General features: G+C 43.8%; 1 protein-coding gene across 2 annotated transcripts; it reads right to left on the bottom strand.

The window, feature by feature from the left end:
- Nucleotides 1-19,634: 19,634 nt before the first annotated feature.
- AKR1D1 (aldo-keto reductase family 1 member D1) lies at nt 19,635-54,871 on the bottom strand. Of its 2 annotated transcripts, XM_074901264.1 has the most exons (9): nt 54,679-54,871; nt 38,176-38,343; nt 33,680-33,796; nt 29,169-29,246; nt 26,818-26,940; nt 24,958-25,067; nt 24,306-24,471; nt 23,458-23,540; nt 19,635-19,776 (listed from the first exon to the last, which is right to left on the bottom strand). In XM_074901264.1, exons 1-9 carry the CDS (start codon nt 54,769-54,771, stop codon nt 19,734-19,736), a joined length of 981 nt encoding a protein of 326 aa, XP_074757365.1. In that variant the 5' UTR covers nt 54,772-54,871; the 3' UTR covers nt 19,635-19,733. The 2 variants fall into 2 exon arrangements, with proteins under 2 accessions (XP_074757365.1, XP_074757366.1); XM_074901265.1 differs by lacking the exon at nt 26,818-26,940.
- Nucleotides 54,872-71,773: the final 16,902 nt, after the last annotated feature.

The raw sequence follows: 71,773 nt of genomic DNA, 5'->3' as shown, positions 1-71,773 counted from the left end.
AGCTCTGTTCACTGCCATCCCTATGCTTAGCAGTTTGGTGACAGCAACAAGTTTCTGGAGGAAACTCAGTGGTGCAAGCAAGGCCATCCAGGTGAAACTAAGGCTGCCCACCCATGAGGGTGCAAAACTATGTAGCAGATGGGCCTTTAGTCTCTTGCCTGCCAGGGACAGTGAATGCAATGGCCACATTAATCCAAGTCTCTGGGCCAGACTTTACTGTGGAAAATAAACAAAAAAGTCTGAGACACTAACAAACAACCCTCTGCCTTGCTTTAGGCGCATTTAAAAGGAAACCACCTAGGTGCAAGGGTCAGTTGTACATCAGCCCCTACCCTGCTCCCCCTCCTAGGAAATGTGCCCCAAGTGCTTTCTGCTGGACCGCAATGCTGTTCTCGCTGCCCACAGGGAAGCAGCCCCTTGGGCTCAGGAGATATTTTAATGAAATATCTGAGGAGGTCTGGTTGTTCCTATACACTGTTGTGTGATCTGTACCCCTGAAGTGTGTATCAGCAAACAGAAAGCACCCCCCACAGGCCTGTGCAAGTCCTTCTGCTGCCTCCCCAGCCTCTCTGCAGCCATGGGTTTGCATCCTGGAAGCAGGAGAAGAGAGTACACCAAGGGGTTGTGCTGCTGCAGTGTGTCTTACAGAAAAAGAAGAATAAGACAAACCAGACAACAGAAAAAGAAGAATAAGACAAACCAGACAACAGTAATTGCAAAATAGCCCTGCTCTGAAATCAGACAAACCACCAGAGAGCTCTTATGCAAAGAAAAAAAAAATTCAAAAAAAGGAAAAGGCAAAAAAGCTGAGAGATTCAGCTCTCCCACATAAACAGCTTCCTTTCAAAGTCAGAGTCCAGTGCATACAAGCACACATGCATACACATGCTCCTTTTCCTCAGCAGGATTTAGAAATCAAATGTGTACCACCCATTCAGTGTCAGCATCGTTGTTGTCACGGTCTCTGGCAGTAGCACCAAATAGTGCAAGCTTGAAATTTGGCACGGGGAAGATCCGTTTGGTTGGGGTCATTAATTCATCTTCCCAGGTTCTGTCCTGCCATGCAGGAGGAAAGGAAATGTTATCAGAAGGTGGTTCCTGCTGAACACAGAGTGCCCTCTGGACAGTAGGACCTCGGCTCCACCAGCTATCTCCACACCCTCAGAACAGAAAACTCGATGTTCTGTATTCTTACGGCTTGGAACAAGCAAATATTTCATCACAAGCTGTACATTTCTGAACTGATCTGTCTTGCACAACATCACTATGCATTCAGACAGTTCACTCTATCACTAATTATGCATCTGCTTCTGTTAAGGCACTGAAGTGGCTAGTATGTTTTCTTGAGTTGTTACATTTTTAAACAAATTGTTTCGGTGTCTGGCTGTCAACAGCTGCACTCTTCATTTTATGCATTTTATATACACTCATTTTTCTGCAGCGTGTCCTGATACTGCAGCTCAGCTTCAAACGTGAACCCACAGAGATCCTTCAACAGGCTGTCAGTTAGGCTTGTAGGTCATCCACAATTTCAGGTTTTTCCCCAGACTCATGGAATTTGTTCTTGAATAACCAATAATACAATTTAAGCCCTCACAAAAGCATGCAACTGTTAGGGGATTTTCTGCAAGATTTTCTCATGTTCCCAAGAGTTCTCCAGTCTCAGCCGGAGGTGGGCTGGTACATGTGGGTAAGATATTGGACTCCTCAGAGTTAGCTGGTATCACCCACTCCATCATTCACCCTGACAGCTGCAGAGCCTGCCAGCTTCAGGTGGTGCTCCAGATGATAACCTTGTTAAAATCTAACCTCAGACAGTGTTAGGCTTGGTATTATCAGTAGCTCAAAATAGGGAACATAAACAATGAGGTGGACTGTGGTTAAAAATCACCAGACAGTGACTGAAGTGCAGGGTTTGGTATTTGATCACTTTGGTTCTTGACACAGTGTGAAAACCTGAACAAATTTACTGTAGATTCCATCCCATTTGGAGTAAAATAATGAAAGACCAAAGAATAAAAGCATGGTAGTTTAAAAAATTGTATTCTTGTAGGTTTATTTTTATAATTCCAAATTAGACACACTGTCTGTGAAATGTTTTAATCATTTTTTAGAATAACGGTGTTAAGTATCCCATGGACAAACTGTTGTCTAATTATTGCTGTAGCCATATCTACTGAAAACAATCCACTGCAAAGTTTCTGATGTTAATGTTCATAGATAATGTCCTGGTTTCCTCCTTTTGTGGTTCGTCAGTGCATTCTCTTAAGTGTGAATTTGTTAATTCTAGTGTGTTTGTTTTTCTCTCTGAGCTGTACCAATAAGAATTTAAGATGGTGCTACACCATGTTGTGTTTGTCACAAACCTGGGCTGGCTGGTGTCCATTAACAGCAACGTGCAGTGACTCAGATATTAAATGGATGAGGGTGCTTGTATGCTCCATCATTCTTCAGCTAGTGTTTAACATTCAATGCAGCAACTAAGTAATTAGATATAAGTCAATATTTCTTGGTCTAATCTTTCTGAAAAAACACCTGGGCAGTATCAGTTTGGATAAAACTCAGAGATCTAAATATCTCAGGTGGAGAAGTTTTTATATCTGAAATACTGAAGTTCTCTCACATTTCTGTGTGTGGCAGCACCACTGCTGACAATAACAGCAGTTGTTCATCAGCAGCCAGCGCTGTTACAATACTCTAAGGCATAAGCAAACCATCAGTAATGTATACTATATTTAATAATTTTCAATCCCAAAGGGGACTTGGAAAACTCAATTTTCAGAGTTTGGTAAGGTATGATTTTGAGACTGGAAAGCAACAAAGGCATATGTTGTCATATATAGGTGGGATTCCATGTTTTTCATGACTATGCAGGTGACAGTGTGCCCCGTCCCTGACGGTTGTTGTGTCAGGAAGGCTGCGATGGTGCATGTCTCTGGGGCAGTGAGGGTTAAGCTGTGTAGACTTCCACTCTGAACAAAGGCTGGATTCATGTGTTTTCTTCCTTGAAGGGAGTGAGAAAAAGACATAAGTAAAATATAGCAAAAGCTGTTGTGAAACAAGCCCATTGCTGTTCTCTGAAAAACAAGTATGTAAGGATTCATTTTTAGAGGCGCGCTGAAGCAGCAGGGGAGCCGGAGGGTGGCCACAGCCACTCTTCCTCCAGGGGCTGTTGATGCCCCATGAACGCCAAGGACTAAAATCAGCCGGCTTCTTAGAAGAGGACGTGGTGCTGACCGTCTGCCACAAAAAATGTCTGCTGTACAAAACCACAAGCTATTTCCCACTCCAAAGCAAAATCTTTAATAGTAGCTGTTCTTGCAGTAATTGGAAAAATTACTCTGATTCCCTTTTTTTTTCTGGAAAAAAATATCCCCAGTTGCAATTTATGCTCTTGAAGGACAGTTTTAAAATCAGTTCAGCTGATCTAGAAAAACTCAAAATCCATTGGAATAAAACTTCTTCACTGATTGCTCAGTTGGAGTCAGAATAACACGGTCTGTTACCAAGTGCTGATTAGTGAAAAATCAAATTAATTCAATTGTTCTTACTTATTGCACTCAGAGATGTTATTGGTGACGTCTATTCCAAAGGTCTCTCCCTCACCAATGATACTAAGTGAAACATTCAGTCATGTTAAGACTGACATAAAACTGGTACGAGTAGACAGGAAACACAGTGAGCTATTATATCTGTAGTCACTGTGTGAATTAAACTGTGACTGACTCTTAGAAGACTTTGCCTGTATGCAGAAACAGATCCACTGTCATCTGAAGTCTTACATAGACATAGAATCATATAATTGTTTAGGTTGGAAAAGACCTTTAAGATGATCGAGTCCAATATTAACCTAGCACTGCCAAGTCCACCGCTAAACCATGTCCCTAAGCACCACATCTACAGGTCTTTTAAATACCTCCTGGGATGGTGACTCAGTCACTTCCCTGGGCAGCCTGTTCCAGTACTTGACAACCCTTTTGGGTTGGAAAAGACATTTTTCCTAATATCCAATCTAAACCATCCCTGGTGCATCTTGAGGACGTTTCCTATCGCTTGTTACTTGGGAGAAGAGACTGACACCCACCTTGCTACAATCTTTCAGGTAGTTGTAGAGAGCGATAAGATCTCCCTTGAACCTTCTCCAGTGGAAAAATTATCAGTATTACCAGTCAGCTGTGGTAGCACCTCCACAATCCCCTGGGAAGGTGAGGTCCAAGAAATGTGTGCAGGAGTATCCCCATATAAATCTACAGCAGAATCCTGTCACTGCTGCAGTGCAGCATGTTGAATGGTATTTGGCCAAATCACCCAGTTTCTGTGCATTCCCACGTTTGTGCATGGTGTGAATGTGAAGTTGGGCTTTGGCACTTCCTTTGCCAATGTGTGTGAGCTGAGGCACCAAGGACCATGTTGGAGGGCAGGAAGGATGAAGAGCATTGGCCCAGTGTCAGCACTCTCTGGGGTTTGGACACTGTGGAAGAACCCCAAGCCTCAAAGTCTAAGGAGGTGAGTCTCCACAGGCTGCAAAGGTGGTGAATGAAGGCAGGTGAATGAGGCAGAAGGTGTAATATGGCAGGCATGGTGTTTTTCAGCAGTATTTTCTGTGAACTTGATAATGGACACAGTCAAGGCTCAGTTTGCACTAATGCTCACTGCAGATGCGTGCTCACCTTGGAGAAATCGGGTATGTGGACACAAACAGAAGCCAAAGGAGTTACCCTGACCTGGTGGATGAGTGCTGTGCGAAGAGGACTCCTTCTTGTCAGCATATCTAGGCTTGCAGGGTCTGATGGGTGTCTGTGATCTCAGACAGGTAGGTGTCCCTGAAAATGAACATTAACTTCATGGCCAACTAAAAGGTCAGTTGCCAGTGAATAATTAAAAATAAGAAGGCAAATGCTTCTATAGAAAACGACTGGTAATATGTTTCTATGGTTCATAGAAGTGCTGACAAATTTTACCACAGACAATGAGTTTATTGATTTTGGCAACACTCCTTGACCATCAAGAATGTAGTTATTACAGAAATCTTTGGTGTTGATTCATTAAGGGATGGTTATTTAATATTTTGACATTCAGTAGTTGAAATAATGAGAAAAGCATGGGACTGCACTTCCTGTAAGTGGAGGAATGGTATGGGATTGCAGTATATTTCTCATACCTGCCTACAGGTTGGTTAATTCACGCATCTTAGCATACAGCTCCAGCAGTTTCTTGCAACTGCACCAGAATGTGCTTCTAAATTATGATCATTACAAAAATTACAATTATACAATAAAATTATTATATAATAACTACAAGCCATAATTACAAATTTCATGTAGTTCTAGGTAAGAACACAAAAAATAATCTGGAACATACAGAGCTGTGGACTTTATGTTTTCTTATATATGTATATGCATTATATATATGTATGTATCATTGAAATTACTTAGATGAAATCACACTTCATTAGACTAAATTCTGTAAGAACACAGAGGAATATATTTCTTCATCTTTTGTAAAGATGTATTTGTGAGACTGCTACATCACAACTTTAAAAATGGCTTTTATTCTGAAACTGCCAAAACCCATTAACTTTAAAGGAGACTTTTCAAAACAGGATTCAACCTTTTCAATCCAAGTGCAACATATTTTATTTGAATACACACACTAAAACATAAAATGATGACAATAATTATTCCTGGAAGGTATTAAAAAGTTGATCCATATGCATAAATTGAATTATGGCTCTGGCAAAGGTGCATTAGAAGCAAATAGACACAGTATAAATGCTTCATACTCTAGCATCTACTGCCAAGGTCCTCTAATAATTTTAAATCAGTTCAGACTGTTGCTGTGAGATAGCCTGCCTGTACTCGATTACATATGCACGGAAATCAGAAGATTAAAGAAATTGTTGAGAGTACAAAAGTGATTTCTTGAAAAAGTTAGCAAGGCCAGAAGTGAAGGGAATGAAGACTGCACAAGCTGCAGTCCCAAGGACTGGCTGTTCAGATGCCTGACCAACTGGGAGAAACCATAGGGGAACTCAGCTTCCAAGAAGTCTAAAGGCATTTCAACAGCATATTTTGAAGTGTAATTTTGCAAAGACTTATAAACTGACCAAACTGGGCAGGTTTTCTTGGGATTAGCAAAAGATGTGACCTTGCCATGAAAACTGCTGCTCTGCCAGACTTGATGTTCTGCTACAAAGCATAGTTTTCCTCATGGAATAAATGTTAGAATGTTCCTTGGATATTAATGTTGTTAAATAACAACAATAACCACATGGAAGCATCTCTCCAACATGGAAAATTTCGATATTTACACAGAGCAAAGCTAGCTGCAGTGAAAATCAAGGTGTTAGAATAGGAGGGATGAGGCAACCCAGCAGTAGTCAGTGTTATGTCCTCCACCCACCACGTGGACATACAAGTGTGTATGTTTTGTTGCTATGCCAGCTACAAGTAAGCACTGAAAACTCTCTGCCTATCTACAACTATGTGCTTCAAGTAAATAGTGACAATTAAAAAAAACTAATGGAAAGGTGTATCCGAGCAGGAGTTTCTTGGTTAATACTTCACTGAAAAAGCAGTCAGAGATTGTCACTGAAAAAAAGGAAGTCTTTCTTTTTTCCTTATCCTTCCCATCGTCTCTTCCTCTGTAACAAGCAATGAGCATTGTCGCTCTGGTCTCAGGCTGCTGAACTATGTGAGCAGGACCTCCACATGATATGGAGCTCATGTGAATGTTTAGCTGTGGTCATGACAGTGGGAGCTGGAGAAGCCTGGCAGAAATGTGGGAATCTATGTGTTTGCCCAGGTTGCTCCAGTCTTTATTCTCCCTGGGATTTAGTTCCCAGCCCATAAAGTGGGGTCACTGCTTTGACCCAGATCAATGCTGTGGGGGTAAATGCATTCAGACTGGGAGATACATCCATTCTGCAGTAATGAGGAACCACCAAAACCAGTGAGATGTTAAAGCCTCCTTGCCTCTGTAAAAGTGACGGTAGTATGTAGATGAATGCTGACCTTGTTGCAGGACTAAAGGACTTGATCAGAAAAGAGGAATACACACACACACACAGAATTTAAATAACATGATGGTCAGTTTGTGAAGAACAAGTTAAATGACTGAATACAACTTTTTACCGTCTGTCTGTATGAGATTTACCTAGGGTGCATGCAGCTGCTGGCAGCAAATGTAGGATGAATTGTGAAGCTCTTGAGCTGGGGAAAAGGCTCTATCTATATTCTGGCCAATGTCTTCAGAGTCTTTCTCTCTAGGACATCCTCCACAAACCATGTTCAGAGTGCCAACCACATGAAGAAGAAGCAGGATGCCTGGAAACCATATGCAGATAGACGGAACCGAGGAGGAAAAAAGGGGAGAGGAAGGATGGACAGATGGCCTAGGTAGGTGATGGAGCATGTGCTCTGTAAATCCAGACTGCTTTAAGCTCAAGCAAACAAAGCAAGCTGGGGAAAATCACAATGGTTTAGATTTTTCTAAATACAACATTTTTTGTTTTATTTTGAAACAGTTTTCCTTTAAGGAATTTTAATTTGCAGAAGGCTCACAACTCATCCTATTAAAATTTTTTCCTCTTGCTGGAAATAATTTTTTTATTTTTTGCTAATCCAAAGCAATATTTTTCCCTCTCATATTCATCAACTACCTTTCAGTATAACTCCCTCACCATTTCAAGTCATGACCCAGTTCAGTACCTGATGGTTGTTTAGAATAAAATTTTTTCAATGGACAGATTTTCCCATAGTTGTTCTCTTATTTTTAGTAGATGACCCTTCTAATCTGATGTGGCAGTTTGTGTGCTTTGGGAACATAGCTTTCGCAAGTGCTCAGACGACATGAAATGGAAATTGTGTCTAACTTGAGTCACTCAGTGCCAAAACACGATGCTGGAAGGACATGGGCAAGTCATTGAGACCCATCCCCCTTTGCTAGCAAGCTGTAGATGTTTAGTTCAAAAGTCTTGGTAGAACATGCAAGCTCAAAAAGCTTCTCAAAGCCCTTAAGACAACCTGGAGGCCTGTGGTAAAAGACCCAGCCCTGCAACTGTCATGTGCCATTTGATGGGAACAGGAGAGAGTGAGGACATCCCCACCAGGAGGTCTGAGTCCCTGCTGGGCAGAGCAAAAGGCAAATACTGTGAAAGGCAGCGAGGGAAGTTTTGGTATAGACTTAGGTAAAACCAATAAGGAAAATTCAGCCCTGCTACAGATTGCTGGGGAAAGTGAGTATCCCATTCAGGAAAATATTTTAAAATGTCTGTCAAAATGGTAGGGTTGCTTCATCCTGGGGTTGGATGGCATTCTGTGATCCTGTCCAGATGATTTCCTGTATTTTTTCTATAGATCACAGAACATTTGTTAGCTGTTTCTTCCTCTCCTACCATGATTTATCTACAGGAATCACTTCTTAAACAATTTTCAAACATTTCCTCTGAAAAAGCATTCCCTGACTGCTGTATGAAGCACTCTCAGCATCCAGCTGGAGGAAAAAAATAGCAGCTGGAACATCACCTATCTAAGATCTCATCCACAGGCACAAAAAACCTTCAGAAATTACAGGGACCCTGGGTATCTTCTGAAACTTTGGCTTTCAAAGAGTTTGTCTGGATCCTGACTTCACATCTCAGCTTTCTAACCACCCCAGACTACTCTGGGGGCCACCTTACCCATTTCTGGGAGCATATCTGTCCCACTAATGCTCAAACCTATCCCACTATCCACACACAGATTCTTCAAAAGCTTGCATTGATTAGCAATTCTCATAAAGGTTGAAACTCTCTGTCACGTTTGATCCAGGAGTCTCTGCTTGGTAACAGGCATAAGATGAATGCACGGAGACCCATGAGTGCTAATGACACAGAAGCAGCTTCAGGACACAGGCATCCACGTGTCGGTGGAGGTTGGTGCCAGCAGGGCACTGGCATCGGCTGCAGCCCTGAGAGCCTTGCAGAAGCATTACAGTGTTTTGCTCTTCTGACACTGGTAAAATGAATCACTCTGATGAAGACAGAGATCCATTTGCATGTATAGCTGGAAACAGGAAGAGGAGCTAGTAAATAAGACTGAATGTGTTATGGCTAGCTGTCTTTTGTTCCGTCTGATCACTTGAACAGACAAATGACTATTTACTTTGGGCTATTAGACATGTTTGTTATATATAAGGATTCACAGACTTTCAGTTATGCTTTTTTTTTTAACTTGCTAGAATTATTCTGAGTATTAACTAAAATTCCAGGACACTGCTTGATGCGGAATGAAGATAGTACCAAGTATCAAGGCACCAGGTAAATGAACTGCTCTGTAGACCATCCTAATATAAAGCTGCCTTATATTAAACGACAACACAAACTCACAGAAATGTGGATAAAGTGATAAACAGAATGTAAATTTAAGCACATAAATAAATAAAATTTTATAACTTTATTATCCATGTATTACCAAAGCTGAACTATTTTCAGAGGAGCATTTTTCCACTGGAGGAAAAAATTCTGCTGTGGAACTGTAACAGCATAATAACCACCTCTACACCTTGTTTGGAAGAGGAAAGTTTTATTAAAATAGTGAAGGCCAAGTAATTTTATTCCATGAAATTACTAGAAATGCAGAAAACAACTAACTGTGGGCAAATCCTGAGACCTGACTTGTCTCAGAGCTTGTTCAGAGAACTAATTTATTCACAGAAGGTTCACACTAAACATCACATTCAGTACCTAGAAAAACACAATTTTTAATGATGATCTCTTAAGGTATAGAAAAAGAAAAATAAATCAGTGAGAGGAAAAAAAAAAAAATCAGGTAATTTTGCACATAAACCTCTTCTGCATAGCACTCCATCAAAAGGTTTCCACAAGGGTCAGCTTGGAGCAAGGACTAATCTCAGCAGGAATGCACTCCGGGAAATTAGACCAAAGTATAGTGTTCTCCAGATGGGTGGAAAGTCCCATCTTAACGCATCATAGTAGTTACAAATAGGCAAGAGCAATTGCTTGTAGGATCCTGGGAGTGCTCTTCGGGTTTCATGCTATAAACAGCAGGCAGTTAAAGACAAGCAAACTTTAACCTTCCCAATGAGCTGAAGTGCTGAACTTGGTTACTCAGAGTTCACTGGCAGAGATTGTTGTGATTTGTCTAAACTCACCACATAACCTGAAAGAGCTGTGGAAACACGGATTCAGAGGATCTCTTGAAACCTTGTGCTAGGAAAATTCCCTCAAAAAAAGTCAAGGGGAGAAAAATATTTCAGGGTCAAAAAGGGATAAAAACCAAGGTCTTCTATGGCCTTGCTTAATGCTCTGCTTGTTGACTGGGAAAGCAAGTTGGTTCAAGGGTGGTGGAAATTCCTTTTGTTCTTCTCATTGGTTTTCTGAAAAGCCAAATACTTATCCTCTGGATTTTCAAAAGGGAAATGTTTTCCTCCAGGAGAGAGGTAAATTGGAAATGAAAGCCTTCCTACAACCAAAATATTAGTGTTTAATTCACCCTGGAAGTAGACTGAGACTTACATATCCTCTCCAAGCTTTCTTCTGACACCTGTGCCCCTTGCAGTCTCTCAGGTCCTGCTGCCCACCAGAGCCCCAGATGCAACCTCGGAGTCACAAACCTTGTGGGACCAAAAGTCGGTGCTGTAGTGGTTGGCATTGCACCATCCAAGGTCCTCACCCTGCAAATTCAGCCAGATTGTAACAAATCTCCTTGCACCTGCTGCTCTCCCACATTGGGTAGGACAACTCCCAAAATCATACCTGAACAGCTCTGTACAGAGCACAGATTCAAGCCTCCTGGACCCACACGTAGGAGGTATTCGGAGTGTTGTATGGTTTTTGTCTCAAGCTTCTCATTTTGTCTTTTCTTACCTGCCTGCTTTAATTTGCAAGAGCTAAGGAAATCACAAATACATTCCAGCCCCAGAAGCAGGGGATATGCGTGAGGTGTGTCTGTACTATGCTACCCTTAGGGGCATGGATTTGCTTGCTGTCTCCTGCTGCAGTGGAAGCATGTCCAGTTCCTCAGCCAGGCAGTGGGGTGATGCAGCCCATGAGCACAAGCTGCCCCCATATGCAGGCAGCAGCAGAGCTTTCCTCCAAAGCTGCCCAGTGAGACAGTCAGTGACCAAAGCACCTCACTGAAATTGCTGTGGGCTTTGGCTTCCTCAACTTGGGAAATACAGGAAAGTCAAGGGGGAGGGAGTTATTTCACAGCGATGCCTGCAAAGAGTGTGATTCACTTATTTATTCTTCTGTGAACACCCTAGCTCGATGACTAAGGCAGATCTGCAGACTAATGACCCAGAAACAGTAGAGATAAATTTCATATGTGGGGGAAAGAAAAAATAAGTTAAAAGCTATACACAGACTGTTTATTTTTGTAAGTTCAGTGGTTTACCTCACAGCCTGAGCACTAGCCAACACCAAGAACATAGCACAGAGACTTGCTCAGGAGCTTTTTTCCTGTCTTTTCCCCCTCTCAGGCTGGGGTAACTGAGATCAACTGCACCAGTGACTTCTTCAATTAGTGTCACATGAGCTCACCACAGCTTCTGGATCTCTTAGATGTGAGGGTCGGGGTGGCCTGTTTCTTTTCCTGGTTCTGGTTTAGGCTGCTAAGGTGTGGGCTGCTGGTTTTACTGCACTTTTTCTTCCTTCCCTCAGGTAAGACACCTGCACTTTCAGGGGCAGCGGGTTGGAAAGAAAAAGGAAGAAAGTGTCAGGTGAAGTAAGTCTGCTCCAGTAGCTTGGGCTGCTGAGCTCCTACTGGGGAGGCAAGAACCTGCCTCCTCCCTGGTCAGAGGATGGGTCTGCAAGGTGGGATGCTGCAGTGATTTCTGAGGAACTGAAAAAAGACTGGGTGAGTGTAGGGGGAAAAATACTTACTGATTTTCTTCAGGTCTATTTATTTTTTTTACCTCTCTGTAAACAGAAAGTGATAAGCTACAAAGCAAAGTGGGTGTGCAACAACCAGTTAAACTGTGGCTAATATCAACCTGGCGCTAAGCTAAGGCAAAGGATTTACGTATTCTGTTTTATTTGTTAGACCCTTGTGATGCTCCCTGGGAGTCTGTATCTGCCGTGCAGCTGTTGGGTTTAGGCTGTTGTGCTGCTCTCGGCCTGTGACTCCTTAGTGCCAGTGAAGTGCTGTATGTATGGCTGTAGCAGATGAGGTGCTCTGGGTGTCTGTGGAAGCTGATGTGCCTCATCCCAGCACCTCCCCGTGGAAATGTGTGGCAGGACCCTGCAGAGGGCAGGATTCCCAGGCTGGGTGTGTCCATGCCCGTGCAAGCCTGCAAAATAAATACGCTCAGCCTCCTGGCTGAAAAGTTCCAATTATCTCTGTTTTCTGGCCTTCCTCTTGGAGCACTGGAGTTACTTCTTAAAGAAAGGTGCTTTTATTGAATGCAACTTGAAAGCATTAAGTCCCGAGCGTTGTGTGACTCTGGCACCAGACAAATCCCTTTTGAGTCCTTGGTCATATAATCCCATATGCAGCATGCAGGGAGAGGTGGGAAAGTCCTCCTCTTCCCGTCACATTCCCATCCAGCTAGCTAGGCAGTATCTGACACGGAGGTATTATGCACTGGCCATTATACAAGCTATTAGGTTCAAACCCAACACCCTTGTTTGGCCCTTCAATAGCTGTAGCCATGAATTCCAGAGAGTGGCCCTACATAGTTAAAAACCTCATATCTTAATCGATCTTATGCTCTTTGATTTCTTTAACTATTTCCTCATTCCTGTACCGTGGTATCGGCTGTAAATATAGAGGTTAATGCATCTCCCTTATTGTATGGTTTGCAATAGAAGAATAATGCCTCTTTTCTTAGTGGATGGAAAGGAACCAGAAGAATGGGGATAAGTGTCCAAGCAGTCTTTGCAGGGAGTGACAGCATGTGAAGGGGGACCCTCAGTCAAGTTTGGCTGAATTAGTTGTTCAGGTATGTGGCAAAACAAAGCCTGGGAGAGAGCAGAGAACCTGGATGGATGTGTTTAGCTGCAAAGAGGGTCAAAGGAAGAAAGTTTGGAGGAGTCAAAGATAATCACACAAGGTCAATCACTAATGTCTGTGCAGTGCTGGACCGACTGAGTGAGTGGAAGGTGTAAGTCAACATCCTAAATCAGTTGGATCTGTAGTATCTCTCTGCAGCCTGATGGGGTAAGTGTTTGGTTAAGTGATAATATAGAGCTTGCTCTCACTGTAGTAATATATCTTAGAAATGCAATAATATCCACATTTACATGGGGAAGGGGTATTTACATCATCCTTTCCAACACAGAGAATCGTCTTTGATAATATAACTAGTGGTGTGTCCAAAAGAAACATCAGAGAGAGCAACTCACATAGCATAGGAATGAGCCATAGTACAAGCAGGGAAAGTTTTGATCCTTGTTTTGTGGGAGTGTTTTCCAGCCAGCAGTGACCTGAGTGAGAGCTGGACTGCAAGTGCCCTCCTTCCCAAGAAAGTACATTATGTTTCTCAGCTACCAAGTCCTTCCCCCTTTCACTCTGATTAATTTCTTATGCAAAGTTGAAAAGTTCAGTGGGGTGGATGAAGCCAGATCCCTTCCAGAAGGCTGTACAGCTTGGTAACTGGATAGGGTGAGACACGTAGGTTTAAACCACCATAGAGATTTGAACCTGACTTGCTGCATCATTTCTCTGTGCTCTAACTGCTGAGGGAAGGGAGCTATAATGGCCCCTTCCCTCCAACCATGTTATCTAAGAGCACTTTTAGTGCCTCAAGCTCTTTCACACCCAATAGACCAATTCTGTGAACACAGGGGCATGAGCCAAATAACTTATTGGTCTCAGGCCTGGAGAGGTGTAGATTGCTAAGGGAATCCATGACTGCTGGTGTGCTCTAAATGCCATGTCTAGAAAAAAAAAAAATAGTAGAAATGTTAAATCATGTGGGTATTTCTAATATGTTACCTCTTACTTTCATGCTTTGTTGGTTCTTCTGTTCTATACTGGGAGGACTGTACCTCATAGCTGACCAGAAACGTAGCATTGGTTTGTTGAATGATGGTGTGAATTTCTGACCCAAGACATACAAGAACCTTTCTGAATGTTGGAGATTCCTCTTTGAAGTTCCTCAAGTACAGATCAATGTAGTAAATGAAATGTAAAGGCAAACTCTTCCTCATTCTATAGAAATGCAATGCAGGACTGCAGTTCCACCACTGTGGAAAAGCTTGGAGGAACTGTGATGAGTATGCTGCCAAACAGCTATTTTGGGCCATTCTGGACTGTCTGGGAACACATTAAGATGGTGGGGTCACCTTGCAGGGAAACCTCAAGATTTCACAGGAGGATCTCAGGCTGTTGTCCTGTATGTGGAGTCTGAGACATGGTGGCATAAGAAGCAAAGCAGTTTTCCTAAGAGATCATGAAGACAAAATACTCTTTGCAAGTTTTCCTCAGGGTCTGCCCCGACCTGGGAGAACAAAGTTGGTCAGGCTAATTGGGGGAACAGAAAATTTAGGATGAGCTTCCTTGCACTGATGATGTGGGGCCTCTGCTTTGTGCATCTATACTGTGGTAAACCTTGAGTCAGCAGAGTCACTCCTGATTCGTATGTGCTAAAATGTTAGCAGGATCCTATCCTGTGTCCTCAGCACCCTGCACTTGCACGGCTGTTTTCTTGTTATGCATGAGGTTGCTCTGAGACCTGTTCTAGGTCATCATGAGCTCTCATTTAACTTGTAATGGAGTGCACATTTGTCCTGGTTCAGGATTTTGCCTTCACTATGTTCAATGACCATGGACTGAACCGAGGCCTCCATCCAGGTAGCTTTGCAGTTTACAGAGCAAAAACTGAGCAGCTTCATCGAGTGGTGCCCCTCTGTGTGCATGCATGTGTGCCTATACACGTGTCATCTTTCTTTCCAGCTTCTTCTCTCCCTCCTCTTTTTCCATTTGGTTCTGCTTTGTATTTTATTTCCAGTGTGTTGTCCTGTTGTGAGTATTGCTCATGCATGTTGAGTTAAGTTCCCCAAGGAGTCTGTCTGGCATTGAAAAATTAAAATTATCTTTTTTTGGTTTTTGCACTCTCAAAGTCCTTTATTATGAGCTTGAGTTTTTGCTCCAGGGTAGTAGGATGTTGGGAAGAGCCGAAATATGGCACTGCTGAGAATCAATTAGTATCAAAACTGCACTACTACCCAACTGCATGATGATTACCCCACCTCAAATGCAAATGTGTTTACAGTTTAGGTCACAAGTGAAATAAGCATGTTGTATTTTATTCTAACATGTCACTCTTTTACAGACTTTCTTTTCCACCTTAGTGCTTTTCTATAGATGTGTGAATTCTGTTCTGTTGAAAGCTGGGCAAAATATGTCTGGAAAGAGCAGATGTATCTTCTCTCCTAGAAAATAAAGGAATTATCTTGCAAATACCAAACCCATTTATTACAAAGTGTTTCAGTCTGGTGGATGGCAACAAGGGGGCTTTAGTGCTACTCACAGTGAGGAAGGTGGTATCTCATCTTGAAACTACAGATCAGACATACTGAACATGGGGGATCTGAGTTTGTCCTCTGTGCTCACTGCAGAGGTCTGAGAGATGTCTTACATATCCCAGGCACAGGATTTCTTTTCCTCTAAGAGTCCCTACAACACTGGATTTTCTTCCACACTTAAACGATTCATACACTCAACTGAAGAATCAACTCTGATTCTGGTTATGAGGTGATCTTAATTAGTTAAGGAAAATAACAGCCTCTCTGCTGTTGAATAGCTTTGCATGTCCCAATGGTATGGTAATGGTTAAATACCCTGCCATTCTGAAGGTGAGCAGCTTTCAGGGTTTGCTGGATTCAGGAAAGGAATGCAGTGAGTAAGCCTCATCAGGTGAAGACCCTGCTGTATGTAACAATAGCTTTATCTTTGGCCTCTGATCTTCTCCTACTGTTTGCAAAACTCGCTTTCTGTCCTTGGTTACCATTACACTTTGTCCAGGAGAAGAGAGATCTCATTTTTATTGTAGAGCACCCAGTTCTATATCACCTAGGCCTTAATGGTGGGCAAGGGATTAAAACTATGGGAGGTACTGCCTTCCCTTACCCTGTGTCCAGTTCTGTCCACCCAAAACTGTGTCCCAGTTCTGGCTGATGCTTGGTATGGCCGCTTGCCGTTTCCTCCACAGAACGTATTATACACCCTTGTAAAACTTCCTGATAGCTCTGTGGTATAAAAATGTGTGATATAAATCCAAAGGGCATTCTTTAATGTAAAGCTGTAAAATTTACTCAGGGCCCATCCCACTTTGCCTCTTACTATTTTCCCTATTCTGCTTGCCGGCACCTGCACGGCATCAGGGAAAATTGGATGCATGTCCCTTCCGAAACACAGTCCTATTCCAGATATTTTGTCCTGGGGAAGATGAAGCTCTGCCCTGCCATGGAGAAACAAATTCAGCTAACCATGTAGTGCAGGGTGGGGGTAACATCAGTATGTTGCATGATAACTGCCTGACAGTGCTTCCTTGTTGCTTCACCTATTAAATGTGAGCATGCACGAGCCCAAGGGGAAGGGCCTTGCTGCTGCCGCGCCAGAGCCTTGTGCTCTGCCCTGAGCTTGTGTAACGACAAGGGAATGCCTCTTCTCTGACAGCCAGCCCCTGCTCTAATGTACGGCTGTGGCAACTGCTATGCTGCTGTGGATATGAGCATATTGCCTGGTTTTCTGCTGGCCAGACTAGAGCAGCCCTTGGGCTGCAAAAAGAATCTAAAGCACTGCATCACTTGTTCTTCTCTTTGCCATAAAGTCACTTGTGTAGTTGAAGCAAACTTCTTTGCTCTGGATTTCATTTCACTTTGCAGCTATGGGAAGAGCCACAAACTACTCAGGTTACTTACGGTAAAAGTGAGTAAGTTTTCCCGGTACACGTTTGGTCTGTTCTTGTCACGTGTAATTGTTATCAGAGCAGGAGGTGTGGAGCCCCCTCTGTCCGTGCCTGACCCTTCCAGTTAGAGCAGGGCTGTGTGTGGCACTTCCAAGCACTAAGTTTTGCACCAGGCAGTGAGTTCAATGAGCCTCTGAAAGTTGCTAGTTGTGAGCAGATTGTTATGTGGGGTTTGGGTTCTTTCTGTCTTTTTGTGAAGTTACTGGTGGAATACACTTCCCAAGCCCCCATCTGCAGGCCTGCTTATTTTCTCTCCTCTAAACCTTTCTTTGTAGGGCAAGATGAGCAAAGCAGGGGGAAAAACTAGGCTAGACATCAGTAGGAGTTTCATAACTGATGGAAACACGTATGGGAGCGTTTGCCCCTGGGAACAGGCTGAATCTTTTTTCATCATATTCAGATGAGGCAATGCAAAGGAGGAAGATGATTCTATTAAAGTGAGGGGGGAGGGGGGGGGGTAAAGGGGATTTTCTGGCATGACTTGGGCTGGAGGAACCCTCATAGTCTGTCCTGCCTGTTAACTCAGCACAGATTGAAGGCTTGATTAATAGGGTATTTCCTGTTAGACTTCAGCATGTTGTCTTCCGTACTCACACATACAAGGTCACCTGATTTATTAGAACCTCAGGCACTGCCTAACCTCTGGGAGACATGTCTAGAAAGAGCAGATAGCTGTGAAGGGTCTGGTGTGAACATTTAAGCTGAGCATTAGTTGACATTTGCAGTGTAGAAAACAAGAGCTTTGCCAAACCTGTCTTGAATGTTGGCAACGGCTGGAGACCTGCACCTGGTCAAGTTACAGTGCAAAAATTTGTACGGTGCTACTGTTAAGCTGTTGAGCCCTGATAGCTCTATTTAAGGCTGGTACTTATGAAGCAACTGGAATAATACATTGAGTATGGTGGTAACTGGTCTCCTCTGGCACTTGAATTTAGATCTGGATTTTGTTCAGGTTTTTGGCCAGGACATCAGCTGTTTGCAAAGGGGCAAAGCAAGGCTGTGATAGTGGTTCTGACCAACCCTGGGAGCAGAGTTCCACCTGACCTTGGGATTGTCCTTAGATCTACACCAGCAGTTTTCTAATGTGTCATCTTCCTCCTCAGCTATATCTCCCTCATCTTTTTATTTCCCACTCTGGTCTCAGTGGGCAATGGAATAAAATAGCAATTGTCCTTGGGTAGCCTCCATCAAGAAGAATCCTCCTTTGTTGACATACATTTATAAATGGATTTATAAATTCTATGTGAAGGCCACCCCCAGTGAAGGGGCTTGACTTCTCTTGTGGTGCCCATGAGCTCATCCACGGATGTGTTGGCACTAGACCAATTTGGGAGCCTTGCCTGTTCCTCCTGTGAAATGATTGTCCCTTGTACCTCTTTGCCTCAGCTCTGAGGAGCACACCCTGACCCAACAGAAGTCTCTCCATGAACTGTAGACTGGCATTTTCCTGTTCCAGTCACTCTAAGGATAATAAATAGCAATGATAATAAATAAAAGCAAACGCTATGAACTGAAGATTATGTATGAACCATTTTTCAATGGCAGTATGCACAGTTTAGTACGTGAAGTACTCTCTGTGTATGGTTTAGTTTCTTCTCCAGTACCTCTCTAGTGTAGCCCCTCCGTGGCAGGAGTGCTTGGGCACAGGAGGGAGGGAAAGTAGCGTTCTGCAGATGTGGGTATAGGCTGATGCACCTATAGGCTGCAAAACTTGTTGAGCAAACAAGTGGTCTGAATAAGAAATTCATACTGAAGGAGGTAGTCTTCCTTACTCTGTGTCCGTGCTTCTGCCTCCATGTTTCAGAAAGCTGAGGACAGATTGAAGAAAATGTCCGGGTTTCATCCCATCTCCTTCTGCCTGATTCCTAGTCTTTCTTGAACCTGCCAGTGTTCTGCAGTCTCAAAGTACGGCAGAAAGTTTTATGTAACAAAATACAACTTTCTCTTCCTTTAAAACTTAGCTTCCTAATTCAGTATTGTATTGGTCAGGAGTTTATACAAAAGACTGTAAGAATTTTGAAAGGAACAGAAATCTTCTTGGGTCAGTATCAGTTTGTGGAGCAGGAAAGAAGTTTAAAGGATTTTTAATCTAAGGGATTTTTTTAACTCTTAAATTCTCACTAGTGCTACCTCCAGAATGGCTCCAGACTGCATATGCAATGCTATGCAATACCATCCTTGTATAGCAGCTAAAATATAGATGCAATCCTGAGCTGGGGGATGGGCAGGGAGGGATATGAACATGCTTATAATGCTTTAGGGCTTGAACTAGTTGCATGTGAAGCTAGCTGAGGGGTACCTACGGAATGCAGCTAATGTATGCAGCTGAAGAATACTCTGGTCAGAGTGAAACAAGCTTCACTGCATGAAGCAGTGAATCTATATATCAATATACATATGTGCATATATATATATATATCTCCAAACCAATTAGTTCCCCACTCCTAACTTTCTCTCACTTGAGCTGTGAAACAAGATACTGCTTCACATCTAACTGAAGCAGAACTACTTGTTTCAAAATCAGTGAAGAATGTGCCATTGAGTGACAATGATTTAGCTTGAACTAGTGAGCCTGTTTTCAAGAGAAATCTGTCAGTTTTGAAGCTTCAATGCTCCTAAGCCAAAACCAGAGATTCAATAGGTTAAATAGATTTGCTCTTCAGTAGCAATAAGAGATTGACAAGACTAGAGGAAGTAAATGTAATGTTTTTAATGCTGATGTGAACAGTCTCCGGTGAAGTCAAAGCACCAAACATTGGGTCTCTTTCAGCAAAGCCTAACAGCACCAAGTTAGGAACCTCCCCGGACACACCTTGTTTTCAGTATTCATCGTTGAAGGGATACTCTGGATGGTCACGCCACCTGTGGATAGGTCAGATTGAACAAGTGAGCTTCTTGGGTCAAGCAGGATGTCACATCACTGATGCAGTTGTCCCGCGCCTAGCAAACCTCTTCCCTGCAATATACAGGTGGCCTTCATGGAAAGCTCTTCTGCTTATTCTGAAAATGTCTGCTCTGAATAATCTTCCCTGCAGAGTGGGAAACAAGTCTGTACATTTAAGGAGAGGACAGTGAAGGACCATTTTTCAGGCCTACAGACCTTAAGGACAGATGGGAAACAAAAACCAACAACAGTTTGGATGTCAGCTATTCTTGCTATTTAACTCAGTGGATTTAACTTAGGTTAGTAGAAGTGTTGTAGGGAAGGGGGATGGCTTTGCTATATACTTGTTGTAGAAGGGGAAGACTTCTTTGTTCAGGTGTCTAGAAAGACCCTCAAAATTAAGGGATATATCTGAAGAAGAGGTGGATACACCAGACTACTACTTTGGCTTATGCATTTAATGCTGGCGTGAACAGGTCTGGGTCTGGTATGGTGCTTTGTTCAAGTGGCTGCCATATCTAGACTAGGTCTGTCTGTCCTCTAGCTCAGCCTAGACATAGATGCTCTGCCAGGTTAATAGCACAAGTGGCAGAGAACTTACAAAGAAGCTTTGAGGCTTCCCAGTTCATTGGAAAAAGGGATGTTCGTGACTGCATACTACCAAAGTTAGAGAGAGGTGCTTCAGGTTCCATTTTAAAAAACTGCATGCTCAGGGAAGATGCACAATCCAGGATTCTTACAAAAGGCAAGAAGAAAATTCCCAGGGTCAACTGCAGGTGGAAAAATAACACTGTGTTTGCTCATCATTGGCAGGCTTGAGAGAGAGGTAGTTGGGAGTTGGTAGTTTTGTTGTGGGTTTTCTTGTTTATTTGTTTGAGAAGATGATGCTAAACCACAAGCCCTGGCTTGACAAACACTTTCCATTAGCAAAGACAAAAATTTCTGATGAGCATTCTCAGGTGCACCATGGCAGCTGGATATCTTGCCTTACAGCAGAGCACAACAAATACTGGCATTTATCCCAGCTGTTAATCGTTCCAGTTTGGGAAGTATATATTTCACAATATTGAAGTTAACTAACTGGAAGGCATCAAACATTTTGAATTGGTTGTGTCAAAACATTTCACTCTAATATTCAGCCAAGCTGAAGTGTTTAAACATTAACAGATTGAGTTGGTTCAAAAAAAAAACAAGCCACAACACTTTGGCTTGTTTGGTTTCAGTATAATTTGACTATGTCTGAGTTGCCAGTGTCATAATCTCTACTTTCCATCTATGAAGTTTGCTAATCAGATCTCACATGTTCAAAGGTCTGAGTCTTTTGAGTGAAAATGATTCACTCAGAGGAGTCAATGCAGGTTTGAATAACTGGTAAGGAAGAATATCCATAGCAGAGACTGGGAGCACAAGGTAAATCAAGCAGAGATTAATGTAAAACTTGCCCAACATAATACTTCCAGATTTCTCCAAGGCAAGAAAAAACATTTCAGACTGACATTTCCTGAATTACTTGTATTTTTACAAAATGTCCATTTTCTGCTCAGATGCTTAACTTGCTAACTCATTCCACTAATTTTAATATTCTGTTCCTATGGGCTTACTCACACCATCAAAACAGCAGACTTGCACACAGTACTCATGGCAGCTGATGACTGGAAGAGCCAGAGGAAAGCTGGCTTTTTCCATTCCTGCTGGCATTTGCATCACAGCAGTTGAAGGTTTTGCACAAAGTTGACTAACCAAAGTCTTTCTGTATGATGGTTGGACTTTTTCAGATACATATTGCTAGATGAATTAAGAAATCTCTATGCTGGTAGCTCATCTGTTGCAGTGTCAATTCCAGACACTTCAGTGTAAGAACACATAGTAAGAAGATACATGTTTAGCTGCTCCTTACATGGCAACATCACTTTTCTGAGAAGGCATTTTTCACAGCTGAGGTCAGACTGTATTTAAGCATTTTCCCCAAATGTGGCACTCCTGTGAAAAACAGGCCTGGCAATGTCCATCCTATGCATCATGTTTTCCTTTTTCTCAGTGACCTCCTGTAACCGAATTTAGTATAATAAAGCAAAGCATTTAGTTTATTAGTTTTTAGATTGGTGACAAAAGTTCTCCTGTGGGCATTTGCATCCTTTCCTTCTGGAAAAGGCTCTTGCATTTGCACCAAGGTTACGTTTTGTGTATACACTCACTAAAAGTTTAAATGATATGATAGCTGAATTTAGCTATGAAAACCCTATTTCAACTACCAAAACACACAGAAGAATCTGCTAGGCCACTTGTGAGAAGCCTTCTGAAACTAAGTGCTACTGACTGATGGAAGACTATTTTAAGTTTTAAGAAACTGAAGCTTCAGAGCACCTGGCTGAGCTTAAATGTGAAAGATTAACTCCATTATGATGCTTTTAACTTAGTTCATATTTCCTAGCATATTTATGCAGCACAGTAAGTGGTTTATTTGTTCTTTTGCAACATTCCTCCCACCTTTTGAGCAATGGTCAATGTTTTGGAGTGCTATTAATGCTGCTATCCAGCTTCTCGTTATTTTTAGTGCTTGAGCACACTACAGTTTGGCAAGACACATATAATCCAAGCTAGCAAGAGAAATGCATGGAAATTAACTTCTAGCATTTGGCTACACATTGAGTGCCCCGAAATGGGGAAAGCATAAAGTTTGGCCATAAGCTGTAGATGCTCTTGAGCTGAAAGAAAAACAAATGGCCTCATTCTCTGGAGATATTGGGTCAGTCTGAGCCTTATGGGGTAGCGCAGCCTTCAGGTGAAGCAAAGCTACATTGGGTGGAAAGCTTTAGATCACAAGCAGCAAGAGACCAAGCCTTGTTAGTTCTCAGAAGAGATAATTACGAAGTGGTCTAGCAGTCAAACAAGCTGCATGGTTTTCTGCTTTCCATATAAGAAGGTACAACTCAAGGTGGAAGCAGAAGAGGGAAATTGATGAAGACAGCATCAGAGGAAAGGCCAAAACAAAGTTTCTGAACACTTGTAGTCACTAAGAGGTATCATCTTTTATGAGAAAGTTGGGTAGGCAAATTTTGATGTTCTGACCAAAGTATTAAGCAAGAAGGAGCAGAGCTCTCCCTAAATTAGCCTTGTGGTTTCATGTAGCAATGTTCTTAATTCTCAGGCTTCCAAATGGCAATTTAGGACAAGTTGCCTCTGGAAACACTAGGTTTACAATCCAGAAGCCGTTGTACTTGAGCAGCAACATGGCTTGCTGAGCACTGGAAGTGAGGGTGAGAAGGAGGGAAAGACAAGAAATTGCTACTATTTGAGTTTCACCTCTGATATCCACACTGCTAGTCAGGAGCAATGCTACACCTTGTCAGTGGCTGAGACTGTCATTACAACATATAGCAGAAAGCATTTGAGGAGACGGAGCAGAGATGGAATAGCCAGATGCAGTTACTTTCTACTAGGTGGGCTTTTGACATCTGAGCTGCAAACAAGTATTGCACATTTATATTTGCAATGGGTCCAGGAGCATATTCAGGCATTAAAGACCTCCCATATTTAAGCCTTACCTTAAAATAAGGTTGTTTTAAAAAAATTATATTAAAAGGAAGTGATTTTTTTTTTTAAATCCTCTGAAAAGACAGGAATGTTTTGTGAGGATCTAGGATTCCTCCTGGACTTACATTAACAGTTCCACATAACGAACGTTTTTGTTCAGGGCTTCAATCTCTTTCATCTCTTTCTCAGTGAGGGAGAAGTCAAAGATCTAATAGAAGGAGATGTTAGGCATAAGTTAGCATTTCTTGTCATCCGTATGTTCCAGATTCCAAAAGTAAAATCCCCCCTCCTCCCCACTGTCTCCCCCACAAATTCATACTTGCTTACATTTATAGGAAAATCTTGAGGAAATGAATAAGTATGGTCCTGTTTGTTTACACTCTTTTGCAAGAAGAGAAAGGTAGTCTGGCAAGTACTGGGCCACCAGCTTTGAAAGCAATACACTGGCAGGGAAAGCAGGGAGCAGCGTGGTTACTGAGTGCTGCAAGGGACACGGGAAAAAATTCTTCATCTTATCTGGGTGTTGTGGTCAAGCCAGATGCTTTCTGGTGGTGTGATTATAAGCCTTTCTGGCACACCTGTATGCAGCAACCCTTCCTTAACAAAGCTGCCCCATACCTGAAGAGTCAGTCGTTCCTGAATAACCTACATCCAGCAACCTTGGGCTGCTGCCCTACTGAATTACTTCATCTTGCTTGTGCTGCTCATTGCAGCAACTGCTGCTCTGGGATACACCACCATCTGGAACTTTAGCTGTTCCACAGGGTTAAGAGAGACCAAAATTTTCTCTCTACTTTGCTCTATTATTGTCACATCATGGTACCGTTAAGTGATGGAGACAAAAAGCCTTAAATGTGGCAAAGCTGACATTGGTCAAGCCTTAGTCTACAGAAATAAATGGGGAAATTGGTTTCTATAAGGGCTAAGCCCATGAAAGTGAATTCATCCATGCATCACTGGAGTATGAATTTACCTGGAAATTCTCTCTGATGCGTTGTGGATTGAAGCTTTTTGGGATGACCACCACCCCTCGCTGGATGCTGAAACGCAAAGCAACCTGTGCAGCTGTCTTGTTGTACTTTTTGCCAATGGCATTCAGCACAGGATCCTTCAGTAAAGGAGGGGAGGACACATTTACCCTGGAAGAAAATTGGCAAAAAGGAAACAAAAAAAATTCCTCCTTATCTTTAATGTCAAAACATCAGGGCATCTACTCGTCTGTGGACAGAATACTGCACCTTTTACACAATTACTGTGAAAGATAAGAGAAAAGCTTTGGCATTTATGTTGGCGGTCTGTCAAAGGCAACTTCCTATGTGATATCCTAACATTGACTTAGTTTCTACTTCCTCACCTAAGCTTCAACGCTCCCAGTTACAGACACTTGCTTTCTGTTAGAGGAGACCTAAGGTGACCTCCTATATGGATACCTGGCATTTTTGGATGACAGCATGCAGCATGAGTGTTGCAAGTTTACATTCACAACAGTAAGATTTAGACACTGAAGTTCAAAACTACTTTGAAAAATGGGGACAAAGGTATTTTGCACAGAGACCCAACAGTGGAGAACTATTATTCTTTTCCTAGATATTGTCCTTCTATTAGAAAGTAACACGGGGACTTACCAGGTTTCGTCCCTTGAAGTTCCCAGTGGGCTGTACCCAACAATAACAATGTCATGTTGTCTGCAAAATTCTAAGAGTTTAGGTTGGGTGAAATAGGGATGGCATTCAACCTATAAGAATAATGTAGAAAGAATGATTAATCAACAGGACCAGATACGCAGAAGATGGTGTCCCAATATTTGTGACGGCTATAGACCGGGTGATATTTTCAGGAAAGAATACGTGTAAGTTAAGGAATAGGGAAAATCAGTCTGTGGTTACTGTTCTAATTGTACGTTGTTAGATGATGATATTTTTTTTTGGTGGATAGCAGACCAACATCTGCGATTATAATTTGGTAGTAGGGAACGTTTATTGGCCCCCAGTGGAGAGGTGGCAATAAGTGGGGGGGATGAAGGTAAGGGAAGCTCACTAGAGAAGTTGTCTGAGAAGGCAACCCATCTCATGTGGGTCAGATCTTTGTTTCTCTGCCTCTTGCATTCAGGATGACTAATGTGATGTTATTTTTAGGGGAAGTGTTGGTATAAGCTGTCCCAGATAGAAAGGTGAGGGGGGGATATGTAAAAGGTGAGACATCTCCATAATGGGATCGACCTTGTTACAAGCTCTGCCCTCTCACATTGCAAATACTGTTCCCTTACAGACAGGGATTTTCTGGCTGTGTTCTCAGTCTCTGGGAAAGGGATGTCTACAAGGTGACAGAACAACCACTGTTTGCAGGCAGTCTGAAGCTAGCTGGCACATCTATGCTTGCTGGCTAGCTGCCCTAAACTGGGCTTAATCTTTTGCCCAGTTTTCCTCGACCCCAGGAAGCAGCAGCAATGTTCAGTGCAGTCTTAGGGGCATGCCAGAAATGGCAATTGCATTTTGCACCCGCTGGGCATGTTAGTAGTAGTGAAGGGTGTTGGAATTCCCATCTCTCACAGGCTCCCTTTCCCTGCAGGCCGAAGACAGAAATGAAGGCTATGAGCAGCCTCCCTGCCCTGCCCCAGGTCAATCCCAGCTCTCCAGGCCACGTGCTGCGGGTGGAAAGTTGGTCCCAGTTGGTCTCTGGCCTCTTCTCTGATACTGCTAATGTGGATATTAGTTCGTGCCAGATGAGTCGGAAGAGCTTCCCAGTGATTTCTAGGAAATGCAGTGACCCGCCAAATGCCAGAGTCAAAGGTACTGGGCATTCAGATGGGTCACTGCCACTTACCAGCTTCTCTGAGCCCCACTACTGTAATTTAACTCAGACATGACTGTCATCTTCATTGGCTTGTTCAGCTCAAGTCAGTCACTTAATGGAGTCTCCTCTTTAATTTGGATCTTTCTCTAACTCTTACTGACATCTTATAGGAAAGGCACAAAAGAGCAAGTACAGGAAATTTAGGAATTCCTTCTAATGGCCTTTAGTCTTGGGAAGTTTAGAGTGACTCAGGATCCCTGCTATGTAGGGTTGTTTTGGTTTGGTGTCAGCTGAGGTAGAAATGGCTTCATTGAGGACTAGGTAGGTCTGAATGATTTCTCTTGAGAATTTTTTGGACTTGAAGTAAGGTACATGTCAGAGATTTAAGATCTGCATTGACTCAGCATTCAACCTTGTTACAGAGCTTTAGCACAGAGGCACCAGTTTTATAGTCCTGGAACAGGAACTAAGAAGAGTGATCGTTCCAGCACCTTCAAATATTTATCTTTAGCTCAGATAGAATGAGTAATATTTTCAGGCTAGATATGGAAGTATGACAGTATGGAGGGCAGCATCTATGGCAAAGTGTACGTCACCTTCCCGCACACGGTGGCTTAGGCCATGTGTTGCCTCTGCGTTCCCTACAGCATAGTGGCACCATGGCAAGCACTGCCCTCGGCTTGCAGTCATACCTGGTTGCTGACAGGTTTGTACTTAAGTCCTGGCTTGTTCAGAATCATCTCCAGCTGCCTGCGGTTGAAATTGGATACTCCAATAGACTTTGCCAAGCCTGCATCTTTACATGCTTCCATAGCCTGCAAAGAAAACAAAGACCAGTGGAGTCCCATGTGTTGGCTTGATTCCTTGGAGCATATGCTTCAGAGATAGGTGGAAGACAGTCCATTCTTGAGACTGCAGAAAAACGTTTGCTGCAGCAGAACTAGCAGCTGTATTAGCATGAGGGCTGGTGCCATCCTGCTATTCTAAACTATGTTCCTGTGTAGACCCGCTTTCCAGACCAAACCCTAACATTTCATACCTCCTGTGAGGGTAGAATTTGTCTGGAGAGCAGAAAGATTAATCTGAGATACAGATACTTCAGTGCCAGACATCTGCTTTCAAAGAGTTTTGCTTACTTTATGCTGCTTTAGCACTGCCTCAAAGCTGGAGAAGGGAGAGTGAACAAAACAGATTGCTTTCCGGATAAGTCAATTTATTTCTTTTGATTGTACAAGTCTCTGTCCAGTGAAATCCCCTAAATATCTGGCAAGGCATATCACAAAAACAGCACAGTACGGTACACCACAAAACTTCAGTACAGTATAAAGCAGATAAAAAGGGGGGAGACAGTAATTCTAGATATTCTGTACTTCAGACAAATCCTAATAGCTGAGAAAGCCTTATGAATACTGGATATGAATACATGCCCTGGTCTTCATTAGCTTCATCTGCTGGGTTGTTAAGGGGAAAGAGAGGCCTTTCCTATGGTCTTCCCCTTTGCTCCCAGAAACTCTGCACACAAATGACTCAGTGACTGTCTGAGGCAGAGCAGACCCCACAGTGGAGCTGGATACCCCTCCTTTCTGTCTCACAGGAGCTGAAAGCAGGGAGGTAAGAGGCACCACATATTTGATGACCTCTAGTTGGCCTCATATGCTTTGTATCACTGTGACAAGTCAGCAAATATAGTCATCTGGAGCCATTTTTGCCTGCTAACACATACTGAGAGAGTGAAATTATCTGGATTGAGTTTAACCAGTTTTATTTAGATCGATGTTATTATTTGCAGGCGCTCAACACCCCCTATTTTTCTCTTGGCTTATCAGCTGAAGAGTGACCTGCTACAATATATCCTTTACAATTAAGCACCAACTCGATAATAAAAACATAACAGTGTTCAGACAGCTGTTGCTTTCAACATTTGAGCAACTAGTCTGTGAAAGAGAGGAATGAACTTCATCAGCCAGATACAAGGGTAACATAAACAGCTAACGTGGAAGTCTCTGTTCCCCCTGAAACCCAGCCTGGATGGCTCAGCTGCCAGGGGAAAGCTCAAGCCCACCCTGAGCTCTCTTCCACTCTGAACTTTCACTCAGAATTTCACCCATTATCCATGTTTATCTCCTGCACCTTGAGTAAAGCTAAACTGGGACATGACTATTCAGGTCTGGATGATGAAAGCTGAAGTGGAGCATGTAGCAGCCCATGTTCTCTCTCCTGGTGTGAACTGGGCTGAATTAGTGATGCTTTTGCAGCAGACCTGATGCAGAAGGAGAACTGACCAGCTTTGGCCATGAATTATATTGTTCAAGGCTTCAAAAGGCAGGAGCGTGAGGAGATTGCTAATCTTACTTTCTGCCTCACCTGACACATCCCGAAGCCAGATGGCTGTAGGCTTAAAGAGACATCTGGCTAAAGGACTAGAGAGCATCACAAACAAATTTAGGATGCAATCTTTCAGGCAAATGCTGCTTCCCTCCAAGTTTTATTATCAAATGCATTTTCATCTGATAATTCAATGTAAAAGTGACTGAGCTTGTTCTGATGGCAAGGGTTTTGTTTTGGGTGGGGTTTTTTTTGGTTGTTTTTTGTGTTTAGGGTTTTTGGTTGTTTTTTTTTTTTTTTTTTTTTATGGTGAGCTTTAGGGCAAATTATGTTTTTTCTTGAAGGCAAAAAGCCTCCTTTTTTTGAGGAGGATCCAGTCACTTCTTAGCGCTCCAACTTTCTCCTGCTGTAAAGATCTGATAAAGAGGAGACATTAGTAAACACCTACAGAATCCTCAACTAGCAAATGTTGAGTGCACTCTCTGAAAGAAGGGTGTCAGATATTTCAACAGTGTTTTATTTTGTTCTAAAAATAATTAAGGGATGGTAAGGTGCAACATCCTTAGGGACAGAAAGTAGAATTTATCCATGGAGCTAGTAGAATTCAATCCATTTGCCCTGTCAATATGCCTCGGCTTTGTTTATGAAGGCTACAAGTAAAACAGAAGGAAGATCTGTGTTTTTAAAGCATATATGAATGGATGTTGTGTTTGCTTACCTCCCAAGTGGCACATAAATCTGTCTCATGGTAGATAAATTTTCCATTTTCATCTTTTGGGTAGATTGCTTCTCCAGGCTGAAAAGTAAAACCACACTTTTGTGCTTTAAAGAAAAATTTTCACTCCTCAGAGTAAAGATTTCTACAGACTCTGTTTCTACTAGCAAACAAATAAAAATTCAAAGACTTTCTGAAACACCCTAAGTTCAACAGGTCATTCATTCTGGGCTTACCACACCCTCCACTGCTAGATCATCCTTGGACACAGTTCTGAACTGCACGAGTGGACACTCAGGAGTTCCTGGATGGCCTTGTTTTTCAATAAACTTTTGACTTTTACGCTATGGCATCCAAAGGACTAGTCTCCTTCCAAAGGGCTGGGTTAGGGTACTAACCTGTATTCTCTTCTACTTCTTCCCTCCTTTCTTCCCAGCCCTTCCCCTGATCCTGTATGTGTCCTAGGCACCTGGGAAGAGTACCAGCTCAGTCCAGGTCCCAGCTGTTGGAGGAACCATTTCCAAGAGATACTTACTAGTAGTAAAGTGCTACGTGCATAGCTATAGTACAGGCCATGAACATCTTAAGTGCCTTATCCACCTTTCTTTGGGCACTAGGAACTCTTTCTTCCTGCCTCTATACCCCATAAACAAGACTTCAGAGATGAGTTACGAGCTGATATCTCATGAGCACAGCTTTCTCTTATTTGCTGGTCATTTCACTGCTGTTGCAGGCAATGCATTGACACCTGCCTCCCTTTTGTCTGATTGTAATTTCAGTTTTTTTCATAAAAACCCTTCGGTGATGTTTGACATTTGATCTGACTGCAAACTGCTACATTTCAAAGGTCTGGGTACAAGATGTTGACATGGTAACTCCTTGGGAACAAGCAACTGTGACTAATATGATCAGTAACTGGCGCCTCCCAATTCAGTCAAGAAGTTCAAATTCAGGCATTTCATGGGAAAAGTGAGCCTAAGGAAAACACAGTCTCAGATTTCAGAGGCCAAGGTCTAAGAGGCATAAGCCTGTCTCTTCCAAATGTGCTGGTTTTCCTCAATGAATTCCACAAAAATGACTTGATGCCTTTGTTGCTGTGTCTTGCTGAAAAAAATAATCTTGACCAGAAGGAGGTAGATGGCTGTTGGGTACATTTTTCTATTAGAAGGCAAAGTGTTTGCCATCATAATTTGAGGTGGAGAAGCCCTATTTATAAAACCACCCCATGGTATTTTGGAACAAACCATTCACACCCATGATATCCCAGAAAATTATCCAAGGACTGCAAGCTCAATGCATAGCAGTTGGAATTCTTTGAGTTCAGGGGATGAGTCTGAATTCAAGACCTTTTTACTCTGTTCCATTCTGATTCATTAACTTCTGTTCAACATTGCTTTTTTTTACAGTAGTCAATAGCCAGCAATTACATTAGCTAATTTATCATCGCCCATTTTCCTCCATTTCTATCACTTGTGTTCTAAAAAGCAAAGTCAAGATGAATGGCGTTTGAAGATGAACTTATCTTGACAGAGATAAATGGTGTCAGGTATTGTGGATTTTCCACAAAGATCAATCCTTGTGCCCCTTGCCTCCAGGGAACTGCACAAGGTGTTAAAGTACAGTTGCCTCTGCTCAATAGTCTCCAGTCAATACTTTCTCTGCCAAGCTACCTTTTCATGCAAGGGAGTTCCTGCATGGGAGAACTGTCTGCAGATGGATAAAGAGGGTTAAAGTGCTGGGGGAAAGACAGGGGTTTGATGGTGACAGGACGGTGGTTACTGGGTCTTTGTAAAGGTCTTTCAGAAGTTGGTCACACTTCCCAGCTTTGGGTTCTCATGGACTGCACTGCACCAGTCATGCCCCAAAATGCTGTTGTCTTCTCTTGCAGTTCTCTTGGAGATAGCCATGCACCTTAGACAGAATGTAAGGTGGCTTTCTACCATGTTGTTGTATGAGCACTGAAACAAGTGAGACAACACTGTTCAATCACTGCCACGATGCAGGGATCACATTCTATCACGTCATGTTCAAAGTCTGGAAGCTCCAAAAGCATATTTAAAACACAGCAGTTGGTAACCACTGAGAGGAAAAGCCCTGCTCTCATTATAATAATTTCCTCACCAACACAGATCCAGGATGACAGGTCTGCACATCCCATTGCTTTCACAAAATGGTCTTTGACAAGTGGGCTTTCTCAAGAGAGCAATTTTAACAACTTGTGAATGCCCAGTGTATAAACAGAAGGCAATAAGGAGTCAAATAGTTAGAGTATTGGTCTGTTTTGTTTTATTCTCTTAAAATGACAAGAAGATACTTGGATAAGACTTGTTCAATGTAAGGCTAAAATACTTACTTTCCTTCTAGATCACAGAATAATTTAGTTGGGAGGAATTTTGAGATCGTTTAGCACACAGGTACCTGCTTACTGATGGATCAGTCATCCTAGAAAACCTGCCAGTGGGTATGAGCTACCCAGGCAGAGGGCACGTGGTGGCCTAGAGGAGACCTGTTCCTGCTGGTCATCAGCCTTGCTAGGGTAGAGGGGCAGAGCACTCCCGCTGGGCTAAAGGGAGGAGGGACATAAGGCCTGAGTGGGGAATCTGTGTGAGGGAAAAATACAGGGAGATGCGGGCTAATGTTGGTAGATCAGTGAATGATGTCACCCCACATGTCAGCTGTTCCTGATACACCCAAAAGTGCTGGTGTGGTGGGGTTTTCCTCCTCTGAGCGCTGCTCTCCACAACCAGATTCCTCTTACTCTACCTAAAAGCCCCTGTGAGAGCTTGCATGGCTGGGATCTGCAGGGGCACGTTTCCTACTGGTTTCAGAGTGGGACCATAAGCTTTGTCTCAAGTTCTTCACTGATTTCCAAGCAGACACTAGTTTTGCTAGAAGGCTTTTGGGCAGACAGGAAAGCACCAATGTTTGTGGACTAAGGCAGAATAGGAGTTTGTTGGCATTACACCTGCATACTCCTCACCAAAGGCAAGCATCACGTGCAGGATGGGTTCATTTGTGAGAGAGGGAGCAAAGGAAGGAAACATGTTACTATTGTAAAAGGGTGGGGTTTTTTTCTTTTTGTATCTGCCACAGAAAAATGTATATTTTTCAGGCAGAAACTGATCTTTTTTCTTTCCTCTCAAGGGGGACATGAATGAATCTCCAGCACTGCTACTCCTTTAACAACTCAGATTGTTGATACAGGCCTCAGGGAGTCAGATGTACATTACTTTAAAGCCAGCTGTCTATATCTTTATATTGTGAGACAATGACCTTCACTATGTGGGAGAATGAACTACAAGAGAATACAAACACAAGCAAAGGGAAACAGGAAATTGAAGTGGTGGGAAATCTTTTAAAATGTACCCAAAAGGATTCCATACGTGGGACTGTATAAATAAAGTTTTAATATCTGAGTCCAGTTACTCTTATACAGGTCTTAATGGGATATGGCTTCCTTGGGGAAAAAAAGAACTGCAGGTCTAAGGTGATTGCTTCATTGGTAAATTGTTTCCTATCTGATGCTTCTGGTAGTTTGGAGTCTGTAGTAAAATACAATTTTAATAATCAGAAAATTAACTTCCTTGCAAAAAGAGGCCATTTTAGAGTTTAAACATCCCGCAGAAACAATTAGCCAGCCAATTGCCTGACCCTATTCTCTAAGAAAAAGGATTTAATTGGTTCAAAACCACTTAAATACATTTTGAATCTCATTCTTCTAATCTTAACTTACCCTTATATCATGTACTTGCAGAAGAAAACTGAAAGCAAGGTACAATTGGCTGTGAAAAAAGAAAATTTGGGGACTTGAAAGATCTTGTGGCAAGGGAGGCATGCAAGTCCAGTATGAGCTCCTTATGTTCAAAGGTTTTGGCTACAAGGCGTGCAGAGCCAGCAGTATGAAGGAATATCAAGTTTTAAGTTTTTTAGACATTTGAGAGTGAGGGGTGGACAACCCATGTTTGGAACCAACTGTGATCTACTGAAGCTGTCCAAGAGGAGCACTGAAGTTAAGGAGATTAAGACCATACCCAACTATTTGCCCAGTGGCTTTAATACTACTGAGGATATTTGGTTTTGGGGACAGAGTAAGGAAATCAACTTGGTGACTTTTCTCCCTTTCCCTCTCCCCCTGCAAACTTTGCCCCTAGCTCTTTGCTGCTTTGTATAACCACTTTCCTCCAGTGACTCCCTCCTCATGGCTCAGAGAGGATTAAGACACATGTGTTGCTTCAGCTACAGTAATTCTTCAGCATAGGAAGTGTTCAGTCCTGGTTAGGAGACCTGTCCTTCCAGAGACACACCACGTTACAGCTGTCAGTAACTGTTCTCACACCACCTATAAGCCACTCTTTGCGTGGGTAATGCACAGAAATGTATGCATGCAGTATATATCAAACATTATCTGGTCAAAGTACTATTTTCAACATGGACTGGAAGCTGCAAGGAAGATGCTGATGAAGACGTTGGTTCAAGCCAGTCATGCACTTTTTTGGGGCAATTTTCCTTCTTACCTTGAAAGCCATTGGCAGCTCAATAATGTAGAGGTCAACGTAATCCAGCTGCAGGATCTTCAGGGTTTTCTCCAGCGTAGGACGCACAAGCTCTGGGGGGTGGCAAGTATTCCACAGCTGAGGAGGCAAGATAAGCTCTTTTTTGGGTGCCAGGAGGAACAGTGATCATCCACCAGCTGAGACCCGCCCCCAACACACACACACACTCTTGTCCTTCTGACAGCTTGTTATGCACAGGGCAAAGACATTGTGGTCTACATCACTGCAAGACAAAGGTGACCACCCTATCCTGTCCCAGTGCTGACCCAGTAAAGCCATTACATATTTGATTATTACAAGGTTCTTCTGAGTTGAGTATATTGCAGACTTCTGCTCAATGAACTTAGGCAGATTCCTTTTGTTTTCTGAGCTTTCCAAGCATATGCTTTCACTGGAAAACTTTGTTCTCACAAGAAATCTGTGGTCAGTTTTATGCTCGAAGGCAGAAGCTCAGATCATGTGAGTTAAACTATTGAACAGCCAAGCACCCGTCACAAAGAGAATCTTTTTGTTTTCTCCTGTGGTCGTGGAGCCTGAGTGATTGCCTGACCTTGGGAAGTTTTAATTTATGCCCCAGTCCTTACTGAAGTTGTATTATTTTTCAGTTACTGTAATTCAGGTGTGACTAGTTAAAGCACAGCCTTTCAACCTCTTTAATCACAACTGCTTCCTTGTGGGATTATGCCCTAAGGTTGCTATGGAGTGTGCTTAGTTGATTAGCTTTCAGGACTATCTCTAACTGAACCCTGATGATGCTAATCTCTAGCAAGAATGAAACATAGCATGGTAATTAGTAACCAAGAGGTCTTTGTAAACTGATTGCTGCAGTTAAAATAGACAAAAACCAGAATTAACGCACAATAGAAGGTTTAAAGTGCCGTTTGTTTTCACACAGTGAGCTGGGCTATTTTATCATCTTTTTTCAATGTACAAAACTGATATGTGGTGTCATGTTGAGTTTTTTGGCACATTTATTGGCTGGAAAAACATTCAGTTTGTTGGTATGGTCATTGTCTAGCCAGTTCTGCCACCAAAGCTGGCAGTCACTGCATGCCAAGGTATAGAATCAATTCATTCTTGACACACAAAATACTTGAATTGCCATTTTCAGGAGAAGATAACGATTATAGGTGTCAAAGGACATAGCCTGGGTAACTTTTAAATATTTTAGATGTTTGGTTTTTTTAAACCAGATTATTGTTTTCCCAAGGAATAACTATCTGCTCAGTTCTGCCAGCAGAGGCAAGGACACATTGTCTTGAAGTTCAGTTGTACTGAGGACAGCACATCTGACCCTGCCCTAAACTGACAAACCAAAACAGGATTTGGCACCTGGAAATTTATACTAGGCTGTATGTTGCAAGGTGAAAGAGTTTATGATCACTAGATGGTGGTTACACAGGCTGAGGTGTACTATAGTAAAGGGAGCAAGGGCCTGCTCTCAGGAGTTTTAAGCTGTTCCATGGGATTTCCTGAAAGCCTTTGGTCTGGATGGTTTTTAAGCATTTTACATGTAAAATGAGATGTTGTTTTGGACTTAAATATGGGTAAGGAAATGAGTCTGTATACCTTTCATGTGTAGTTTGTTTTGTTACTGTGTTTTAGAAATTTAGCAACCTGATAGTTGATAGTTTACAAGCAGTTTTTCTGAGCACCCTTTCTAGCTCTGTGCTATTGAGTTCAGTACTTGCCGGTGAATATACTTCCCTTTAAAAAACTACAGAGGTTCTAAACAAACAGCATTTAGAAACAGCAAACGTTTGTACTATGTTAATACATAGATGCCATGGAAACTGAGGAGTTTCATAACTGTTTTCATGATTTGTTCAACATTGTATTATCTACCTAAGTAGAACCCATGTAGACATTTGAGCAGCCAAAGCTGCCAGCTGGCTTTGGCATTTCAGGACACCACATTTCCTGGAAATGTTACTTCTAGTTTAATGAAAGAAATATCCTGGGATGAAAGAGGAGACCAAAAAGGTCTTGCTATATAAGCCAAGTGAGATGTTGGCAGTTGATATAAAACCTCTAAAATTTCTGGATGCTGAGCTTCTCTGCCTGATCAGCCAGCCAGCAGCATGAGCCAAATGCAAGTGCTGATGATTTCAACTGGCAGATGCAGCCCGACTGCACCAAGTCACTATTCCAGTAACACTGCCACTCAGCGGGGCTGTTCTTGTTAGTTCCTGCTGACGGACCAGCCTTCAATCTGCATCATCTTCCATTAAGGAAAGATTTGCATGAGGGGCTTGAGTCTGAAGGGTTTTGGGAATTTCCAGTACTTCTGATGTCAATAAGGCTGAAAACAAAACCAAATTTTGTTGTGTAGACTGCTTCCAATAATGGTGTACTCTATCCACCATGTCTCCCAGAAGATGCAACAGTTCATATCAGTCAGTTACCAATTAATGGCGGTAGCTTGCTATTTGCCTGTAGTTCATAAGATACATGAGTTTGTGAGGTACATAAAGCTAAAGATACATAAGCTCATAAGGCAAGAGACACCCAGTCCCACCCCTCCTGGAAAGTTCAGAGTTGCTGTGAAAATGTTCAGTGAAACCTGTGAAAATCCTGGATTGTGATGGATTGAATTGGTTGCAGAATATTTTCAATTTCTGCCTCTAAATTCTTTAAAGACTACAGAGATGCCTTAATGAACTATTACCCTGAGCACCTGAAGTTTTGTCAAGCACAAACAGGACATAACAGAAAGATAAATCCACGTGTGTCCCATCTCACGGTCTCAAGGCAGGCCGGAACTACAGGCACTGGCTCTTGTGGTACTATGAGTTGCAGCCCCGTGGCTTGCAGGATCTGCAGTTTAGGGAACAAATGAACCTACAATCAAGAAGTCAAATGTAGTTTCACAGATGGCTCAATGTTTAAGTAGTGATTATCAGCTAGGAAAATCATCTAATGATTAGATCAGACAACCTAATATAGAAAGGTTTAATAAATAAAGTAAGTTCGGAAATTTTAACAAAATGTGCTTTCACAGAACCTAAAGGTTTGTATGGGAAAATAAACTGCAGGGGAAGCAATTGAGAAAGTTAAAAGACTTAGAATTGTTAGGACATCTGGTTCTAACCTTTTGGAACAACTTTGTGGTTTTGATTTGAAATATTACTGGTAATTTGCAGTAATGAAACTATAAAACTGTTGAAACAAATTAATTTGACTGATCCAAATCAACATATTTGGCATATGAGAGGCTGAGAGACTACCCTGATAAAGGTGGAAAAGCTGAGGATGTGAAGCTTTTCTCAGGATGGCAAGGTTGTTACCAGTAGAATCAAGCAGGGAACTTGGAAAAGGGTTGCATACTTTACAAATTGGAAATTGCTGTACTCGGAAATTGGTCTATCGTTGCTGAAATCCACTTGGTCTGCAAACTACCCAATATGAAGCTTACTTTCCCAGATCATAGAGCTTAACTATATTGCTTGCAGTAAAATGGGCCTTTTATCCCATGGGATCTTTCACTCTAGGAACCATAGTATTTATTTCCAAGGCTGTTGAGTAACTTTTGTGGATTACGTCTTATTTGGGAAAGGAGAAAGGGAAAATATTAGGCTGATATGTTCAAAGAAGCACTGCAGGAAGGGGAATTTGAGGCCATAATCTCCATTAGAAACTGGAGAGGCACCATGAATTTTCTGGGGCCATCTGATCTTTATTCTGCAATGTGCAATGAGCTCTTTCTCTTATACCTGGGATATAGTCATTGTAGTTGTAACAGCTTTTGTCAGACACTTTATCGGACAAGGGATTTCATTATTCTAGGAGAGAATCAACTCTTACAGCTAAGACTTTAAACCATTAACCAGCTCATGCGTTATTCTGGCCTCTTTGCTCTAGAGCAGAAGTGTGATGACATCTTCTCTCCAAGTAAGTTGATTCATCATACTAGAACCTTTTAATGACAGGTGATACAGTAACTAAGGGTGTAGCTTGATGAGTAATTTTCTGGCAGTAGTACCACTGTAAGCACTTGCTGTTCTCCTGTACACAGACACTTGCGTACACGTGCTTGCTCCCACCCCTTTCATTGTGCAATCTAACAGCAAACCTGTACGGGGAATTGCTCTAACAGAAAATAACCCATTTGCAGGCTCAGTGAGTATACAAATGTGTGTGCCAGCATAACACGTGGGACAGTAACAGCTTAGGCAGCACTGCTGAGTGTAGCAATAGTTTCAACTTGCTGGTGCCTACAATACTAGGCAGAATGGATGTAGCATGGTTCCCACTGCTAACAAAGCTTTAAACTGAGAACAATAGGGATTCCTGCACTTAACAGCAAATCTAGTGCTCATTAAGCTCTGCAGCATTATGGTAATGCTAGGAAAAAAAAAAAAAAAGGATGTTGGATCTGGAAGCATGCCTGATGTTGACTACAGGCATTCTTAAGCCAATTCACAGAAATCCTGGATTATCTGAGTGCAGCTTCTCACCTTGCCACAGTAAAAAATGTCTTCTCGCTTGATCCTTCCTTCAGCAATCTTCTCCCGGATGGCTTGTCCCACCTCATGCTCATTGTAGTAGACAAAGGCGCCGTCAATATGGCGGTAACCAGCATCAATGGCAATCTTCACCGACTCCAAACAGGTACCTTTGGGAGTCTGATGGGAGAAGAAAAAGAATAAACATGGTTTCAGGCTCCTGCTCACCTCTCCTGAAATGCTATGGAGTCCCTGATATATGCACAAGGTTCATGCTGGAGTTCATTCCGTCTAACCATCTGTTACCTCCCCAGACACCTCTCTCAAATTCTGAATAAAAATGTGCTGTGCACTTTTCTTCAAAACTGTCATGAATGTGGAATTAGACTGGAAAAAGGAGCAAAGCAAAAAATTGTCTATGTGTCTGGGAAAGAGAGAGTACTAGAGTCCTCAGGAAGTAGAAATGAATGTATTTCATACGAAAATTATTTCAGAATTTCTTACCTAGAGAGCAAGAGCTTTCCTACAACAGCCGTTTGATAAAGTCCCTTGCTCAAGTGCAAGAGGACTTTTTGGTTGAGCAGAGCCTGATCAGAGGCTGTTTGAATACCTTATGGCCCAGTAGAGCTTTCAGCAGAGCAGGAACTCAGATTTGACTTCTTTCTCCTCAGATCATCTTATCATTGGTGGTACCACAACCAAAGGGTGATAGTTGAGGAATGTCTACAGGTGTTCCCAGTTCTGGACAGTTGCTTTATCGTGTGGCTAAGAATCAGTAGATGCTTTAGTGTACATTTATATGCACCTTACTGCTTCAGTTTAAGATGAGCCCAAGAAACCTCTTGATAAGTCCAAGTGGCATTTTTGTACTGGGTGCTGCACTTAAGTTTACCTATCTTTGCTGAACTTCATAGTAAGCGTGTTTTTTCAGAACAGTCATATTTTTCATTAGCCAATGTGGCAAGCAAAATACATGTAGGCCAAACCAAGCAAAAAACATAAGACTGAAATAATTTGATCACTGAAATGGCACTGAAAACATCTTATTTTTGCCACAATTTGTATAATGAGAGGGCAGCTCTAAATGGTGGTGATCAAGGGCTCTCAGTGACACATGGCAGTGCTATTCTCCTACCCTTTTCATAGGCATTGCTCTGCTGTGACAGGGACATCTGGTTCACTTAAAGGAAAACTGAAACAGGGTGAGTCAACCTGCTCTCCTGTGTTGCTCTCTGCCAGCAGCAAATGCCAAGAGGTGAATTTTGCGGCCTCCAAGTGAAGGGCCAAGACCACGCTGCTTCTCCTATGAAGAAAACAGATGACAGAGACATCTGGAAATTAGACAGGGTGTGAAGAGAGGATGTCAAATTTGTTGATTTTGCTGATGCCAAGGAAATATAAGAATCAGGATTGGCGATAGGTGCTGTTGGGAAGGACCACTTTTCACCACAGCAATCGGTCTCTCTCCAAGCTGCCATTTTACAGCAGCCACTGGCTTGGCTGTCCAAGAGTTTGCCATAAAACAAACAGCTGCTCTTCCACCACCTGCTGAACTGGAAGGTGTGAAAATCATAGCTGCCACAGGATGCTGCAGCGACTAAGGACACTGGTCTGCCCTTCCACGTTCACGGAAGAAAGATCTATGACGGACTGCTGAAGACACATAGGGGTCATCCTCTGCCTTTCAGTCCCAGAGCTGTAGACTGGTGGCAGGTTATTCTGGTGTAATGGGACTGTATCTTGGCCTGCTTGCTCTGCTCTTCAGTGTCCTGTCCAGCCTGGCTGCTATCAGACATGACTGAATCAACTTCTCTTCAGGCTCAGGGGGACTCTCTGCTCCAGCATGCAGTGCCTAAAGGTTACCTAAAATGCAAAGCTGCTTACACTTGCCCTTATTTATTGTAGACGTGAGTGAGGGCTGAGAAGGAAAATGGCACATTTTGGCACGCTGAAGTATTTAGAGCAGTGACAATGCAATATTGTCTGCTCAACTGAGAGAGACAATGAAACAGTTGTTTGAATGCTTTGCTGCTTTCATTGTGGGAGCCTCCCAAAGGCACGCTCAGGCCCTGCCAGGGCCCTTTCCTAGTTGTTAGTAAGATGTAATGAAGACCACAGCAGCTAAAAGCCTTTCAGGCACAGTCAATGGCTAGTTTTCACTCCGGGCATGTCAGGCAGCGTTACAGAAGCATGATGCATGGAGCAGTGACCGTCTCCAACATGCTCACAACTTTGTCCCTGCCTGAACCTGCAAGGAAGGATTTGAGGAAGGCGGTAGGCAAAAAGCTGACACAAGTACTCAAGCCTGCAGTTACTGATACAGTAACCTCATACCTCTGTCTTGGCAATGAGTTCCATGAGGCTGTATCCACAGTTGCAAAGCTCAGGGTGACTAGCACAGAGCAACGAGGCTCATCTTAAAGGTCTTGTAAGCTCAAGTCCAAGTGATGACTAGTTATCCAAAATATATTTTAAAGAGTGGAATCAGTGTTTTCTCTATGAAATCTGATTGTGTGACTTTTAGATCACTTCAGCCTGTTTGACTTCTACCATTCAAATGCACGAAAGCAGACCAGTGACGCACCACCTTAAGGCAGATTTTTAAAAATAGTGTGGGGTTGGTTTTTTAAACTTTTTTCCCTTTTGTTGAAGAACCTGAAAATGGAGTGTGGGCCTGATTCTAGGATTTCCTCTCTCTTCTCTTTTGACTCTTGAGAGCTTGCATGAACACAGCTCACACTTTTTTCCTGCAGCTGTAAACCAAACCTCACAAAGCAAAGAAATGTTGATTATTGACTTGCATCTTTTCTGAAACACCAGGGCCATTTTGGCCAGTAACAACAGCAGAAAGAATCCTTGAAGAAGGTACAGAGTCTCACATATAGGACAATGGCATAACTGCAGACTGGGGAGGAGGGTAGAACAGAGGGAAATGAGAAAGCTTGCACTTACTGCAATTGCCTTTGGCTGAATTAGTTAACTTATGTTAGAGCTGAACTTCTATGTACTTTTTAATCTTTTGCATGGGACTCACACAAATCTGTACAAATAGTCTTGTGAAAGGCTCCTCCATCTCAAGGATTAATCTTATCCTTTAGGGGCTTCAGGAGGCTTTTTTTGGATCAGGCTTTGATTACCAATGGCCGGAGATGGGTTTATGCTAAATAGAAATGTTTTTATTACACTAGTTCATTTCATCTGATGTGATATATTAGTTCTGACAGATTCTAGTCTAAGGTGCTTCATATAAAAATGCAAGAAAACCTAGGGACCACTTTTTGGAAAATCCTGCCTCTTTTGAGCTGTCCCAGCTGAAGGCCTGTGACATCTGCAAGTCTGGAAACTTCATACAATATGTTTATTTTCATTCTAACAGAGAAACTATTATATCTAGCATTTCATGTATTTAATCCTTCCAAATCCTGCAGTAATGGGCTGTGGTAAACTGTGTTGATGAGTTGCACAGGCTAGTCATGTTGTAGTTTTGCCACTTCTTAGAAGTGTTGCCTTCAGTGTCATATCTTATTCCAGTGTTTCTTGACAGACTGTCTTAAATCTGGATTACTTGAATCACCACTGCTCATCCATCTTTCTGTCATAGAAGGCACAAACACGGATCTTGCCCTTCTACCCCGCTGCTCAGCCCGAGGCATTTTAATCTCTTCTGTCTTTCATGGAAAGAAAGTCTTTAACTAGTAGTGACCAAATCGGAGATTACCAGCTGAAACCCAAATTTTACTTAAGTGCAGATAGAATTTTGTGATATGACTGCTTTTACGTCTCGTGGTGTGGTATAACGGTCAGCACTCAATCAGAGCAGTTGATGGAGCAGTGCCTCCCAGGCTGCCTGGCTGTGGAGTAGCCACCTTTACCAGGAAAGCCAGACCTCCTCCTCCTCCTCCTTCCAGGAGGTTATACTCACTAGTGTACGCTGTCTACAATGTGGTTGCCTATGCCAGCTACTCACTTCAGGTAGGCCTTTATTCTTGCACTGTTCCCAGATAAGCAGGGCTCCTCATGTTTAGAGCAGCAGAAATGCCATATGAGGTACTGAAATGTCTCTGTGCTTTAAACCTTTGTGCTTTGTCAGTAGTAATTCAGGACACTTTGGCCTTAAGACAAATCTTTGCTTCTTTATTACTTTTTATTTAAGTGTAGATAAGAGGTATGCTTGATCCTTAGCCATAATTAATGTTTCAGCTTCTAATCAGTGTGCCCTGCAACTATGCTGCTTTGATCAAGGACTGTTGTTTTAGAACTGGAATTTTATAACCACTTGTACACTGTAAGTCAGATTTCTATCTTCAGTGCTCTTACTTACAGTCACTAATTTGTGCCAAAAAAAGGTATTAAAATATTACATGTTTTATGATAAAAGAAAAACTTCTTGGTTGACTAGAACCACTCGCTCAATCACTAATAACTCCTTCAAAAACATCTAGGTTCATAGAGTTTAAGGAAACAACACACACAATTATTCCCTCTATCAATCAATAGCTTGTAAACCTGCTGATTTACCACCATGCATGACAGATTAAACCAGTACCTCATTCCTTCAGACTTTATGGTAAATAAATCCAGACTTAGATTTTCGCCTTTGCTGAAAGAAAAGCAGCAGAAATTTGGCCCCTTCTCCATAGATGAAGTAGCCAACTGGCCAGTTACCACATTTTATGACTCTGAAAAAGCAATGTGCTTCATCACTTCTGCCTGTCTGAAAGGGTCTGCTCTCTTTTTCATCTGAGACCATGAACTTTTTTAGTTTTTAATGTTTATTCCAGACAACCTCTATCACATCATTTTGTCAAAAACTATTCTCCCTACCATAGAAAATGTACAACTTCAGTTTTACTCCTGACTGCATGTGACCAAGCCACAGGGGAATATTTTTTTGTGCAGGCATACCCATGAATTTTACTGTTCCCTCTCAAGTAAAACAGTATTTGCTTAGCAGTGTTAGGGGTTGCCTTACTCATTACTGTTATTTAGTGCCCTCCAATTCTTTTGCTTTCTCTACAGCATCCTTTTCTGGTCAGCAATTTCCATCAGCTTTCCAGCTGATAAAAACGAATTCTGGTTACCTCCAAATACAAAGCAAAGGGACACATTAGTGGCAGACTGTAATCCTGCAAGAATATGTGAACAGGTACCATAGGCACCGTTTTTATAAATGTCTTAACATCACTACTGTCATTTATTCTGTACTAGTGCATACAGTAAAGGAAAACAGTCTGACTCAGGCTCCCAGGTTCTGCTCTGCCTCGTTTCACATACGCAGCTTCACAGAGTTGCACCAGTCTCAGCAGCATGTGGGAGCTGAGGAAGCAGCACTTCAGAAAATGAGCCGTTTGCCTTAGTCCTAGGTACCTCACCTGGTTAGTGCAATGGAATCCAGTCCCTCAGCTGGGAATAATGATCCTGGGAGGAAGAACTGGAGGTGTTGAGAGAGACAGGGCCATCTCCTGGAAAAATCTGACTTTAGCTGCAGCTGAATTACACAAGAGATCCAAACTGTGGGCTAAACACTCCAGTCCTAACCTATAATTTAAGATGTGGAGCCACTGTTTAGGAATCTTAGTCAGCTAAATACAGGAAGGGGAAAGTAGGTACATTCCTGGGCTCAGCGCCTCCTTCACCAAAGCTCGGCACTCACACACAGATTCTTATGCAAGTTTCTAGAAGCCCAATTGCTTATTTCCATTTGTCTGTTTTCCGGACAAACTGGCAAAGAGGACTGGCTTAAGATGTTAGGAACAGAGCATAGAAAACATGTGTACTGAAGGCATTACAGGAAAGCACAGGTTGAGTTTAAAAAGCTAGAGGATATGAGCCACATGAGGGTACATTCTTAGAATTGTTTAATCTTGTAAAGGAGAAGTTGTACTGTACACCTCTTTCTTGGAAAAAGCAACCGCCAGCACATCCCTCTCTCTTGTACACCGGAAAAATCTGGCTTTTGTCCCCCGGAAGCATTGGCAACCACCACCCAGGAAGCAAAACCTAGCAAAGGAATCTCTGCAAAAGCAGGTAGAGCTGAGGAGAGCACCACTGAGCCACGAGCTGCTATGCTGGCTCAGAGCTCTGCTTTATGTCATGCAGTGCATTGCCTTAGAAAGTGCAGGGCAGCATATGCACCAAGAGAAGAACGGGGCAATAGTGACGCTTGCTGCCTCATGTCACACTGTGAATGAAGGTGGACAAGGGGTGCCTTTTTCCTCTAGCCTGATGTCCTGCTGGTGGCTTGAAGTGTGATGTTTGATTGCCTGTACAACAGAAATTAGATTGCATAACTGCAGATTTAGGATGTCTAGAATTCCTGTGACATTTTTATTCTAGGATTTAGCCAAAGCTGTCTTCAGGAAAGCCTTATTACTGTAGCTGGCAGAGGCTGCGGGAGTTATTTTTACCACTTGATTGCAGAATCCTCAGTTTTAGGATCAACGCAACTTTTCACTTGATGCAAATTCACTTTAATGCAAGACTAAGTTAAAGGGCTGCCATGCCTCTCTGTCATCAGATGGAGGATTAAAGCAAACCAAGCAAATTACATGCACACCCAGGTCCCATGCTTGAAGTGCCAGCAGGGTGGACTGGGACAGTTTCCTGAAGAGCTGGAGGACACAAGAGCCAGCCAGCCCTGGAAAGCATGGATCTAACTGGAAGGGTGGATGCTATCAAAACACCCTTCAGACAAGAAATGTCATCCCAGGGGTGCACGAGGTACAAGGCAAAGATAAAGCACCCGTTTGTGCAATAACAGAGAAGAAAGGTTGCCAGTAGTTCCTCTACTTTGTTCCCTAGAGTTAAAGGGGAGAGGTTGCTGGCGCTAGTTCGAAGAAGTGTTTGCAAAGGCAGATGTAAAACTTGGGGAATTCCACCACCTAGTTAGCTGAACCAACAAAAGTTGGCTTTGATGAAGCCTAGAGAGGCATTTTCCGTACAGCATTTTCAAGTTTTGATAAATGTGGCCTCCTAGGTCAACAGAAGACACAACCCAGATGTTAGCTTCCCGCATGAGCTGTAAGAACATGCTCACGCTGTTCTTTGGAGAACTTCAGGGAATCAGGGACACATGGGAGTGCACAACCATATTTAACGTATGGAGTTAGTCAGGGTTGTTTCAGAAAATGGAGGTTTGTCTGGAAAATTGGGCTCTAAATGTTCTTGTCAAAAAGCGTATCTCTCAGTTTTGTTAACTGAGATTACTCACTTGTCGGGGTTCAGTTTTTCCCCTCTTCAACAATGCCAGTAATTCCCTGTCTCATCTTCTGTAACACAATCTACATAACTTTTTTATATACAAAGGCTTTCCCTGTGGCTCTTGAGCAGGGTTAAAAATTCAGCATGTTTAGAAAGCCAGAGGAAAAGAGAAAAAGAAGTGGTTTATTCTTTGTATTAATATTTTGCCTTGATATTATTGCATTGGTAACAGATAGCTTTGTAGTTTTTGAAAGAGGGGTATACTGAAATAGCTAATGCTTGTCACCGCAGTATGCAGCTATGGAATGGAAAACGTCTGCTTTCTGTTTGGTTACTTTTCAAACAAGAACCCCTACAACTGGTTGCGAGTAGTGCTACTGTCCTAAAAGCTTATCTGAATTAACCTTCTACTAGTTTTGTATCTGGGCTGATTAAACGCGATTCTACCGTATGTCGTAGCCAGATATGTAGCTCGGTGGGTGATGTTGGCATCTGATATCCACCACCCGAAAGCCGTACCGACCCCTGGACAAAGTTGTCATCTCCTAAATGTCACCTTGCTCTGGGAACGTTTTCCTCTGGGGTGCTCTTGTAGTGTCCAAGTCTGCATGTGTTGGTACCGCATTTGGGAGCCAAGTGACGCGGTGCCAGGTTGGCTGTAAGAGCCAGCCCCTCTGCCTGGATTAGGCAGGCATCGCTGCACGGGGCCAGGCGATTATCTGGCTGTCAGCGGTTTCATTAGTACAAGTCCTCCACTCTGCGGGGGCATATGTCTCTTGGTCCTGGAGTAATCTGAAAATGTTTTCACATAGCAGCTGAGATGTCATCATAGGTTAAGAGGTACTATCTTTTTAAGAATAATTTTTTTGAAGGCTTATAGTTTAAGGCATGCTCAGGTTTGGGGGGAGTCATTCTGAGCACAACCAACTCCTCAGAGCAAAATAAAAAAATCCACCATTTTCCAGGACTAGCAATTCTGTGGCCGTTTTGCTCAGAAGTCCTCCATAGGTTGATGAACTTGGTAGCTAGAAAGTTAGTTTTTCATTCACCCTCATCTACAAGGCTGGGCCCATCCTCATCAGGAATTTTACACGTTGACCATTTCAGTAAATGCAGCTTTTAATCTGCCACACGTGATTAGACACTAATTGTGTTCATAGCTGGAAACACTGCAGAAGCCGTTGGCATGAAGTAGAGATTACTCACACTATCAATTTGTTTTCTATTAAGATTCAGGAGTCATAGAAATGAAGAACCGCAGAGATTTCAGCAGAGAAGATACACGGAGGTAAAGGAGCATTTCTGCAAATTCAACACACAGTGTCTTAGAGCCACGGGTTTTGTGCAAATCAAAGTAGTAATAACTTTCTTGTGTCCTCAAGAAAGTTGCATGCAAGAATCTTTTCTCCAGCTTGACAGAGTGTGATAAGACATTTTGTCAAATCCAACTTTAAAATCTGACATTAATGATTAAAGTACAGTTCTTACACAAAAGCTAGGAGTTTCTGAGCCTGCCACATTTCAGAAAAAAGCAGCTACCTCTTCTAATTAGATGACTTAATTCTCCTTTCTTAATGATATAAAGATGCAATCTTGCATTTATGCAAGCCAAAAATGTTCCATTGTATAACAGGAGAGATTACAGGGAGCTAGCAGGGATTGAGGCGTCAAGAGGTGGTTGCAGGCAGGGGAGGAGAGTTAATGGCTGAACATCAAGAAGACAAAGCGTTGAAGGCACAGAAATGTAGAAAGACTGTTTCAGAGGCAGAACAGAAAAGTTGTATGCCAGAGGAGAAAAGACAAATGTAAGATAAACAAACTCCGCTTTTTGTAGGTGGTAAATATGCCATTAAAGCATATATGAAAGGGAACTTTAAAATACATCAGCAAAAGTCATTGATGAAAGCAGAATTTGTCCAAGACACTTCTGATTCAGTGCATTCTTCTACTCTGTACCCTCACCTATTTGCTGTAAGAAGCTGATCTGTGAAAGCAGTATCTTAAGTGTTCATCTATTCATCCTCATCCTCTTGGCATATTTGCTATCTCCGTAGCAAACAGCAGTGATGGATTAAAACAATCATACTGCCCAGAGTTGCTTCAGTTTCTTGAATCCTCATGCAGACAACTTCTCCTCTATCTCATTCACATGCTTTTGATCATGTTTCCAGAGAGCAGCCGTGCTCCTGCCCGAGAGCCATGCTGTTCTGCTACCTGCTCAAAGCTATTGTTCCTCCCCAAAGTATTTGGGGACCAGATAGCACGAAATCCTGCCTTTTTCTGCATTGGCAACTAGGTCTTGCCAGTACTGTGATTTAGGCAAGGAATGAGGAGTAAAATTAACAAGATTAAGCAATGAGGACATTATTCAACCAGAATACCAGAGAGTGAAGGAAAGGCTTCCCATCTGCGGTCTGTGCAAGCAGAATCATCTGAGTATGGTTCAGTCCTCCAAGCGTGAAATTAACTGAGTCACGACTTTGTGAGTGATCTGGCTACAGATATATGGTTTGGGGATGAGTTCAGCATGAAGGCTAGGCACAGTTCTCTTCCTGGGCTGCAGTAACATATCTCCTTCCCTCAAATGTACAGATCTCAGTTTAGGAGTATGGTTTTAGGATATCCTCAGAGACCAAAGGAACATAGGGCCACCCTCTGAAACATCTCAGAAATCTCAACCCTGAAAGAGGAGTATGGTTTTAGGATATCCTCAGAGACCAAAGGAACATAGGGCCACCCTCTGAAACATCTCAGAAATCTCAACCCTGAAAGACCATGTGTTGCTATGTGTTGACCAGTTGTCGCTCCACTGCTCCAAAGCGCTCCCTGAAGACAAGAATTGGTACCACATGAGGTAATACTACTGCTTAAAAAGCAAATGGCTTGAGAAAGCCAATGGTGGTTACCGAAAGGGACCGTAAAGGGGCACAATGGCCTTTGGAAATGCTGGTCAGGGGATACGGTCCAACAACTTTAAAAAAACAATTTCATTTTGGGAACTTTCTTCACTTAAGTTCAGGGCATAAATATGAGCATCCATAGCCAAATATCCCAGCTGACTCCCCCCAGCTCAGTTCAAATCAGGTTCCCGATAGCCTTTTTATTGAAGAAAAAGGCAAAATATCTCCCTGGACTGGTCATATCAGGTAGGTTTATAAAGATCACTTCATTACAAAGCTAACTTCAGACTCAGTACTTGCTGAGTTCAAACACATATTCATGTGAAATTGTTCACGTTAAAAAGACTGTGGTATTTTCTTTATGTATATATTTTTATGGTGTGTCGTGGGAGGTAAGCTAAGGCTGTAAGGACACTTGCATGTTAGGACAGTTCCTGCTCTTGCCACTGCCTCTCTTATCTTTTTCAAGAAAAAAATCTAGAAGTTGGGTGGGAGGTTTACCTCAGGAGGAAGGAGGAAGACAGTTGTCTGAATCAGAGAAGGATATCTGTAAGAAAGAGATTAGGAAGTAGGAGCTTTAAGCTTTCACCCTGTCTCCAGAGATCTCAGGTGTCACTCCTTCCTGGGACTTTCAATACACGATCCATTTCATAGCTTTGGGTCAGGCCAGGTGAGTTTCTCTACAAGAAATCATTGCTGTCTCCAGCTGATCATATTTCAGAAGCTGGTGATGGCCAGGAGGAAAACAGAGAGAATTAAATTGTGTTTAAATCCCCCCTTAGTGCACATCAGACATCCAGATCGCATCATGGGGACAAGTCACTTCTTATTACCTCTTTTGACTGGAAGGTAGCCTATGGCACTCCAAAGGCAGGCAGCCTGCAGCAGAGATGCAGCCTGCACCGCTAAGAGCAATTGAAATAGTTTGTGTGCACGCAGCCTTGTGCAAGAAACTCTTTGGCATAAAAGGCCCTACAAGAGCACTAGGGGCTGTTAGGCTTGTACAACGAAAAGTCACTCTGTTCAGCTTCTAGCTTGGGTGTAAAAAGTAATTCAGGGTGCCAAAACAGTGTTTTTACTTATACAAAACAGATTTTTTTTTTACTTGGTCACTCAGCTTGGATATGGGAGCCCTGGATGAACTTTTCCTCTCCCTGATTCAAACCAGCAATTTCTTCTTAAACAAACCCCAGACTGTCTGGGCACTCACAAGGGTTACTTTGTGGTAGTTAAGGATTTGGGGAAGCGGGTCTCTCTCCCTCCTGGCTGGATGCCATACCAAGTTCTTCAGCATCCAAAGCTGTGGGGCTGGTGGGCAGCGTGCTTCCCTGTGGGGAGGGTGCTTCTCCTGCTCCAGCCTGTACATGTTTCTTCTTGCCTCTCTCTAGCTAGCACATACCCCCACGATCACTTTCATTTCCCTGGGCTGTCTGATATGAGTTTAATCCCCAGAGGCAGAGAAGAGGACTGAATCTGGTTTCCCACCACCCGTGTGGATTCCCTCACCAGCGGGCTATTCAGGGAAAGGCAACTGCTACCTCCAACTGCTTTAATAATCCTTTGATTCCTCAGCTTGTACTGCCAGTGCCCAAAATGAAATGCTTTGCCATTTGTTTTGCCTGAAACTATTCCACAAAACTGCTTCCAATTTATGAATGGATTTGGCTACCTCAGAACCTCATTTTTAGCAAAGTTGCAACTTGCCAAAAACCCTCACCCAGTGCTATTCTTGAGTCCTTTGCCCAATCTTATGTTTCAGAAGCAGCGCCTGTGTACAGTGTGGTTGCTACAACCTTCCCTCCAAGTCCTGTCCTCCTTCAGTCAAAACAGGAAGGCAGGAGAGGAGCTGCGGCCAAGGCCCCTTGACCTTCCAGGGAGACAGCGAGTATTTATGTGGAGGCACTGGGCTGATGATCCTAGTTGTGTTGACAGGGATGAGTTATAAAGTGAAGCGGGCATAAGTGCAGTTTTAACGAGGCATGGGATTTCCAGGATTTAGGAGTGTTTTTAGCACCTTTCCCCTCCGAGCCTGCTCATCCCCACACCCCATCCACTTCCAGATGGGTACCAGTACCACTTGCAAGGGCTCTGCTGGGAACTGAGCATTGATGCTGGGAGATGGTGGGATCCCGGGGGGCTGACCTGGCTCTGTTGCAGCATGGGGCCACACCACAGGCTCATCGAGGGGCCTGTCCTCCTCCATCCTCCCCTGTGGGGCTGCCCTCTCCCTCCTCCCCCTCCCCATCTATTTAATACCCCGGAGAATTGGGTCAACGGCTCGGGGGCCCTCAGGGAGGGAAAGCTGGACACAGCACATCTGCTGGAGCCTTGGCAGAGCCGCTCCTGCACGCACGGGGCTTTGCCAGAAGGATCCGCAGAGCTAGAGAGAGGCAGAATTAGCCTCAAATTTTAAAGCCATCTGGAGGGCCTTGATAGTCCAGATTCACTGCTCCTCCTGTAGTTCGCTTGCAGACCCATTAGGAGAGGGGATACTTGGGGAAGGGAAGAGAGAATAGGGGAAGGAGTCAGTGACTGAGATTCTCAGTGTTTTACTTGAGTCCATCCTTGCTAGAACAAGCAGCCTAATTTTATGTAGGTAAGACTCTAATACAACTTACACATTTCCTTCCCTGTGTGAAGGAGAATGCAAAACCAACTTCAATGCACTGAAATCTGCACCAAAAAGACAAACTAAGCTTTTTGGTTATACAGTTATTACCTTCCCTTAAAAATAAGGATAGGAAACACTAATTGAAGCAGGAAAAACATTCCTAAGTGCTTCTTTTTTTTTATAAACTACACAAATTTATCACTAATACTGTGACCCAGTGAAGACTCCCTTCTTTCTGCTAACAGATGAGTGGATAGCAAATGGATTCATTGCACTTTCTTGCTGTGCCAGGAGAGTAAAGCAAAAAGAATCCCCCAACATCACACTACCAGCATTTTTAGACTCAAAGAATTGGCTGAATTCTTGTCTTCCTGACCTGTATCCAGCAGAAGAAAAGCTGTCTTACACCTAGGAGGAAAGACTGTTTAATTAAAATGAATCTGATTAACAAAGAGACCTTTTCCACAGTGGTCCAGCTCTGCTCCAGTTGAGTGATATACTTCGTTGAGTCAGTAAACTTGTACACGGGACCAAATTTCAGTCTTTCAGATTTATTTTTTGTTCAGTATTTCACAACTGGAGAAGCATGACTTATCTCCCAAAGTCGTCTTTGGGAGAACAATTAAGTTATTTAAGATGAGTACGGCAAACTGCTGACACATTTAAGTTCTGCAGGCACTGCTGTGCAGTTTATCCAGACAAAGCCCAAATCATGAAAGCTGGCCTCCTGCCTCTGTTCTCTTGTAACTAACTGTCAGAGAAGCAGATTTCCCTGCTCCATGTCTAACTAGATCTGCCTGGTTTGCTTAACCAGCGAGTGCATTCCTGCACTTCAGGAAGAACACTCCAGGCTCATTACAAGCTACTGGGCTATAGCACGAGATTGAGAAAACAGATTTGTTTTGGGCAAGCTGCTCTGACATGGAGGTGCCAGGGTGAATAACCTTTGGAAAAAAGAAAAATCTGCCTCCAAGAGCAAGATGAATAATCTGACAAATGAATGGCTCTGTATTTTATATCAAAGCACAAAATGATAGAAGTCGCGGAGATCTGACTCATGAGCAGAAATAGCATGCTGGGGACAGCTGGCACCGTTGCTACCACCAGCTGCCTGCCCCCACCGCTGGAGAATGGGTGGCTCAGATGCTGCTTCTTAAGCAATTCAGCCACAAAAGGCTACAGCTAAGCATTTTAAGGGAAACATGTCAGCGCTAGTTTATAGCCTCACTCATTAAGATAAACCTTGAAACAATCTCAAGTTGCCACAAAGCCTTTCAGCTCTCTAGGCTGGAGGAACAGGACAGAAACTTCGGCAGGCATCCCGGTAGAAGTTGCACCGAGCACAAGTCAGCGCTCGGCAGAGCAGCTTGTCCCAGCTAAGTGGTACTTCATTGCCACAGCAAGGGTTTGACAGAAGCCCCCGTCCACTTATCAGTAAAGCAGCCTTTTTGAGATGGGCAAGCTTTAAGCCATGACCTATTTAAACATCCTGCCCCATCATCAACCAGTAGCTGCAAACAGTTCTGCAACAAATCCCACAGCACCCTGCTACCACGTTTCCCCAGCTGCCCTCTGTGACAAGTTCCCTGACTCAAATACGCTGTCCTAATCCCAGCATAAAGCTTTGGCTCAGCTCCTTCAGATAAACATATTGTGTTTCACCTGCTCTTGTGTGAAGATGAGACTTTTGCAAGTGCCTTATCAGTGCTGCTTCCTCTACCTCTTCTCAGCTCCTCCTCCCACCAATAACTTTCTAACATGTTTATCGTGTAGAAAGAGAAAGACAGCTCAGAAAATCGAACTCCTACAAACGTGGGGGAAGGGAGAATGGGTGGTTGGGTATATGCACCCATCCCCACTGAGGGTGTAGTTACACAGCAGCTTCAATTGCTCTAAATTGAAGTTGCTATAGCAATCCCCTGCCTGCATCATCCTGTTGTGTCCCCCCTCTTCTGTCACCAGAAAACAAAGGACATACATGTAAAAGCCACTATCTGGGACTGATTCGGCTGAAAACCAACCCTACCTAAAAATGATTCATTTTTGCTGAATGAGCTCCATGCGAAGGCTCACCATCCACCTTGACCTGAAGGAGGGCAAAGGAGACAGTAGAATTTTGCAGAGCTGGGGGAGAAGGAGCAGGACTGTTGCTGTGCTGATTTTGGGACATCTGAATTTTTGCAGAATGAACTCTTAGCAGGCATTGCCAAGAAGCTGCCTCCAAAAGGGGAATCCCATCTGCCTCTCAGCTCTGTTAGGTTACGTGCCACTCTGGGCTCCCTGCCTGAGCCTGGCTAATGCCACAGCGGTCGAGCCATGGCTCATCTGGGCTCCAGGCAAGAAGTGCAGTGAGGCAGGAGCACCCCTTCTGCTGGCAGCTTCATTTTTCTCAACTTAAAACTACTGTAATATTTCAACTCAAGGGTTGGGGGCATGATACGAAGATCTGGAAGAGAGGCTTCGACACTGAATTATGCAACATTCTTCTTTGCTACATTAAAACTCCTGTTAGAGAGATTAATTTTGTTTCGCTAATTGTAATTCAAAGAATACACTGCCTGAAAATATCTCCAGAAAGTCTAGTGATGTGGGAGATGGTGCCCAGCTTCTGAAGTTGCAGATTCCTACCGATTTCCCCGACGTAAACCAGCACTGTTAACCAGGGAGATCTGCAGCCCTGGGGATTTCTTACACCCTTTCTGCATCACTCATGCGCTGCCTGCATCAGTGTTTATTGATGATCTCCCTCGACACTGATATTAATATGCTATAGTACAATTAGGGTGTTAAATAGCTTTAAGAGTTTTCTTTAAAACGGTATTTTTAAATACCTTGTGGTGTGTGGAGTCACACACACAATATTGCATCTTAACTCTGATACTATCACACAAGAAGGGTTCTAGCCAAAATTTCTGTTTTCCTACTCTTCAAACAAACAGAAAAAGAACTGCTGACAGATCAGGCAGTTTCGGAGAGCGAAAGGCAGCAGCCAGCGAGTTGCCTTTGCGCTCCCGGGTGCGCAGAGGGAAGAAGCATCAGGTGTGCTCCCCCAGCCTGGATGCAGCCGGGCTGGCGGCAGTTAGACGGGGTGCCTGCCCGGGACACGCAAAACCGAAGGATGCAGAATACTTGAGAGTGGTTTGGCCGCTGGCAGTCAGCTGTGGGAGCCGCAGGAATCACGATGCAGGAATTTGTGTCTTTGTTTCAGGAACATTCCTTGGAAAGTGTCTGGGCCAGCTGCAAGACGGTCCGAAATTCCTCCTCTTATCTGCGCCCGGCTCAGGGGGGCAGCGGGGCCGGCCCGGGGGACCCGGCGGCACCGGGCTGCCCGAGACCGAGGGCTCCCGGCCGCCCTGCCGGGGAACCGGCGCTCGCTGGGTCCCACCTCCCTTCCCGGGGGCTCCGCCGGCCCCGGGGCTTGCACCCCCCGACCCCCAGCCCCGAGGGCAGCGGCAGAGACGCTCCCCGGCCGCCCGCGCCCCTTCCCGGGCGCCCACCAGCGCGGAGCCGGGCGGAGGTGAGGGGCGGCGAGCAGCACACCGCAAGCGGGGCGGAATTTTTTATTTCTCTTTTTTTCCTCCTACCTTTTCCTCCTCTGCGCGCCGCGCACTGCCCGTGCTGCTCACCGGAGAGCACGGGCTTTAACTTTGCACGGGGAAAGGAGCAAAAAGAGAAGTAGCCTGGAGGGGAGGAAGGGAGCAGGGAACAGGCGGGTAGCCCCGGCTTGGGGGGGGGTCTGCAGCGAGGGCGGCGGCCACCTGCCCCCGCCAGCGGAGCGGGGCGTCCCGGCACCCCCGGACTTACTTTCTGGGGGTCGGCGTAGGTGCCCAGCCCCAAGAGCGGGATGCTGTTCCCGTCGCTCAGCGGGACGCGGTGGCTCTCGGCTGTCAGGTTCATAGTGCCGCCAGGTAGGGCCGCCCCAAGCCCGGGGCTGCCTCCGCGGGAGCCGCCGCTTCGCTGCCAACCGCGGCCCCTGCGCACCGGCACCCACCGACAGAGCGACCGGACCGACGGCGCCTCTGCAGGGGCCGAGGTACGAACTGCCCGCTCCCGCCGGCGGGGAGTGCCTTTTTGGGGGGCTGAGCCACGTGTGCCCCTGGCGGCTCCGCACCGCGCCCCGCCGCGCCCCGCCCCGCGCCCCGCCCCGGCTCCGCGGACCCCCGCGCCCCGCCCCGCCTCGGCCCCCGCGGACCCCCACGTACCGCCCCGTCCCGGTCCCCGCGGCCTCCCCAGCCCAGCCCCGGCCCCGCGGACCCCCCCGCCGCCGGCCCCGCGGGGTGACCCCGGCGGGAGCTGCTCGCAGGGCAGCGGCTGGTTCACGGGAACCTGCAGGCGGGCCGGGGGGCGTCCGGCACCCCGGGGGGCTGGGGGGGGTCCTGGCCGCTGCCAGGGAACCGCCTCGGGGCCGCCCTGCCCGGAGCTGCCAGCGAGCGGTCCAGCTCTTGCCCGCCGGAGTGTCCAACCCTGACCCCCCCCAACCCTCCCCCTGGCAGCAGGGCACGGGCTACCCACACTTTGGGGTGGCAGGTCTTGGGACTTCTCCCACGGGGCTGTAAAACCCTTTCTCAAAACCCCAAATTCAGGGTTACCAAGGACACTTTGTGTCCTCCGGGGACAGCTTCCACCTCTCCTTTCCAAAGGCTACCTACCGGCCACAGGTTGAAAACCAACTGCTGAAGGGCAAGGAAGGAATGAAGAAAATCCCAGACAGGAGACTGGTGAATAGTTCCTCTGCCTCAGCATGAGGCCCAAATTGCAGTGAATGGGCTCAAGTTCCTCACAGTCTGGTTCTGCTCCGCTGTGGAAAAAATGTGTGCATTTCCTACCAGGGACAATGCCCTTTATGAAATTCAACCCACTGCTCTTATTGTCCTTTCTGACCCTCATAAAACACTCAGGTCTGTGCCTTTACATTGCTCTGCAGAGCTGTACCCTGTCCTGAGCCAGCTAGCTACTTTGTGTCCTGCAACCATGTCTATGCTGAGCTCTCCCCATTTAATTTTTAAGTGTATGGCCTTATATGTCTTCCTAGATCAACCTGAAATTAAGCCCTCAGAGAACATTATTCCTCAGCCGTAACAATGTCCTTTGCCTGGCAGATTATTTTGTCTCCTCTAATACCCTACTTAGCTTTCTGTGCATGGTAATAGTTCAGCAGGTTATGCAATTCAAAGAGGGGTTAATGGATCCATCATGATAAGTTATCTTTGCAGGATTCTTGAAATCAGTAGGTATGCACTAGTTTGCATTTGGGGAAAGGGTTAGTGGCTGCTAAAGCTGGGGACCTACCTGGACAGCACCCTACCAAGAGACCCTTTTAGTGTTACAGGTTAGATACCTGCAAGGGTCTCCAGTAAAGATGGAAAAACTGCCACTTTTACTGGTAGGAACATGCCAAGCAGCTCATGACTAAGTCTGAGCCTAGTTGATCCCTGCTCCAAAATTACTTAATAGCTAGGACGTCCTGCAGGACAAAGGTAGCATGCCATGGTGTAAAATTCTCCTTGGGAGGCGGGGTGAGTGCTATTGAGGCTTTTCCAACAGCCTGTGCTTTACCTGGACACACAATGCAAAAAAATAGCTGTAAGGTGATCAGGTTCTCATCTCAGGGGGGGAAGCTGGGGCAAAATACAACCTGGCTGTAGTTGCTGTGGGCAGCCCTGTCCTGGTAGACCCTGTCTGCATGTTACTGCAAGCTGTGGGTACCCGCAGATGCAGGTGTTTACATGTGACGTGGAGGAAGGGAACCCAGTGACCTCCTCCGTGCCTCCCTGCTGTTCCCGTGTAACTGGTACCATTTCTTGCTACAGGAGAAGCTCCTACCTCCTCTCTCCATGCCAACCATGCCTAAGGACACTCCTGTGTGTTTGTAGGAGGACAAGTTGATGCCAGCATGTGGAATAGACTGTCGCATCTTAGCTATAGCACTTGTTCTGCAGCATTTCCAACAGAGGAGCAAAAGTATGGAGAGAGATGGAAATGGGGTGAGTGCAGAAGAGTCTGATGTGACAGAGGGCATTCAGACAGCTCCCCATTTCCAGCTCCATACTAGTATGAAGAGGCACTGCTGCCCAGTGGCTGATTCCTACCCCTGAGCTCCTATGCTCCAAGTCCACCCACAGAACCCATTTTTCCATAATTCCTCCCAATCCAGCAGCTTGGGGGGGTGGGGGGTGGGGGGGGGTTATGGCACAGCTCACTCATTTGCTTCAGGCTCAGAGCACATCCAGCTTGCTCATGTGCTTTGGCATCAGAGCAACGTGTGCCCTGAGCTGCATGTGATCCCGAGCTAAGCAGAGCACGACTTGTGTCTGCAGCGCCTGTCCTGGGCAAGTGAGCAAGTGTAAGGAGCCTCTCTGGCAGGAGTACGCTAGCCTGATACATGATAGCCCACAACGACAACTGGGAAAGAAAGATTGATGGACTTGCCGTAATTCACAGAGAAGGGAACTTGGGCAGGAGAACAACTCCTGCTTCTAGGAACAGTCGGGCAAAGTGGTCTGTCACCTGGCGAGGTAAGTCAGGCAGCCCCAGCACCCCTGCCTGCTACAGGCGGAGCCCCCAGCACTCGGCGGGGTTGGGGTCACAGACAGCCGTGGGGTAACAAGCAAAAGTCACCTCTCTTCTAGATTCACTGCTAGACTGGTCCTTATAAAAATCAGCCAATGTGCTTCTCAGAGAAATTGGAGAGAGGCAGAGGGTTTTACAAGTCTTTCCCCCCACCCCTGTGCCTTAACCAACAGCAAATAGTGTGAACACTTTTTACACATGCGACTTTAATTCCCACAGCAGCTCTGGCTCCCTATCCTACTGTTTTAATGCCTTTGCAGATTTTTATTAAACCCCCCAAAACAGATAGGAAAGTGTATTTTTTTTCCATTTACATCTGAGTTACTAACTCGAAATAGCTTTATTTCATAGAAGTTAGAAATACTAGAGGATTTTGAGCTGACGATGAGTATCCTTTAAAGAACAAAGGAAGCCGAATAATGCAGCCTGGAGCCTGTTGCATATAATTGTTGTTTGTAACAATTTCTGCTAGCTGTTCAGAGTAGTACAGTTCTCGGTTTCAGAGCTTAAATGACTTAACCAGACTTTTTACGAGGACACAGTATCTAGCAACTCCAACTGCAAAACAATGCAAGTTTCTAGAGGCAAAGCTTTGGCTGCTGGTTGTTGTTGATCACCAACTATTCAGGAGCTTTTATAAAATGCAGATGTGATCTCAGTTATTTCTCTAGGAAACAAAAACAATGAGGTTTCAGCCTGGCCTTACTAGCAAGTAACGAGAATTGCCATCCTATCAACGCAAGTTCGCCGCCTCTAGCAAAGCTTGTAAAGCACAGAAAAACACCTTCAGAAGAAACTAAGGTAAGTTTGCGATTTCTGGATCAATGGTGCAGTTTTATAGCTACATTAGTCATCTCAGAGAAGTAAAGAGTAGGGATTTGAAAAGCAGTATCTTGTATTTAAATGTGTTTTCCCCCCTGCTATATCCACACACAGACAAAATAGATTAAAAATATAAAGAAAAATTAGATACAGGTTTTTCAGAAAAAGTAGATCAGACATCTGAGGTTTCTTGCTGTTAAAAACTTGCATAAATCTCAGGTAAAGAAAGTACTTAACGGCCTCCTTACCTGAACAAAACTTTCCAGCAATCTTTTCAAGTAAAGAGGTCACCCTTTTACTCATTTTATCTCAAATTGCTGAGTATCCTGGGAACAGGAGAAAATGTGTGAGGCCTTTAAATATAGCCTCCCCAGTTCTTGGAGGATAAAAGATGGGAATGAGAAGGAGTCATCGATTGAGGACTGTCCTTGTCACCTTCTAGGGTTCATGTTTTCTCTGAGATTTGTAGGTTGCCTTTTTTTTTTTTTTTTTTTTTTTTTTTTTTTTTTAGCAAGCTGTTGTTTTGGACAAGGGAAGATATTATAAATAGTATTCTCCTGATCTTCTAAATCTGGGTGTGTTTACACATAGTAGATTAGATTAGTGAGATTCTAGAGGTGGGTGACCTGTAGTTCCTAAAAATTAGCTGTTTTGAAAATAGGAAGTACTTTTATGATACACGTATATCTCTATTAGATAAAAAGTGCACATTGCTACATTGTTCCTATATTCTGCATGAGCCCTGCTCTACTCTATGTGTAATTATCTGCTAGAATGCATACTCTGCATGTGTTTTTAGTTAAAATTTCTTAAAACACGGTCTTAAAGTCTGCATATTTTCAGCCTAGTCTTTTCATAAATCGCTTAAACTAGCATGTGTCCATTGTGCATGTGGAATATCTATTTATTTTTTCAACTATTTAGCTTAGAGATTTTGGTAGCATGTGTCATGACTAATATTTATTTTCCTTTTTTTACCATTAAATATGATAAACATAGATATCAAGAAAAACTTCTAGTTTCACTTTTTAACTCTAAGAAATAAGGTCTGTGTAGTGTTTTGTACGGGGACTACCAATCTTTTTTTTTTCTTCTTGCTACTTTTTTTCAGTGTGGGAACAAATGGTATAAAGTGAACTAGAGAACACTTCTCTGGAAAAAAATGTAGCATCTTCTTACCCTTTATTCACAGATCCCAGTTATCATCATGCATGTCACGGTGAAGTTCTCAGGGATGCCCAGTGAGATGAGTGGTACCTTACACCACCTGTGTGATTCCCTCCCTTAGTGTCCAAGGGGTTTCTCTCACGGAAGCATTTGTGGTCTTTTTTCTTTGATTGTATTTGTTGCACAGTGAGGCTGTTCACAGCTGGGATAACAGCCTGGGCTTTGTTGGGAAGTGTGATATAATAGGCATTCGTAGCAGTTTCTATGCAAACACTTTTTTCCCTAGCTCCCATTGGTGCATGTAAACTACTTGACAAACAGTGAAACACTTAAGAGACATACTCTTGTTCATTTAAATAATTTTTATGTTGTCTAAAGACTTATTCTTGATAAGTCCTTCTCTGAAGGCCCCAAGTTTGCTTTCAAATTGTATCTGACTTAGAGTTTGGTAGTAATAGGAGTATAATATATGTACACTTTTAGTGAAACTCTTCACTGCAAGACCCACAAAGCAGTACCTGACCTCCAAAGACCACATCTGTCTCTGATTTTCCAGCATGGGTACAACACTTCTGCTGGATCCTTAAGGAGAGCGTGAGGACAGGGACAAAATGTGCCTACCACTTGTGCCTGCGGAGAGAATTAGGAAAATACTTGATGGCTGGGTCACTTATCCCTTCTGCTTTGTATAAATGTTCTGTGGCTACAGCTGCAATAAAAGGGAAATTCCTAGGTATCCTTGACGCTGTTCCATTGCTCCTAGTAACACTGGAAAAGTCAGGCCACTGCTAGGCTTTAATCGCTCCTGGGGTACAGGAGGAATGCCAGCAGCTGCTCCAGATTATCCTCCCACTGCTTCCAGCGGCCACTGAGCAGCACTCATGCCGTGGTGAGGCACAGGGGCTTCCCCCATGGGCCAGCCAGGCGATGGCCATCCCAGTCTGTCCCTGTCCCCATGCCACCTGGGAGCAGACACAGAGCCCAGGGCCGCAGCGTCACCTTGAACACACACTGCCACAGCCCTTGAGCCAGGTGCTGTGGGTGCCGCAGGGTGCTCTGCCAGGGAGGGTGGTTGTGCAAACAGTGAGTGCCCGCTCAGCAGTTTAAACCCCCTCTTGTTTGGATTGTAGTAGCCAAATGCATCTGTGGCGGATGCTGCACCAGAGGCAACGGCCACGTGGGAGCACTTGCCCTCTCCACAGCCAAGGGAGAGGAGAGGAAGCAGAATCTCACAAACACGAGAGGCAAAATAGCCTGGCTGGTCATACACCGCCACCATGTTTCCTATGGCACAATGGGAGGTCCACCAGCACTAGTACTACAGCCCCTAAATGTGCCCTTTTTCCCTCTGGGGTCCACTTCAGGTGCTGAATTGCTCTGTTAGGCTCCAGGGAGTGCTACTTACAGGCTGGAACACCCTGTGGAAGATCAGGAGGTGTTGAGAGAGGGAAAGAGATGCTCTGAAAAAGTAATTCTTCTAATCCTGGGGAAAAATAATCCTCTAGTCCTTTATCAGAGTCATTTACACAGGCACTGCCTCATGAGCCTGCTGTCTTTTGGTCACTGTCCTCATGCTCGAGTTTGATGTTGCAGATATTGAAACAAATCAAGCCAGAAGCCAGCATATTTTTTCCTGGGGTCTGTTTACTGATGTTATCATTTTCTTCTAGCAACAGTATCTCAGTTTCTGCTCCAGACTGTCTCTGCTATGGCACACGCACGACCCTGGAGCTGGTGCACTGCCTCTTAGATCCCTGAGCAAAGGTCAGTAGCTGCATGGTGGCCTCTGGATTCCTCAGATACTGACCCTTGTCATGTGGGGAGGCATTAACCTTTGGCCCTGAGTAAGTGTCCTCATATCTCTCCTCAGTTAGTCTGGCCTGCTATTTGATCCTGTTCAATATAAAGCCCTTTCCTTTGGCATCCTGCAAATCTAAGCCCCGCCCTGATAATTTTCAATATGTCATCCACCTGAGGCCCGTGGAAAATACCTCGTGCATTGCGCCCAGCTCTGAGTAAGCAGTGGCAGAAGGGGCAGCCCAAAAAGAGGTGGTCCTGTGTTCCCAGACCCTCTCGCTTACAGAGGCAACGGGGCCGGAGGAGCGGTGGTCTCTCTCTCTGTGTCACCTGTCTTCCTCACACAAAAGAGGGATAGGTACTGTGGGAAGATATTGATACTGGCAGTGTCATGAGACTAAGGTGTTTAGGGAGTTTGGGGTTTGGGGTTTTTTTTAACTCTTGATTCAGTGGGAGTGACTCACTGAGAGGGCCATGCCCCTATGCAAGTCCCTTACTTCAAACCAGGCTCTTGGGACAGAGTAGGATGCATCGCTAGATCTCAATATGTTCCAAAAATATGAGGTTTCTCATCTTCTTTTAATACAAAGCTTGGTCAGGAGCTTATCTAAGTACACCACCACTCTTCCAGCCATCTCCCGTGTTTACCTGACACATAAGCTCACATGGCTCCCTTGGGTCTACCTCAGGGCTGTACAGGAGGTCGTCTTAGTTCATCTCTCATGAATGATCATTTTACTTCCTTGTGTTGGATAAACAGCTGTTTTCTGTGTTACCTGCTTTAAGAGTCTCACTGACATGTTGTTTCTTTCCTCGCCTCCAGCAACAAGCAGACTCATCTGACTAATTGCTGCAGAGCTGCCCTGGCACCTTCTTGCAGTCAGGACAGCATGCAAAACACACAACATTTTTCCACAGCACACCACCTGGCAAATGATCTCGAAATAAAATAGCAGAGAACAGGCACTTGCGTGCGTTTCCCTTATCTTTTACTATTCAAAAGGGTGAAAGCAACAGAGGCTTAGAGATGAGGGTCCCAAAGTGGCCAGTCCCTGTTAATCACAGAGCTTCCAGCTTCAAGTCCCTGCCAGGGAGGCTCTTCCTTTGAAATACATCTCACTTGGGCCAGAGCCAGCTTCAGGAGGAGGAAACTATTATCTTGTAAAGAGAGCCCCGCAGGTAAAGCCTAACAGCCTGATGGTTTCTTTGCTTGCAGGTATTTCCTGCGGATACTTTAAAAACAGAAGGTATTGTGGGTTTTGCTGGTGCCACCTGCTAGTGGGCAATGCTCTCTGCACACAGGAACAGGGAATTTAGAAGAGTAGGCTTTAAAGCATTCCACTGATGCATTTTACCTGCCTGCATGCTTTTTAAAGTGTGCCAGAGTGCTTTAAGAGGCCGGATAAGCTCCTCTTTGCATGGGTTAGTCCTTCTCCTGGAGCTGTCGTGCTGGAAGGGGACCATCTCAGCAGCTGAGGAGGAGGGCAGAGCTGGGGGGGCTGGAGGGGCTCTGCCAAAGGGTGTGAAGCTTAATGAACAGAGGTTTTATCAGGGCTGGTGGGACTTAATAGCTGCATTCAACTCTTCATTCCATGTTTGGTACCAAGGTGCTGCATGCTGACCACAAGGTGGTTTTTTCTCTCAGTACCCTCTCAGTTTGTAATGGCCATTCTTTCTGTCTGCTTTGCAGCAGAAAGAAAATCTTTATTTTTTTCATCATCCACTTTTCCCACACTGCCACTGAATTTTTGGTGTTCACGTGTATATTGGCAGATTGGGAAATCTGATGTATTGTGAAACATGCTTATCATATTCTGTCAAGCTCTACCAGCCTATTGCATACCACCTTGCCCATTTGAACTTCATTGGCAGGTTTATTCAAGCTTATGCCCAAATAGCTGCCTTTTATGAAAGGTCCATTCTTCTACCCTACCATTTTTCCATGCCTTGTGTCATCTTGTGCAATTAGGCAGCATGATGCTAAACGTCCTCTCTCCAAGGTGTTTTGTAGCATCTCTGCAAATCAAATGGTAGTGATTCAATTTGGGATTAGGAAACGGAGACAGACGAATAATTCCTTGTTTGCGTAAGACTGGAAAAACAGTTGGGGTAGAGCTGGGACTAGAACCCAGAATAAGTCATATGGCTGCCTGTCATAACAAGAAAGGGGATCTTGCAGTAACTTCTTTTTCTGAGATGATTTATTAAATCTTCTGTAATTAGTTTAGTTAACAGTAATGGGTGGGAAACAAAATGTTCTCTTCCCACTTCCATAGGTTACTTGATACCTCTTGTAGACATAAGGGATTAATGGTGGCCCTAGGTTAGGATTTTACCATTAAACATTTATTAAATGTTTTAAAACCAATTAAAGATTCATTGCCATCTTGAGCTTTCTAAAATTTTGCAAAGTCAATTTTTTGCATTGTTGTCAAAGCACCTTTGAAGTGCTAGATCCTGACATTTTTAATAATTAAAAAAGCTACATATACTCTGCTGATGCTGACCCTATACTGTGATGGAAATTCACTAGTTATGCACAATACTGTTGTGGGTAGACAACAAATAAAATGCTTCAAAGTGGAAAAGAATTTTTCCTAGCTTCCTTAATCTACAAAAGTATTTTAAATCTTACTTGTAGCCTCAGTAAGTGACATTTTAGACAGAAGGATTTGGGTTCTCCTACTAATTTGATGATGTCTCTTTCAGACAGACCCTTCTGAAAACTATCAGGTCTCCAAACTAAAAAATGAGAAAATCCTTTTGTGAGCCTAATAACAATTATTGGATAGTCCATACATCTGAATTTCATGCAAATTAGCTTTCATGGAAAACCAAGCTGCCATTTCAGGCCTGTTGTTCTGCTTATCATAGACATGGGTGTAAAATGTCCTTTTTTTTTTTTTTTTCCTATGGAAAGCATTCAGCCTGGATTTTCAAGGAACAAGCAGCTCTGTGAAAGGAAAAGGTTCTGCAGGGCTCAGTGTACAGGGTAGAAAGGAGACAAATGGGTATAGATGCAGTCACTGTTGACTTTCATAGGTAATAATGTACTTGCAGCAATATGAGAAATATGCAGAGGAACTACAGGGAATCATTGATGCTGGGCATTGAGTTTCTTGTGTCATGGGCCAAGAGACAGAGTGGGAACAAAAGGTTGGAGGCTGTCAGAGCCCTGTGCTCTCTTCATCTTTATAAGGTGCAAAACTATCCCTTAGGATATAAACTTGAAAATAAAATAAGTACCCCTGAGGTTACAGTGTCCATTCAGTGTGAAATAGATAAGGTAAGGAACAGGTTTTTAGACCAGGTAACTTTGTTGTGACATTTTCATTCACATTTTGACAGAAATTACTTTTGTTGGAATCAGTCAAAATTAGACGTGTGCGTTTAACTGTTGCCTCTCTCTCTGAGGAGTATTTGATTTAATCCACTCTTCATTCCCTTCTTATGCTTGTTCCTTGCCAGATCCATGCATCTCTCTTCTAAATTTCTTTTCAGTTGTTACTGTGATTGAAACTCCAGGATCCTTGCTGTTTAGAAAGGAGCCTGTCTGGGCACCTCTCAGGCTGCTATAGCATCCTCTGAAGGGCAAAACCATCTCATGGTACCTAGAGTCCCTTGGACGTGGTCTACCTCTGTCTGTGAAAGGACCACAAAGGCTGGGGCAGCAGCACCTTGCTCATCCTGCCCAGTCCATTTACAGGACGCTCTCGGTGCCCGTCCTCAGCTCTGCACGTTGCAGAAGGTGGACACATCCCTGCAACATGCCTGGTGATCTCTCGCATGATTTGCAGGGCTGATGCGTGCCTCGGGGAGCCCAGCAGGGCTGGGGGTGAGTGAGCCTTGGCACACCCTCACCGCCTGGTCTCACAGCTCATTGTTTGCCTGCAGCTGGGACCCAACAGACCTTTTTTTCGGTTCTGTTTTGTATAAATCTTCATTGCTGTAGCACTTCATCTGATGTGACTAACATGCATGGTTTTTCTCTGCTCTTTCCCCTGAGGAAGGCGGGAGGAGACTGGTGTGGGCAGTGCAGTATTTCTGCTTCAGTCTGGTTATTTTAGAAACAAACCTAAAAACATATGTTCATTTCAGTTCGTTTATGTGACAGAGACAAGGTCAAAGAGATATGCCTGGAAAGTGGAGCTGAAACCTCCCTCAGTGCTGGGCTGTTACAGGGATCCTGTTACACGGAGTTTATTGCAGGCTAGTATTTAAATTCACTATAGTCTGCCCCATCATTGTATTTTTAAAGGTCCTTTTCTTTTAGAAATCTCTTAATTTTGTCTTCTCCTTTGTTCACTTTCTTCCTTCGTTGTTCCCTCCAGGACAATTTAATTTTTGGAAACACCTTCTGCTCTGCAGAAACCATCATATATACTATAGAAATACGTTTGTACAAATATTGATAGTCCCAATTTTCTCCTTATCTAGATCCTTGTTTTGTTGCATGTTGTGCTCTTGCTCCACAATTCCTACCTAAATTTCCACTACTGTTGAGGCAGTCTGTACCCTTAAAATACATTCGAGTTAGTAAGGCAACAGTTGGGGTTGGCAGGAAATGGTGATGGAAGATTTCCTTGTGAAAAAGCCAGAATTGGCACGTCTGGTTTTCATTCTTCATCAAAGCAAAAGGAGAGTTTTATAAATAAGGGTGGGAAGAAACCTGAGGAGGGGAGATTTCAGGAGATAAAACCCTGTCTGGGGGGGAGGGAGGTGAAGGGGTAACTAGCTTCAAGGAACAGCACCAGTGGACCTGGGTGTAGACCTGAAGCCCCTGCCTCTCTGAGCTTGCTGACTGGGGCTGGTCCCCTATTGACCAATGTTTAAAGATTTAGAAAGTGAGAAAAAAAATAAAAAATAAAACATAAACAGTGATTAACTTAATCACGAGAGGAGAGCTCCTGGGTGCAATATAGAAGTTCAAGCCTTTGCTGAAATCTGTCGCAACAAGGAATTAAACTTTCTCCTTCATGTTCTCCTCCAGAGCTGTAATCCCCGTGGCTGCAGGGGCTCATACTGCTTCTCACCAGCCAGACCTTCCCTGGGGCTGGGAACTTGCAGCAACTCAAGTGTTTCTCCTGGGAAAAAGTTGCCGTACAGTGCTTCCCATCACTTCTAGGAATGCAGATGGGATGTGATGAAGACAGCTGTTATCTGGTTGTACCTCTATGCAACATCTTATGGTCTTTTGTGCAAATATAATTCGAAACTTGAATCAAAAAAAAAAAAAAAAAAAAAAGACAAATTGGGATTTTCTGAGGGGTTTTGGTAAAGTCTTGCACTTTGTTCCTCTGGTGATGCTATGGAAATGTGATTAGCGGGGCCAGGGAAAGTCTAAGCTGGCCACGTTTGCAAAAAAAAAGCTGAGATTTTTGATAGGAGAACATAGTTTTGAGCTCTCCTTTTTGCTCTTCTTCCTAGTGATATTGGTGGGGATTTAGTTCTTAATCTTAATGGGAACAGGATCCAGTGTATAAACCATGATCAGCCCTCCACTAACTGAAAACTGGAAAACATCTTCTCAACCACTTCTGAAATGTCTAGATGTAAGTAAAATAGGCCTGTTTGTTGCTCTGAGAATGTATTCGTCACTGTGGACTAATAAACTTTCCCAGATTTTATTCCTTAAAAAACTTAATTAAATAAGAGGTCAGTCCCATTTGTAAACAAAGCTGTCTGAATTTAATGCTAACGGAAAGCATCAGGGGCTTTTACAGGTTTTTTTTCCTCTGCGGCTGAGTGCTGGTACAGTTGCTTTTTAGAAAACTTAGTGCATATGATTCTTTTTTATTAGAAAATAAACAGAAAACACATGCCAAGCAGCAGCTTCAAAAGGTCCTTGCTGCAATACCAGTGCTAGAGCTGTGTAAGAGCCTCCTAATGAAATGGGAAAGCAGACAAGTTGTTCTCAGGCACTTTGGTAGAAAGCCGAAGCTCTGGCCAGCTTAGTGAAAGGTTTATGAACCTTCTGGGGAGGCTCTGATACATTTAACAAACATACACGGATTTTTTTGCTGCTTCTTTGAAATCAGGTGAAAGTCAATAGTCTGAGGATTCAAACCAAACAGAAAAGAGGAGAAAGGGACACTCCTAGGATGGGAAATCTTGTACAGACACCCACAAAAAATAAAGCAGCTGGTGGTTGGTTTTTTTTGTTGCACTTGCAGGAACACTGGGCAGAGGGCAGGGGAAGCGGTCACCTCCCAGACTTTTGAGTAATGACATCCTACTCACTCTCCCCCTACCCTGTGGCTGATGTCAGCAGCACTGCATAGTGCTGTTCACATTATCTATCAGGTGTGCGAGCCCCCCACAACACAGCGGGAGGGACCAGCGCTGCGAAGAGACCCGGGCTGCACGAGCTCGGCAGCTGCTGTGGTGGGGTTACCTCTGTCAGCTGTCCCCAGTTGTTTCACCACGGCAGTGCTGAGTTTAGGGTGGGCTAACATCCTGCTTTATGGGCAGGACCTGTAGCTGGGGTATCATCATTTAAAGCTAGTATGGATACCTCTGTGTCTGGAGCGCTTTGTATCCTGCGCCCTGTGCCTCTTTTGCTTTTTATATAGTGTGGTTTGTACATGGTATCATATTACTAGAATAACGCTTCTTAGATGCTGCTGTAAACAGAGATAGCCTGACCTTACTGTCACGTGCTAGCTATTTCTCGTGCCAAAATAAAAAGGTAAGAAAATAGAAACTAAAACGACAGAGCAATCACTGGGTATGGGTTTGCATTTCTTTCTCCTGAGCCTATAAATAATCTAGTTCAGGACAATGTTTCTGTTTGGTGTTTCTGCTTGGTAACTGCCTTTGAGGAGGCTTGGAGTTTTTATTTGCTTTTTCAAAGGAGAGAGAAGAAAGATAACAGGAGGTTGATTGAGGCTGTCATGAGGCCAGTGAAGCTGCAGCACACAGAAGACGGGCTGGGAGCAGGGCTCGCTCTTCACGTGTGCTTAGGGAGGCAGCCAGGTTCCCAGACAGAACGGACAGCTAGCAGGGAAGAAAAGGAAAGCACAGATTATAATCTGCAGTCACATGGCCAGGTTTTCCTTGCGCTGGCCTTCAACCCCTTGTCCCCATCACCTTTCCTAGGCAAGGCAGTCTCTCCAGGCTAGTGTGAAAAAGAGCTGTACCCTTTTATTTAAACCATGTGTTCAAGCAGGTTTCCAGCAAACTAGTGCAAGTGCCTGGACTCTTATTTCAGCATGAGAGCGGATTTTTTTTTTTTTTTTTTTTAATAATTGACTTTTGAGTTATTTTAGCTTAGGTAAATCATTTAAGAGCAGACTGCATTTAGTGCACCATTTTCACACCTCCTCAAAAAAGTGTGTAATATGGTGTTTAAACTTGTAGAAAACCATGCTGGACAAAGCTTGATAAACTTTGGTTCCTTTCCAGAAGGGTGAAGAGGAACAGGTTTCTCTGGTACCAGGTCTTCTGGACCTGGTTTTGCTGAGTGATCCCCAGGCTGTCTCAGCTGTGTCTCACTGTACCCAGGCTCCTTCCTATTATATCACTCTGTGGTCCCTTACAGCAGCTCCAAGATTTTAGCTTGTGAGCTCTTAAAGAACAAATGCGTGCTTCTCTGCAGAGAAATGCAAGGATGGGAACATGAAAATTTCTGACAACTGGAATTTCATTTCAGTGTTCAAATTTTAGAAATGTATTTCTATTAAGCAGCTAAGAGAATGCTGAGGCCGAATGAAAATCACTGGAATGTTAGTTTGTATGGGAAGGTCATTTCTTGTGTCTTCTATCAGATGAGAAAAACCTCATGATAGCCCAAAAGCTCTTCTGGAATCCCTGCTAAAGGTACAAAACTTTTGTAACAGCCACCTCTTGGCAGTAATAGACCTTTTTTCTCTGAGAAGCAGAGCCCTTCTCTTGCCCACTCTGTCTCTGAACCAAAAAAGCATGAAACCTAAATGATGCTGTGTGACTTCCTGAGTTTTGCGATATGCGTGGATGATTTTGCCAGCATTGTTCACACAAAGCAGTCAGATAAGCGGAGGGACTTTGCATGCAGTGTGTCCCCTCTGAATTGTCCCATAGTGGCCTGTTCCATTGGACCACCTCGACGGGTGAATGAACAGCAGCCGTTCATTAACGCGGAACAGAGATCCGGCACTGGCCCTAGGAAGTAAAAGCCCTAAAGCACACTGCAGTATCCTTGTTCTCCCTTTACAAAGCTGCTCTCTGTTAAACTATGGTATCGACCCGCACTGGCGTACAAACGTCCTTCGTTAGGGTTTGCACACTGTGTTATATGAGGCTGCAGTTAAAAAGCAAACAAACAAAACCTGCTTGTGGTAATTTACTGTTTAATGGTATTGGAAGTGAATTTATTCAGGAAAAAAATTATTGGGGTGATTATGCCTAAGTGTAGTGCTGAAAGGAGAGGGATACTAGGGTGTTGAGGTAGTGGCTTCACTGGTGACTCTGGAGGAGATGGATTATCTGCAGAAATCTCAGGCTGACATGGCTCTCCCAGAACACAGCCTGCTCCTAAGACACAAATCCTTACATGTTTAATAAGGTGTTAAAGCAGAACTTGAAACATTCATTCACATTGCCCTGTCCTGGATCATTTAATTGACCATCTGGTGCCTTTTTTTTTTTTTTTTTTTAAAGGCACTTTTGCATCCTGCACATGACTTTCTGCTTACTCTTTGGGCCCCAGTTTGGCAGAGTGCCTGGGACTGTGCTTGGTATCCTGTCCCTTCCTAACTCAGCAAAACCCTGAAGACAGTGCGTAACAATAAGCCATCGTGTTTCCGCTCCCACTTCACCAGGAGAGCCCCATCCTACCAGCTGCTAGAACAGCCTTTGATTGGAAGGTGGGAGAAGGATGTGAGAGTTTGTACAAACAGCACTTTTATTCCCAGGGAGGTTTTTAACACTTGTTTTGGTGGCTTGCTCAGATTTGCATTCTTGAGTAGTGATAGCAGCCTGGGCATCAAATTGGTAGGAGAGAGAACTGTTAAAAGAAAAATTAATTCCTTTCATTGGTCCAAGCAGAGTTACTCTCTGACACCAAGAGCTGAAAGACCAGCTGACTGTCCATTTCCCTTGTGTGTTAGTGCTACAATTACAAATATAGCTGGGTTTGGCAGCGTGAAAATTCAGTTCATTTACTTAGCTGGAGAAAAAGCAAAAACTCTACCCTTTCTGAACTGACTGGAGTGAAAGTCTGTATTTGGACCTGAAGAAGACCTAGCAGCCAGGGAGAATGTCTGCTGGAAAGTGAAACCCAAGAAATACTGAACAAACACTGAATTGCATATATGTTTAGTACGTCTGTGCGTTCATGGTTGTGATTGAGAGAGGGAGAGGAAGGATGGATCTGATACCAACTGTATTCAGTTTAGGAGTGAATGCAGAGGAGGCTGTGGTTACAGACTGATTTAGGAGTGAGTTTAAGTCCACTGAAGGAACATTTTTGACATGGGGCAGCAGCCCCACCATCACCCCCACTGTGCTGGGGACCCATTCAGCCAGTGAAGCTGTGCCACCTCCACACAGCACAGGCTATGGCAGCAGAGCCCGTTTCCACCAGCACCGCTGCATCTCCCATCCGACCTTTGCCAGGATATTTTGATGAGGGGGATGTAGCTGGGTTGGTTCCCATGCTCTGAGCGGGCCTTGCTGTGCTGGCACAACACTGATGAATAAATTAACTAATAAGCTAAACCAGCAAAACTGTTTTAAGTTTAGTTTGTTTAAGTGGCATTTTATGGTGGCGTGAGTACATTGCTTTTAAACTGAATCTTTTAATTGTACTTCTCTGGATATCTTTTGCTTTGTCATGTTGATGAAGTTCTTATTTGATTTATTTAGCCAATGTATTTTGGCTAACACTAAGTTGTCCTCTGCTCCAGGAGGCCTCTTTGGTTCAGGTGCTACCACAGCTTTTCTAGGAAGCAAGCCAGGATTTTTCTGGTCATCAGAGTGCATTTGCATTTGTTCACTGGTGTTCTTCTTCCCTTATCTCTGTTTGTATTACGTTACCCTCCAGGGCATTTCTGCACTTTTCCCATGTTTGTATGGTGCCCAAAAGATGACACCTCTGTGAGCTTGTAGTCTGTGTGTGGGACAAAAAGCCCCAGAGAGAGTAGTTAGAGATTGCTGTAAAGATCTCAATATGGTATTTTGTTCTCCTAAACGAAATTCCTGCTGTAGGTCTTCCTACATGCTGAAGTAAGGAATCCATGTGAAAGTGTCTTCACTCCATGTGTGTTTATTATCAAAGTCCTTCAGGTTTTGTTTGACTATTTTGATGTGTCCAGTTTCTTATCTGATGCCTTCTGGTTACCTAACTCAGGGACAAAGTCCAAAGAAAGACTGGCATCTACTTATGGAGGGTGGAGTTGGCAGAGAAATGGGTTAGTTCTGCTCCCTTTTTGATCAGAAAGTTGTCCTTGTGAAATAACCCTAGCTGAGGTCTGAAAGGGAAAGCTTCCTGCATCTTCTGCAACTGCTATTGTCACAGTCCCCAGAAGGAATATATTGCATTTTAAATTAGAGGGGCAAGACTGCT

Source organism: Athene noctua, chromosome 3 (assembly GCF_965140245.1).
Source record: "Athene noctua chromosome 3, bAthNoc1.hap1.1, whole genome shotgun sequence".
Classification (NCBI taxonomy): Eukaryota; Metazoa; Chordata; class Aves; order Strigiformes; family Strigidae; genus Athene; species Athene noctua.
The sequence above is the reverse complement of the archived record's forward strand: the minus strand, read 5'-3'. Positions and strand labels throughout refer to the sequence as shown.

What these genes read in the sequence shown, in the direction of transcription:
- AKR1D1 (XM_074901264.1), bottom strand. Translation starts at nt 54,771, where the DNA reads ATGAACCTGACAGCCGAGAGCCACCGCGTCCCGCTGAGCGACGGGAAC. An exon ending in ACATTTTTTACTGTGGCAAG is followed by an intron (nt 33,797 to 38,175) that starts GTGAGAAGCTGC and finishes TTGCCTCCTCAG; the next exon opens with CTGTGGAATACTTGCCACCC. An exon ending in ACTTCAAGGGACGAAACCTG is followed by an intron (nt 24,472 to 24,957) that starts GTAAGTCCCCGT and finishes ATTTTCTTCCAG; the next exon opens with GGTAAATGTGTCCTCCCCTC.